A 69,441-nucleotide genomic window follows, 5' to 3' on the forward strand; every position below is an offset into this window, starting at 1 on the left:
ACACTGAGCCCAGCACTGGCAGGGGGTGGAATCTGCACCCAGGTGTGCACACCTGAGAATCAGCACAGCAGACCCCTCCCCCAGAACACCAGCTGGAAGAACAGAGGAAGAGCAAGTTCTTAACCAAGCAGCAAACAAAGCTCCAGGGGAAGTCAAGTGATTTATAGGATACAGAACTAGAGGATACCCCTCCTTTAAAAAAAAAAATTCCCTTCTTCCGTTACACCTCATTTTATATCAGACTAAAAATTTCCAATATTTTTTCTCTTTTCCCACCTTAACTACAATATTTTACCAGCTCTTCATTTTTAGGTTTCTTCCTTTTTGACTTTCATATTTCTACAATTACATGCCTTAGATATATTTTCCACTTCCGGATTCCCTTCAACAGATTCAATTTAATTTTGGAAGATATACAAGATATGGGTTTTTGTTTTGTGTTTTTTTGTTATCTCTGCCTCATTTTGTTCTACAATGGCAGAGTTTAATACCTCTTAAAACATGACCAACATGCACCCAGAACCAAGTTGAATACCTTTTTGCTTCATTGTGTGAGATTATATTGTCTCTTCCTTCCCATTCTGCCCCTTTCTTTTATCTTGTTTATGTTTTGGTGGTCAACGTTGGGGCTTTCTACAAGTATTGCTGGTTTATATAAATTTGGGAATGAGCATCTTCTAACATACAGAACTTAAGACACTCAGAACCAAGAGGATCACTCTCTAGGACCCCTCAGGTAGACTACATTCTCCCTCCACTACAACTTCTTGACCTCCACCATCTCCCAGTCCCCCTCTTTTCTTTTTTTTTTTCTTTTCTCTCTTTGCTTCTTTAACTTTGTTTTTTTTTTTTTCTTCTTTTTTCTTTTTCTTTTTTCTCTTCTTCTTTGGGATTCATGGCTTTTATTTTTTATTACTTTGTTTTAAAATTTTTTTTTCACTTTAGTGGTCCTTTTGTTTTCTTTTGTTCTGATCTTTTTAATTTTCTGGTCTCTGACCTTGTCAGAACAATCTGGGGTAAAATTTACTTAGGTTGGGGTTGATATTTTTGACTCAGCCCACTCATACAACTACTCTTCACTGAGTAAAATGACTAGAAAGAAGAACTCACCACAAAAGAAAGAATCAGAAACAGTACTCTCTGCCACAGAGTTACAGAATTTGTATTATAATTCGATGTCAGAAAGCCAATTCAGAAGCACAATTATGAAGCTACTGGTGGCTCTACAAAACAAACAAACAAACAAAAAAAACCATAAAGGAATCAAGAGACTTCATGACTGCAGAATTTAGATCTAATCAGGCTGAAATTTAAAAACAATTAAATAAGATGCAATCCAAACTGGAGGTCTTAACGACAGGGTTAATGAGGTAGAAGAAAGAGTGAGTGACATAGAAGACAAGTTGATGCCGAGGAAGGAAGCTAAGTTAAAAAGAGAAAAAAATTAAAAGACCATAAGGAAAGGTTAAGGGAAATAAAAATCTAAGAAGGAAAAATCTACATATAATTGGGGTTCCAGAAGGCAATGAGAAGGCCAGAGGGCCAGAAAGCATATTTGGACAAATAATAGCTGAGAACTTCCCTAATTTTGGGAGGGAAACATGCATTCAGATCCAGGAGATAGAGGGGTTCCCTTCCCCCAAAAAATCAATAAAAACAATTCAACACCTTGATACTTAGTATCTTGCAAAACTTGCAAATTTCAGAGATAAAGAGAAAAACTTAAAGAAGCAAGAGATAAGAGATCCTTATCTTTATGAAGAGAAATATCAGATTAACATCAGACCTCTCCACAGACACCTGGCAGGCCAGTAAGGGCTGGCATGATATATTCAGAGTACTAAATGAGAAAAACAAGCAGTGAAGAATACTGTATCCAGCAAAGCTGTCATTCAGAATAGAAGGAAAGGTAAAGAGCTTCCAGGATAGGCAGAAACTGAAAGAATATGTGACCACCAAACCAGCTCTGCAAGACATATTAAGGGAGACTCTGTAAAAGAAAGAGCCCAAAGAAATAATCTACAAAAACAGGGACTAAATAGGTATTATGATGACACTAAATTCATATCTTTTAGCAGTTACTCTGAATGTGAATGGGCTAAATGAACCCATCAAAAGACGCAGGGTTTTGGACTGGATAAAAAATCAAGACCCATCTATTTGTTGTCTACAAGAGACTCATTCGAGATCTAAGGACACTTCCAGCCAGAAAATGAAGGGGTGTAGAACAATTGTAAATTGAATCATAAATTTTTCTCCATTCAAATGGTCCTCAAAAGAAAGCTGGGGTCACAATCCCCATATCAGATAAATTAAAGTTGATCCCAAAGAGTTTAATAAGAGATTAAGAGAGACACTGTATCATAATTAAAGGATCTATCCAACAAGAAGACCTAACAATCATGAATATTTATGTCCCTAATGTGGGAGCTGCCAAGTATATCAATCAATTAATAACCAAAGTAAAGACATACTTAGATAATAATACACTAATACTGGGAGACTTCAACATGGCACTTTCTGCAAATGACAGATCTTCTAAACACAACATCACCAAAAAAACAAGGACTTTAAAAAAAAAAAGATTTTATTTATTCATTCATGAAAGACACAGAGAGAGAAAGAGATAGGCAGAGACACAGGCAGAGGGAGAAGCAAGCTCCATGCAGGGAGCCCGACATGGGACTCGATCCCGGGACACCAGGATCCCGCCCTGGGCCAAAGGCAGGAGCCAAACTGCTGAGCCACCCAGGGATCCCCAAAACAAGGGCTTTAAATGATACACTGGACCAGATGGATTTCACAGATATATACTTTGCATCCAAAAGCAATGAATACACATTCTCCTCAAGTGCACACGGAACTTTGTTCAGAATAGACCACATACTGGGTCACAAATCAGGTTTCAATGGACACCAAAAGATTGGGATTGTCCCCTGTATATTTTCAGACCTCAGTGCTTTGAAACCAGAGATCAATCTCAAGAAGAAATTTGGAAGGAACTCAAACACGTGGAGGTTAAAGAGTATCCTATTAAAAGATGAATCGTCAACTAGGAAATTAGAGAAAAATTAAAAAGATTCATGGAAACCAATGAAAATGAGATACAACCATTCAAAATCTTTGGAATACAGCAAAAGCAATCCTAAGAGGAAAATACATCGCAACAAGCTTCCTTCAAAAAATTGGAAAAAACTCAAATACACAAGCTAGTGTCGCACCTAAAGGAACTGGAGAAAGAACATTAAATAAAATGTACACCAAGCAGAAAAAGAGAGGTAATAAAGATTCGAGCAGAACTCAATGAAATAGAGACTAGAAGACCTGTAGAAAAGATCAACAAAACCAGGAGTTGGTTCTTTGAAAGAATTAAAAGATAGATAAACCATTTGCAAGCCTTATTAAAAAGAAAAGAGAAAAGACTCAATAAAATCACAAATGAAAGGGAGAGATCACAACCAATACCAAGGAAATACAAATGATTTGAAAGCACTGGGTGTTATACTATATGTTGGCAAATCGAACTCTAATAAAAAGAATAATAAAAAAAACATATCATGAGCACTTATGCACCAATAAATTAGGCAATCTAGAAGAAATGGATGTATTTCTGGAAAAACCACAAATTACCAATACTGGAACAGGAAGAAATAGAAAGCATGAACAGGCCAAAATTGAAGCAGTCATCAAAAACTTCCCAAGAAGAAATAAAACCTATTCTACTAAAGCTGTTCCAAAAGATAGAAAGGGATGGGATACTTCCAAACTCGTTTTATGAGTCCAGCATCACCTTAATTCCAAAACCAGAGAAAGACCCCATCAAAAAGGAGAATTATAGACCAATATCTCTGATAAACACATGCAAAAATTCTTAACAAGATACTAGCCAATAGGATCCAGCAGTACTTTAAAAGATTATTCACCATGACCACGTGGGATTTGTCCCTAGGATGCAAGGTTGGTTCAACATTGGTAAAACAATCAACGTGATAGATCATATCAACAAGAGAAAAAACAAGAACCATATGATCCTCTCAATAGATGCAGAGAAAGCATTTGACAAAATGCAGCATCCATTCCTGATCAAAACTCTTCAGAGTGTAGAGATAGAAGGAACATTCCTCAGCATCTGAAAAACATCTACAAAAAGCCCACAGCAAATATCATTCTCATTGGGGAAGCACTGGGAGCCTTTCCCTTAAGATTAGGAACATGACAGGGATGTCCACTGTCACCACTGTTATTCAACATAGTATTAGGAGTCCTAGCCTCAGCAACCAGACAACACAAATAAATAAATAAATGGCATTCAAATTGGCAAAGAAGTCAAACCCTCCCTATTCACAGATGACATGATACTGTACATAGAAAACCCAGACTCCACCCCAAGATTGCTAGAACTCATAGAGCAATTCAGCAATGTGTCAGGACACAAAATCAATGCCCAGAAATCAGTGGCATTTCTATACACTAACAATGAGACTGAAGAAAGAGAAATTAGGGAGTCAATTCCATTTACAATTGCACCCAAAAGCAGAAGATACCTAAGAATAAACCTAACCAAAGAGGTAAAGGATCTATACCCTAAAAACTACAGAACACTTCTGAAGGAAATTGAGGAAGACACAAAGAGATGGAAAAATATTCCATGCTCATGGATAGGAAGAATAAACATTGTGAAAATCTGTATGCTACCCAGGGCAATTTACACATTCAATGCAATCCCTATCAAAATACCATGGACTTTCTTCAGAGAGTTGGAACAAATCATCTTAAGATTTGTCTGGACTCAGAAAAGACCCCAAATAGCCAGGGGAATATTAAAAAAGAAAAGTAGAGCTAGAAGCATCACAAGGCTGAATTTCAAGTTGTACTACAAAGCTATGATCAACAAGACATTGTGGTACTAGCCCAAAAACACACATAGATCAAGGGATCATAGACAATCCAGAAATGGGCCCTCAACTCTATGGTCAACTAATATTTGAGAAAGCAGGAAATACTATCCACTGGAAAAAGGACAGTATTCAATAAATGGTGTAGGGAAAAATTGGACAGCCACATGCAGAGCAGTGAAACTAGACCATTATCTTACACCATACACAAAGATCTTTCATATCTAAATATGAGACAAGAATCCATCAAAATCCTAGAGAAGAACACAGGCAACACCCTTTTTGAACTTGGCCACAGCAATTTCTTGCAAGATACACCTATGAAGGCAAGGGAAACAAAAGGAAAAATGAACTCTTGGGACTTCATCAAGATAAAAAGCTTCTGCACAGTCGAAGAAACTACTTGCGAATGACATATCAGATAAAGGGCTAGTATCCAAGATCTATAATTACCTTATTAAACTCAACAGCAAAGAAACAAAGAATCCAATCATGAAATGGGCAAAAGACATGAAAAGAAATTTCACCAAAGAAGACATACACATGGCCAAGAAGCACATGAAAATATGCTCCACATCACTTGCCATCAGGGAAATACAAATCAAAACCACAACCAGATACCACCTCACACCAGTGAAAATGGAGAAAATTAACAAGACAGGAAACAACAAATGTTGTAGAGGATGTGGAGAAAGGGGAACTCTTGCACTGTTGGTGGGAATGTGAACTGGTACGGTCACTGTGGAAAACTGTATGGAGGTTCCTCAAAGAGTTAAAATTGAGCTACCCTATGATCCAGCAATTGCACTACTGGGGATTTACCCCAAAGATACAGATGCAGTGAAAGACTAAGACACCTGCACCCCAATGTTTATAGCAGCAATGTCCACAATAGCCAAGCTGTGGGAGGAGCCTCGGTGTCCATCAAAAATGAATGGATAAAAAGATTGTTAGAGAGAGAGAGAGAGAGACAGAGACAGAGAGAGCCAGGAGCATTATTCATATATATATATATATATATATATATATATATATATCTTAATGGAATATCATATATATATTAATATTATATTATATATATAATGAATATTACTCAGCCATTAGAAATTATGAATACTCACCATTTGCTTTAATGTGGATGGAACAGGAGGGTATTTTGCTGAGTGATGTAAGTCTATTTCGAGCACGACAAACATTATATGGTTTCACTCATACAGGGAATATAAAAAATGTGAAAGGGATTATAAGGGAAAGGAGAGAACATGAATGGGAAATATTAGAGAGGTTGACAGAAAATGAGAGACTCCTAACTCTGGGAAATGAACAAGGGGTAGTGGAAGGGGAGGTGGGTGGCAGATCGGGTGACTTCATGACAGGCACTGAAGGGGGCACTGGACACAATGAGCACTGGGTGTTATACTATATGTTGGTAAATTGAACTCCAAAAAAAAAAAAAACATACCAAATAAAGGAAAAGAATAAATTCTTGTTATTTAGAACAGCAATAGTAGGCATTGAGGTCTTTAACTAAGTGAAAAAGTCAGATAGAGAAAAACAAATACCATATGATCTCACTATATTTTGAATCTAAAAAATAAAACAAGAAAAAACAAATCAACCTCCTACATATAGAGAACAGATTGATGGTTGCTGTTGAGTGAGGGATAAAATTGGTTAGAGAGGTAAATGGTACAAAAAACAATTATGTAAAAAAATAATCAAATATGTAAGTTGTGGGGATGTAATGTGCAGTATAGTGAATACAGTATAGCTTATACTGTATTGTATATTTGAAGTTCCTAACAGAATAGAATTTAAAAGCCTTCACTAAAAGAAAAATATTTGCAAATATGTAAGGAAAACTTACACTTGTCATCATTTTGCAATATATACAAATATTGAATCATTTTGTGATACACTTGGAACTAATACCAAGTTGTATGCCAATTATACCCCAATTAAAGACATAAAACAAAGATATCCCCCAAACATCTGGAAATGAGAAGTGTTCTAAGTATGCAAGGATCAAAGAGAGAAGTCACAAAGGAAATTAAAACATATGTTGAATAATTAAAAATAAATATGTCACATATCAAAATTTATCATGAAACTAGCGCAGTCATTAAAGTTTGACATTAAGTGTCAATATTAGAAAAGAAGATATAAAATCAGAAATCTATATTTCCACAAGTCTATAGAGAAAAGAGTAAGTGAAACTGAAAACAAGAAGGAAGGAAATAATAAAGATTATGGCAGATATTAATGAAGTAAAAAATAAACAATGGAGAAAAGCAATGAAACAATAAGTCAGCTGCCTGAAGTGATCGATAAATTTGATAAACTTCTAGTTAGGCTGAACGATACAGAAAAGACAAAAATTATCAATATAAAAAAATGAAACATGGGGCATCAATACTGTTCCCATGGACATTAAAAGGATAACAATGAATAATAAGAACTCTATCCTCACAAATTCAACAAGTGAGAGAAAACAGACTAATTACTTAAAAGACAAGAACAACCAAAACTCAAGCAAAAGAGACAAAATAAAAAGTTCTATATTAATTAAAAATCTTTTAAAAAACAAAAGAAAGAAGAAAGTAAAAAAAAAGAGAGAGAGAGAGAGAGAGAGAGAGAGAAAGAGAGGGAGAGAGACAGAGAGAAATTCAGGCCCATATGTTTTCACTAATGAATTCTACCAAACATTTAAAGAAGAAATAGTATTAATTCTATATAAATTTATCCAGAAAAGGAAGGCACAATAGACAAAACAATTATGAAAAAAAGAATAACGTTTGAAGGCTCACATCCTATTCTTACCCTATTCTAAGACTTACCAGAAAATTGACATAATTTGGACATTATGGTATTGAGGAAAGCATAGATATGGCACAACAATGGAACAGAATAGAGAGGACAGAAATTCACCTGAGTATGATTAAACAATTTTGACAACTTGTTAAGGCAATTCAATAGAGAAAGAAATTTCTTTCAAGAATGTTTCCTAAAAAGGTGTATACCAATATAGTGGTGGTGATATTATGGGGGGAGAGGGTGGAGATGAACAAATTAGCCCATATGTTTCCCGGAGAAAAGGTTTGTGATGATAATTTCTCTGTCTCAAGTTAATTTACCTGTGTTTGCCTCCTAATAATTCCAGTGTCTCCGTGAAGCCCTTTCACTGGGCCATACTTACTTTATGTAAGTGTTAAACTTCTTCATTTTGGACTTGTATCCCCACAAAGTCTCTGAGTAAGTGAATTAGACCCCATTTTGAGAAAGGGAAATGTTTTGAAGTGATTTACCAAAGGTCAGACAGCTAGAAAGCTGCACAACCACCTTCTTTGCTCACTCTCACACAAATATCCACCTGTGTGTACACGGCATCTCCATTCTGAGTTCAAATAGCCACAGTTATATTTCTGAGCTCGTTTCCTGATTCCTCATTACAATTATGCAGGAAAAAAGGCATCCCAACAAAGATCACCAGAGTTTACCTCCCACTTTCTCGATGACATCCCCCAGAAAGTGATTTCATTTGTCCCTTGCTATGCTGACTTAGGACTGCTGCAATAGGAGAGAGAAGCCTGACCTGGGAATTGGACATTTCACCTCACCTGCTCCAACAATGTCCTACTTCAGAGAACCAAAATTTCATCTCACAGCTCCTAAACTGGAGAGAAGTTAGGACAGAGATTATATTACAACATTGACCCAGTCTTCTACAAAATGCCTTCAGAAAATGGCATGGACAATCAAGGGAGAGGGGTTTCCCTTCCTCAAAAACATAAACTCTCTGATGATCTGAGTCACTACCACCAAACTTAGGTCAGGAAAGGGAGTTTTGTGTTCAAGAAGTCATGGGGGGAACAAAAAAGTTAAGGCATAGTGAAATCTTATTGAGGGCTACTGCATGACAAAGTTCACTCCAGATGCCTAAAGTGTTGGCCAATTATTCATGGCACCTTCTCGAGGAGCTTTAGAAGGTCCTTCAGACAGAGACTGAGTGAGTTTTGCAGGATGACATAAGAAGGACCCAAAATTGCACACAATCATTGATTGACTGGGCTCAAAGGTCTTGAATTATAGACACCTCCCAGCTCTATCTCCTCCTCCCAGACCCCAACACCTCTATCTTCTTAACAGGTCCCTCTTTCACACTTTGCACTGCCAGGGGAATCCTTTAAGCTGTTTATGTATGCCAGCCAGGCACATGAACACTCTTGTTAACGTTGGGATCAGTCTGATGAAACCAAAGTACTAATACTTATTGTAATACTTCCACCTTCTTCTGAGTTCTTCCGTCCCACAGTGAAAGATTCATTTTCTTGTCTCTTCGGGAAACTCAGGAACTTTTAAATAAACCCCACAGCTGTAAGTATTTGATAACTCTCATTTTATCACAAGTATCTTTCCCAAGGCACCTATAAAGACCCTTTGGATTTGTCTTTTTCTATCTTAAGGCCACCAAATTGGAAGAAAAAGGCCCAAGGATCTTGAAAAGGTCATGACTTCTGGAGGAGAAGAAGATTGTGTAGGACCAGTGCTGGCCACATTTGGTTGATGAGATGAAAAAGGTGGAGTATTTGCTCACTGTCCATGCTCTTTATTAAGATAGATGGGATTTGGTGGCAAGATGGTAAGCAGTCTGTATCCTGCTAGTGTGAATTCTGCACTGGGAATGCATGTGAAAATCTAAGGAACAAAAATTGTTAAATGCAATGTGGCCATACACAAGGGTCAAGAGCTCCTTTCCTTTGAGTATTTCACATGTATTTTATACATGAAGCAGCACAATCACTCACTTTCTCCCTTCTTGCCTCCTTTCTGCCCTCCTGCAGACTTCTACTGAGCAGTGGGGGAGCAAGCTGTAGTGGGGAAATTGTGGGCCAGTAGTACCCTCCTCTTTACATCTGTGCTTTTCACTCTCTGGAGTGAGCCTTCAGAATAATAAGGGATCTGAGAGATAGCCTCACTCATGTATATCTGTTATACCATGAAGCATTTATCAATACTATGCCAGTAATGGGGAAGGAGTAGGAAAATTTAATTACAGTAATAGCAGGAATAACAATCCATGAGCTTTGAGTCAGATATTGTTGTTTTTGCTGGTCCCATTTCACAAGTTTGATGTGAAAATTTGGGTGAAAGCAAGAGACATTATTCTTCCAACTTGTGTAATTGAATTCATCTTTGCTTTCCAAGCTCATTCTTTTTTTTTAAATAAAAGTAAACTGTTTATTAAAAGATACAGCAAAGGTACAGATACAGAGATACATACAAAGATACAGATATATATATATATATATATATTACATATATATATACAGTCCCGCTGTTTTCATGTGCACTATACTTAGCAGCACATTAATCAGGCAGCATTTTAATGGGGTTGTTTTGACACTTGGTGTTATTACTGTGTCATTTTGACAAGATACAACTATAGCCTCATGGAAATTTCAAGGTGTAAATTCCACTTCTCCAATTTTTAATAGTAGCAAAGAGGAGAAGGAGAAGGGAAATGGAGTACCAAGGCTGAGCATTAGGTTAAACACAAGAATTCCAAAGGGCCACGGTAGCACAGGGAAGGGAAAATGATTAAAATTAAAGACTATCTGACAAACAACCCAAAGAAACCATTGTTTAAGGGCAATGGGCTATGTATCCAAGATGCTCACACATCAGCCTACAATGACCTTTTCCAATCCAGTTCTTGTGTTAAACCTGAGGATCTGCCTCTCTCTGCTCGATCCCTCCACCCAATAAATTTGCTACCACCAAAATCTAGAGCTATAGAGCCTTGAAGCAAAACGGGAAGCTAAATAGTTGTACCTTGGGCTACCTTCCCATTAAGTGCAAGGAGGGCCCAATGTTGGGTAAGGATGTGATAACACTGTTCTCTGCAATTTGATGCTTTTCACTTTGTGGCTTGGTTCCACAAAGTGAATTGCATGGAGTTACTGTCAAATGAGAAGCTGCGGGTTGTTTCATCTGTCCTCTAACCCGGCCCTGCCGTTTAACCCGGCCCTCAGAGGGCAAATTGCTGCTGGAAACATTATCATCATCTTTGTTTTCTTCACCATTTTTCTCTACAGGAACCCACTCTCCATAAACACTATCTGCTTCTTTTTTTCGATGTTGAGATCCAGATGACACAGGAAATTCTTCTGATAATGTTACCTGGCTTTTTGGTGGAGTTGGCTTTGCTGCAGCAATATTCAGATTGAAAAAAATGGGTTTGGGCTCACTGAGTTTAAAGGGATGATGATAAAAAGGAGGTTCTTCTTCCTCTTCATCCGAAACATGAGGCTTATTCACTATTACATCATCATCTTCTTTACTCTGTGCGATCTGTTTGCATTTCTCAGTTAGTTCTTCTATAGTAGCTCCTCCTGATTTTTTAGCAACTTTCTCTTCTATTGTGGGTGGAGGTGCAGGCTTTAGGTTTGGCGGTAAAGGAGCGCCAGCCTTAGCACACATGGCAGCTGCATTAGCTTTGGCTATTTCAAGTAATTGAGCCTTATTCAAATCGGTCAGACGTTTAGGTGATCTGCCTCTTTCAGAAGACCTGGATCGTTTACGACGGATGGGAGATCTGCTGAACCTTCTTCTCAAGGGTGTTCGTGATCTCCTTAATCTTACTGGTGAGATACTAAAGCTTCGTCTCCTTACCACAGACCTTGATCTTCTCCGGCGGCTCGGGGTGCGGCTCTGGCGACTCGGGGAAATACTAAAGCTCCTCCTCCCCACAGATCTATATTTTATTTTTTTTAATTTTTATTTATTTATGATAGTCACAGAGAGAGAGGCAGAGACACAGGCAGAGGGAGAAGCAGGCTCCATGCACCGGGAGCCCGACGTGGGATTCGATCCCGGGTCTCCAGGATCGCGCCCTGGGCCAAAGGCAGGCGCTAAACCGCTGCGCCACCCAGGGATCCCCTCCCCACAAATCTAGATCTTCTTCGGCGACTGGGCGTGTGACTCCGACTCCAACGACTTTGGGTGCGACTGCGAGCTCTAAGTGTTTTCCGGTTATCCCTAGAACTTGATCTTTTTCTTTTTCTTTCCCTTGACTTCGACCTGTGCTTTGGAGATCTTTTACGCTTCTCTTTTGATACAGAGGGCCTTCCTCTGGACTTTGACCTTGATCTGCTGCTCCTCCTTCTGTGTCTGAACGGGACCTTGAACGTGTTTGAGAACGATGAGACTTGGACTTACATGATCTCTTCCTTGCCCTAGAACGAGATCCAGGCTCATTCTTAATTCACCTTCATTCTCTCATATCTCATGTCCCTCATTGTATCTTGTTCACAAGTCTCTCATCTCATCCAATGTTTGGAAAGTATTAGAAATATAAACCCAACTTTGTTCCCCTCTCTCTGTTCCCCTATAGTATCTAAAAATATGACATCCTGGAACATTTCCCTAATGCTCTTTCAACTTGCTCCTCCATGCTGTAGTGCCCCATTGCATACTAAATTATTCACTTGCACATGTGCCCATAGTCATGAATTGACCTTACTCTGGTGAAGAGGGTATTGATCTGATGATTGGGGAAACTCATTCATGAAAAGCCAATGGACAACAGTTATCTTGGTTGTTACCAACATTTATTATCTGAATAAATGAAGCAAATGTAAACTGCTTCATAATACATGGAGATTAATAAAAACTATGGGGTGTATATATGTCATGATTTTGGCAAAATAGCCCAGGGAATGAAGAAAGAAGCCATAGTTAAATCCTTTTTGCATAGTAGTGGAGTATCAATATGGAACAATGCTTTTTTTCCAGTGGAGAGATATTCTTGCCACTTTAGGGAAGATCTGGCCTTGGTGGTAAGTGGAAAAGGATCCCATCCCCACTTACAGAACACAAGATCTTAGGCCTATTTATTATTGAGTTAGGCATTCATCTCTCTGTCATCTTCTGCGACTTAAGATCTCTAAAGTCTTATGCAAAAGAATTTTAGCATCATCAGCCACTGTATTGATGAATTTCAAATGTAGAAAGTAGATTTTAAAGAACTGGAAGATAGTGGATGGCAGGCCTCCATTTACTGAGCAATAGCATTCAACACACTTCATGGCTTTTTCTGCTATGCTGTCATCCTTCACAAGTAACCAGAAATCCAAGGACTTGGTGAAACTCTTGATCTCCTCCACAGTCATGTCCAGCTTCTCTGCAATCCCTTTGACTGACTTCTCATCCAAACCAAAATGGCTCTGGTAAAGGTTCAAGCACTTTTCCTGCTGGGGAAAATCAAAGCCATTAAAGCAGGCCATGAAGGGGATGAAGCTCAAAGCTGATGATTTCAGGGCATCCAGCCAGATCTTTTCCTTGAAGAAAGCTCTCTTCATTTCAATGGAAGTGTCAGATAAATTGGGCAACAGGAGTGCAAAGGTGTGGCGCTTATGAACAGGGAGCTCCTTCAGCAGGGTTTCCTCCAGTCTTGGGAAATCAAAGTCGTCCAGGTCAAAGTTGGAGACCAAGAAGATGCATGGCTCAGGCACTCCAATGTTGCTAAGATTAGCCAGGCAGTTGTCTCGTATCTGCTGAAGCACTCTCTCCTTTTTGAAAGACATGGGTTTGCTTTTCTCTTCATTATATAAATCATTGTCCACCTTGGTTCTAACAAAGTAGAATTTCTTGCCTATCTCCTTGATATTTTGGGCCAGCAAAGCATCATTGAGACTAAACCGGGAGGAAGAAATAATGATGAAGAAGTCATACGTAGCAAATTCCACCATTTCTAGATATTCATGTGGATGGAAATTGGGGGTTCCAGTTCCAGGCAGGTCCCAGAAGGTCACCTTGGGATATTTTGGATGTTGATAGGGCGTTTTCTTCATGGTAGTCTCCACGACTCCAACACTTGCAGAACCCTCCTCTTCATAACTAAGTCCTCGCAGGGCATTGATGAAACTGGACTTCCCAGTGCCAGATTCCCCAATCACAGCCACATCCAGAGGAGCATTCTCTGCTGCCACAAGTGATTCCTCAATTATGTCAGCCACATCTTTTAGCTTGGCCTCCTTGAGGGCTGCTTGAATTCTATCAAGGTTTTCTGGAGAGATGATACCCCCTGCCTTATTGACTAGCGTGGTATAGTGAGGGATAAAGTTGATGGCCAGTTGCTGAAAATTCTTTCCTACCATGAAGTCACATATGAATTGATCCATAGTGGTTAACAGTGGAATATCTGTAGAAAAAAGAAAGTGAATTAGGAAGACAAAAGGAGCAGCAGAACAGACACATAGTGTCAGCTGAGGAAACACACTGGTCTCAACAGCCCATTCCCATTCTCTCACACTTACTCATGTTTCTCTGATTTATTTTTCCTGATGAATTTTGTTTTCATGCTACAGAAGAAACTCCTTGTCTACTCTGATTATTCCTATGTCACAAGAATGAGGACTTATTTAATAGAGAATAACAGTACTCAAAGATATTCACATTTTGAACCTCAGAGCCTGTGAATATGTTACCTTGCATAGCAAAAGGGCACTTTGCTGGTATGATGAAGTTCAGGATCTTCAGATGCCAAGGTTTTCTTGGATTACCCAAATGGGCTCAGTATGGTAACAGGGGACCTTATAAGAAGGAGGCAAGGCCAACAGAAGAAAAGGAGATGGTTAATGGAAGCAGATGTTGGAGTGAAGATCCAGAAAGATGTAATAAGAACCACAAACTAAGGAATTGAGGCAGCTTTCAAACGCTAGAGAAGACAAAGGAATGGAATGTCTCCTGGAGCCTATGGAAAGAACCAGTCTTGCTTGATTTGATTTGATTATTTTATTTTTACTTTCATATTTTTATTTTAATTAGAGTTAGTTAACATATAGTATAATATTAATTTCAGGAGTAGAATTTAGTGACTCGTCATTACATATAACACCTAGTGCTCATCACAACAAGTGCCCTGCTTAATACCCATCACCCACTGACTCTTTGATTATAGCTCTTTTAAGATTCATTTGAGCAACTCCTCTCTGGAACTATAAGCCAATAAATATAGGTTGTTGTCTGAAGCTGCTAAATTTGCACCGATTTATTACACAGCAATGAGAAACTATTGCAGACAGTCTTACTTTCCTAAAATTTCAATACAGAGCCCAGCCCATCTCCTTTCTGCAGGAAGAATCAGTCAGGGCAGCATATTAGAGAGGACAATAGAATTGCAGAGATAGCTTACATCCTATAGGCAAATAGGGGCAGGACTTGTTTTTTGGAAGAGTACAATGGGCAGAGAAAAGCCCATCAGGATATGTTTTCTGGAAGTGGACTAGCGAAGCACATAGTCCTTGTGGTAATAATTGCCCCCTAGCAATTTAATGTCCATTTATGTAGCCTCATGGAAAAATTTGGGTGGGATTTAGATCATGTGACAGGAAGTGGCAGAGGAAGTAGATAAGAGTTCTTATTTTCCCTATTCAAACCTGCACAGTCTTGAAATATAAGTATCTGATTAAATCATGGCAGTTCAAGGAAATCATTACTATGTCACTGATGGGGCCTCCTATCATTCATTATGAGTGAGGAAACTATGATTTAAAAAATATTTATACACATAAGTTTATCTCAGGGACTACCAGCACGATTTTACCAGTCAGGGCATGCTCAATGCTCATCCCCATCTTGCAAGTCGTGCAAGGAAAAATTTCAAAAGAGAGAGAATCATGACTCCCAAAGAAATATGAAATATATGGGTGTTAAAGATTTTATTTATCAGCTTACTAATGAAGGAACCGGGCAGATGATATTACTGATTAAATGGAGAATCCCAAAAAAGAGAAAATAATCATTCAAGAATATTGAATGCATATTGAAATGGGGCAAAAGTGCTGTATTCTAAGGTAAGAGTAGGAAGTCAATTGAACTTCCATAGACAGTGGCAGCTCCATAGTGTAATGGTTAGCTCTCTGGACTCTGAACCTCCACAGACAGATTTATATATATATATGACGACTATGGACTGAATGTTTGTGTCCTCCACTAAATTTGTAGATGACATGTAAGCTCAAACTCTGGTATTAATAGGTGGATTTGTGGATGGTGCATTAGTCATGAGGGCAGAGTGACTGTGAATGGATTAGATTAAGACTGTAGAAACCTAGCTTGCTCATTCTGCCATGTGAGGTGAGCTCACTTGGAAGTGAGCTCTCACCAAACACTGAAACAAAGATGCCTTGATCTGGCTCTTCCTATCCTCCGGAAGTATGAGAAATACATTTCTATTCACAAGCCACTCAGTCTGTGGTATGTTGTTATAGCCTGAACAGGTGGAAAGAAATTCCCAACAAAATAATTATTTTGCATTGCTCCAATTATTAAAACTCATGATATTTAGAAATAGCTCTACGATATGAATGGCTAGATTGCACTTAAACATGACATAGTTTCCAACTGGAGATGCTCAGTAAACATTCTGCTTATTCCAAATTTTCTAACAAATTTCTTATTTAAAAAAAAAGAAAGAAAAAGAGACATCTTCAGACTATGGTTCTCTCTTTTCTGAAGAGGATTGCATGAGCAGTTGGATGAAATCTTAGCCCTCAACCAGTCAGAACTACATGTCAACTCTCTAAGCACAAAGCCAGTATTTCATCATTGCAAGTATACATTTTCTCACTCACCAGCCCTGAAGAGAAAAGATATTTCTGATGTCAGAGATCATGTATGTTTCTACTAAAACAACAGAAAATGCTGAGCCTGATGTAGTGTCCCTGGAGCCAGTGGCACAGGAACAATCCAGGGGCCTATACTCCCCGGGAAATGGAGGCACTGGGTGCTCCTGAAGTTATTGCCCTATGCATGGGACTAGAGAGCCTTTGTCCTGCCTGGGTAAAGTGTGAAAACAACAGGAAGGATGACAGCCTCTGACTTGAACCCCTCCCTCAGGAAGACTTGGCTGACAGTTATGGGCTCACATCTACATGAAAGTGAAACCATCATCTCTCCACAGAACAAAAAATTTCAAGAAAAGAGATATAGAAGTGTTTGGGCATCAGGGGTCTCAAGGAATGAGGGAAGGGCAATACCAGGGGCCATGAGAGGCAGATCTCCGATGACTCCTATGAGGTCATTTAGCCAAGACTCTCCATGGGAGCCCTGGAGACTGGGAGGAAGGCTGAGAACAAGATTCCAAAGCTTCCAGTGAATGAGAAAAGCATCTCTATCAGAAAGAAGAAGGACTGTGACATTTCTTTTGCTGTTTCATCTTAGGAAGTCTGTTGCTGGCTGCCACATTGTTACCCTTGGGCATGGATGACTCTGGCAAGTCATGGGATCATGTCTTATGAACAACTTAAACTATGAGGAAGAGCTCTGGGGGAATTTGGTAAGCAACAGTGAGGGAGATGCAGAAAGGGAGGAGAGAACCTGCCCTCTAAGATTTATACAGAAGATCAAGTGGAAAATACCAGAGATTCTACAGAAGAACATAGTAAGATCTGCTGTATCAGATAAGATTTATTTCCATGCTGGCAATAAAGGATAGTTGGATATACAGTTGGATGCTGGCACAAGCATCGACCATCTGACCCACAGAAAGGGACACAGAGCCCTGTATAGGATTCAGACATGTGTGCAGAGGCGCAAGGGATGTCAGGGAGTATAGAAAGTGCCATCTACTAAATGGAGCTGACTAACTGGTTCTCCATATGGACAGAGGTTACTGAGTCTCTGCTTACATCACTTACAATAATTAACTACAGATAGATTTAAGACCTAATTCTCAAATGGAATCTATAGAAGAAAATACAGCTGTTCTTAGAAAAAGATTCCTTGGAGCCGCTAAGTGGCTTACTGGTTGAGCACCTGCCTTTGGCTCAGGTTGTGATCCTGGGGTCCAGGATTGAGTCCCGCATCAGGCTCCCTGTGGGGAGCCTGCTTCTCTCTCTGCCTATGTCTCTGCCTCTCTCTGTGTGTCTCTCATGAATGAATGAATGAATGAATGAATAAATAAAAAAAATAAAATTTTCTTTAAAAATGAAAGAAAAAGATTCCTTAAATGAGATGATACCCATATAATGATACCAAGATGACAGCGATATAACACAGATTGACCAATGTGATACCTTTGACTACATTAAAGTAAAGAGCTGAAATTCAAGGCAAAGATGCAAGTTCACACATGAATTTGACAACTAACTGTGGTTGCAGAGGAGCACATACACGCACAGACATGCACACACAATTACAGCTCTCAGTAGTGAGGTAGGAAATAACCACTGAGACTCAGATACCCTGGTAGCAATGGAGCCTTTGTAGTGGGTGACAGAAAGCTCCCACTCGGGGGGCCCCCCAGAGCTGGGCTGCTCCCCAGCAATCTGTGAGAGAATCACTCTGGGTATCGGTATTATGCCCTGTTTGGTTGGCTCTGGTCTGCAGTGTCTGAGGACCGGGTGGCTTGGAGTCTGATATCCCAGTATGCCCACCTCAGGGTCCAGAGTTAGACTTGCTGCTTCTAATTTAATGTTAGGAAATCAGGAAATATGATAACAAGGACATCATTACATTCTTTCTCTTTAAAGGAAAGGAAAAGCAATTCCTTTTTCGGAATGAATGGCTTAGGAAATCCCTTCTCTCCCAGTCCCACTCAGATGAGTACAAGTCCAGTCAGTGTAACATACAACCTCCAGGCTCTTGTACAATGGAAAACTCCACTGCCCTGGTTCATCCTCTCCTCCAACTGAGTGAGACACCTGCAGCAGAGATAGGAAAAGAGTCTGTTTCTCTCCTCTTTCTTCATCCCACTGCCCCATTACATGGAGGAGCATGGTGTAGGGCAACTACAAGAATAGGAAAGGATGTAGGACGTTTACAATCCAGCTGATGGCTTGGTGTGGTGAATGTCCTTCAGGAAGGGGATCTATGGAAGGTCCATGCTGATGTCTCCATTGGTATCTCAGGGCAGGCATAGTCCAGATTTTCTAGGCTTCTACCTCCTCTGTGGTATCAGGAACAGAAGGGCAGCCATGTGCAGCCTCATTGTTGGGCATGTCCCTTGAAACAGGCTTGCTAAAATAATCCTTGCCTTCCCTCTCCTCAACTTGTCAGCTGTATTTTCCTGACCCAGGATAGCAATCCAGGATGGCAAAGATATATTAACAATCTCTTAGCCACAGAGGATTTCATAACTTGTTATGGGCATTTGCAATCTTGGCGGAATCTTTGTAAAACAGATCTTCTTTTTTGCCCTATCACAGTCACATAGTCCCCTCTCTGGGGCCCCTCTCCTGAACACAGACACCCTGGGGAGCTTTCACTGCTGTTTCCACATGAGAATGAGGACATCACAATCACTGAGAGTTTAAGCAGCTGTTAGAGTCACCAAGTCAGTATGGAGCTGTGCTGAGTTCAGACCCTCACCTGGTTGGGGCAGGTGCATCAACTCCAGGGAGGGCCACAGCTGGGGTCAGGAAGAGAACTCTACCACAGATGTAACCTCTGCAGTCTGATCTCTGTGGGCAGAAGTGAGTTAGCTCTTGAACTGGGACTTGAGCAAACCAAGGAGCAACTTTGTAGGCAATGTCTGCACCCATCTGAGGGGCCAGCCTCAAGGGGGCTGAATGTGGACTCCTCACTGGTCAGGGCACTGGCCTCCAAGTAAGATGATCAGGTGTGAGGCGGCTGGTCTTAGAGCATTCCCACCCTCCCCTGGGCCTCTGGGCTGAAGGTGCTCAAATAGCCCTGCATAAGTCACAGGCAAATACTGCAGCACCCCACTCACTAGAATGAAGAAACTGAAACTGGTTCAGGCCTATTTTGAGAACTGGAGTCTTTTCCAGGAATAGAAACTGAAAGTAGCCCTCTCTGTGGTCCTTCCTGCTGGGGCTGGGATCCTGCCACTGGCTTTATTCAGAAATTGCACAGTTCTGAGCAGGAAGGGACTAAAGCAGAAAACACTGTAAGATTGCCTTCTCCTTCCCAGTTCCTCTTCTCCCTCCCTCTAGGCTCTTCCTAGGCCAACCCCACGCAGCACAACCCCCTTCCTTCCTTCTGGAACAATCTGGGCCTAGAATCAGTTTGGGGGCATCTCAGAGGGAGTGAACTCTGCCTGAGGGCTGGACTCTTCCCCTCATACAACATAGTCACTAGTAGACTAATGTCTATTGGTATACACTTGTTGTCTCATGCTAGCATGATCAACTACAGCAAAAGGTCTGTTTTACCATCAAGTCTACAATCAACAGGTTAAAGAGGTCTTCCCAGATCCCAATTCAAAGAATCCTGTTGGTCATAGTCTAGATCCTGGTGACTGGGTATTCTGGAATTATCATTTTGAACTCCATTGAAAGGTATCTTACTAAGTGCTCACAACCACTGACATTCCTAGAAAACTAGAAGGTGTTGAGTCTTGGATACACATTTCACAGATAAAGAAGGCCTTACCTGATACCTGTCCGCCACAGATGTTAGAGACCTCTAAACCAAACTGCTGAGGAAGGTAAGTAGCTGACATCTAGGTATACTGCTTTCATCCAAGATAACAGATCAAGTCTTCATATTTTAAATGTGAAACTCTTTCTTCTTCTTTTCCTTTTCTTTATTCTGGCATAGTCTTAGAAATATAATGCCCTCAGCTGTATGTCTAAGCCAGTTGCTCAGAAAGGGGGATAAACTCCAGAAGTTAAAACAGTCTTCTATTTTAGGCTAAGAGAAAATATAATTGTGTCCCTAACTTTTGTCAAATAAAATAAGACATCTCATTGGTCAGGTCTCTTAGATTTATATCACTGAGTTTAAAAAAAGACCAACCAGGGCACATTCATGATTCAGGATTTGCTTTTATTGTCAAGGCTGTTTCCCTGGTTATAAGTAAATTCGCATAACAGTTTGTCAGGAACTTTTCCTTAACTCCTAAATATATTGCAGAATCCATTGCTAAGAGCATAGCTACGCAACAAAGATCCTTAGACTCTCTGGCCAAAGATTTTCTTGACAATCAACAGCCTCTGATTATCTTTTAGCTGAGCAAGAGCTGTCTATACTGTGATCAAAACCACCTGGTGCATCTGGATTAACACTTCTGAGGAAGTTGAAGATTTATTTATTTATTTTAGAGAGACAGTTGTGTGCATGAACATGAGTGAGCATGGGGAAAGGCAAAGGGAGAGAGAGAAAATATCTCAAGCAGACTCCCCACTGAGCATGAAGCCCAATACGGGGCTCAATCTCACAACCCTGAGATCATGATCTGAACTGAAATCAAGAGTCTGATGCTTAACAGACTGAGCCACCCAGGTGCTCCTACATCTGGGGAAGTTGAAAGACAACCAGATAAGATCACTGAGCAGAGGACACCTGGGTGGCTCAGTGGTTGAGCCTCTGCCTTTGGCTCAGGTTGTGATCCCAGGGTCCTGGAATCAAGTCCCAGAAAAGGCTTCCCACAAATATCAGAAAGGGAGACAGAACATGAGAGACTCCTAACTCTGGGAAATGAACAAGGGGTGGTAGAAAGGGAGGTGTGCAGGGGGTGGGGGTGACTCGGTGATGGGCACTGAGGGGGGCACTTGATGGGATGAGCACTGGGTGTTATGCTATATGTTGGCAAATTGAACACCAATAAAAAAAAAAAGGCTTCCCACAGAGAACCTGCTGCTCCCTCTGCCCCTTTGTGTCTCATTAATAAAATATTTTTAAAATATCATTGAGCAAACCACTTGGCTTAAAAAGATTCTGTTAATAGGGTCTTACTTTAAGTAATTCTGATTGTTTGGAATTTGGCAACCATGCTTTTAAAGTGCACTCTAATCGTTACAAAGAATCCTGTTTGTAAAATTATAATAATCTATCAGATACACTGTATGCTCTCAAAGGTTTTTTTTTTTTTATTTTTTAAAGGTTTAATTTATTTATTCATGATAGACATACAGAGGGAGAGACAGAGAGACAGAGAGGCAGAGAGGCAGGGACACACAGGCAGAGGGAGAAGCAGGCTCCATGCAGGTAGCCCGACGCGGGACTCGATCCGGGGTCTCCAGAATCACACCCTGGGCTGAAGGCGGCGCTAAACCGCTGAGCCACCCAGGGATCCCCTCTCAAAGGTTTTAAATGCATGTTCACAGATGCTAGCAATCAAGGAAATAATCTCCCTGGGCCTGGAACATCAGAAAAAGAATATAGAGCATGGATGATTAAAAAATTGTGAAACTGAAATCTTTAACTGTGAATATTTCAGAGATTAAGCAAAAACATCGTGACATGTGAATACCATGCAAAGGATCATCAAAAGCTGTGAGAATACTGGACAGTAGCTAAAAGTAGCACCAGTGCCTTACATTTTGATCACATCTCTAGGTTAAGCAGAGAGTCTGATTAAAGTAGGGGAATTGTGAAAAAGAAGGGCTACTGAGCCACAGGGTCACAGGGAGCCACTTAAGGTAAGTTCTCAACTCAGTAAACCCAGACCTAATAACTAACCTAACTACAGTTTCATTTCCCTACACATGTATAATTTAACCAGCCAAAGTAGGAATTTCCTGATCAGTGATGGGAACAATAGACCCTTTGCCTTTCTCTTAGCAGAACAATCTTGACAAAAACAATTATTAACTAATAATTTATTTCCTTTTCCCTTCCCATCTTCCTTTAAAAACAATTCCTTTCCTACAACTTCTCCCAATTTCCTAGATAAGATGCTTCCTAATTCATGAATCATTTAACAAGGTAAATGGCTCTTTAAAATGTAATCACTAAAATAAATAAATAAATAAATAAAAATGTAATCACTTGAATCTTTTTTTCTAACAGATCATATATGCATTGTTTCCACAGGGAAAAGTATTTAAGCATGAGATGTGGGTGTCTGACCCAGAAGGGCTTGGGGAAAAGCCCCTATACACCAACACCCCTGACATTCATACTATTCTTCTCAGTTCACAGGAATAAAGTTTGCTTTCCAATCCCTCTCTGAAAATGTCTCAAATAGTTAACTGCTCTAACCAACATACAGCCACCCACCAGACATCCTGCCCCTCAGCCTCTAAGGTCCACAGCACCCAAAATGGAGCATCCAGTCTCTCCCACCCTTAGACCTACAGATCTATGATTCTATTTTTAGATCTGCACACAATCCAAAGTAGCCTCTTGCTTACCAGCTCCTGAAAGAAAAGAGACTTCTGGTGTCAGGGTTGAGCTCTGAATGTGTCCCCTGGCAGGGCAGGAAATGCAGAGCCTGGATGAAGTGCTCCCTGCAGCCCAGGGCAGAAACACTCTTCTGCACAGACAGGCCTCGCACTGGAACAGGTCCTGTGTGCTGGTGTGGTCACTCTGCAGAGATTAAAGAGCTGACCGTCACTTGAAATGTCTAAACTGTGTGTGAGATGCTGGCAGGACTTAAGTACTCTCTGGCCTCTACTCCATCCTCACAGGAATTTGGCCAATTGTAAAGGAGCAGCCAGCACATTGTAGAGCCCTGCATTTCCAGGAACAGAAAGTGAATCAAAGTTCAGTAGGCTTCTCTGGTGAGAAACACAGCCATGGCCAGGAAGTGAAACTGAAAGGCACCATGGCCAGTGATTTTGTGTGTTTTGGCAACATGAGTGAGAGGAGGGCACAGGATCCCGGGCAGGAGGCTTCTCGGTGACCCCCAAGAGGACACTCTAACCAGGCCCCAGGCTCCAGGCCAGGCAGAAACTGAACCTAGAATCCGAGAACACAGGCCCGATTCCTGGAAAATAACTCTCATGCCCCCCCCCCCCCCCCCGCCCCCTCCCCGTTAACCACAGACAGTCCAAACTCTCTGGGGAGTGAAGTCTAATAAAGAGTGTATCTAGTCCTTTTCCCTGGTTCCTGGCACAGCTTCAGAAACCCTGGGACTTTCCTGAATGAAAGGAGCTGACTTTGTTATGCTAATGAAGTGATTCCAGGTGGGATCCTAGGTAGCTTCAGGTCAGTGGCTGGTCACCAGAAAGACCAACCCTGTGAATGGAGGGTGGGGACTTTGGGTCAGCTGGACCTCTGGGAAGGAGAAGAGGGATGCAGATTGAGTTCAGTCAAATGGCCAATGATTTTTGAACAATCATGTTCACATAATGAAGCCTCAATCAAAACCCTGGACACCAATGCTCACGTGGGCTTCTTGGTTGATGTTTGCATTGATGTTCCGGGAGGGTGCACACTCTGGCTCCATGGAGAGAGGCATGGAAGCTGTGTACTCCCACCCAGACCTCACCCTATGTGTACTCTTTTCAATAAAACCATACTCATAAGTATAACACTTTCCTGACTCATGTGAATCATTCTAATCAATTAGCAAGCCTGAGGGGGTTATAAGGGCCCCCTAATTTATAGACAGTTGGAGGTCCCGGTGACCTGGGAACTGCTTCAAGTGCAGCTGGTGACTGGAGTGAGGGTAGTCTTCTCAAGGACTGAGTCCTAAAACCTGGGGAGTCTTTGTTAACTCTGGGTGGTCAGGGCAGGAAGTAAAAGGCAATATACCCAGGGAGGGTGGAAACTGAGTAGAGAGTAACCCTGTGTCATTGGCAACCATATTCTGGCTTTAATTTTTATTTTTTTCATTCATTTGTTGAAAAGAAAACTGCTATGTAATTTATATTTCAAGAGTTATAGGACACATACAATAATAATATCCCTCCACAAAACAATGGCCATTCATCTAGTGTCTGCACTAGAGGGACCGTGTCATCCTCACAGGTCCATTTTATGAAGGTATGGGCAAATATGCAAAATGTATTTTCTCCTTTTTAAAGAATGGCAGCATTCCCTACACAATATTCTGAACCCGGGGTTCTTCATTTGTCATTTGGTAATTATTCTACATGAGCACACTCAAAGCTCCTCCTGTTAAAAATATTTTTTAAAGTGTCTTCTCAAACATCTATTGTACTGACAAATAGGTCAAGAAATAAGACCCATGTGAGTGAGGTACAGCTCAATGAAGCTGTCACTTTAAAAATGAAGAAAATGAAATGGAACCTGCCCAATCCAGTAAACTCTAGTGATCCCAGGAAATAGCAACTCCCTCTTCCAGCATGGAGTTTATCCCCTCACACGCACCAGGTTTTGATTGAAGAAGAACTAACATTAAACATTATCTTAGTTTTAGGTGCACAACACATTGATTCAACAACTCTATACATTACTCAAAGCTCTCCCCAGTAATTGCAGTCACCATCTGTCACCATACGTTGTTACAATGGTATTGACTACATTCCCTACCTTGTACTATTCATCTCTGTGACTTACACACTTTATAACTTGAAGTTTGTGCTTCTTAATCTCCTTTATTTATTTTACCTTTCCCGCCTCCCCACTGGCAACTACCTACCAGTTGTTTCTCTGTATTTAACAGTCCATTTTGTTTGTTACTATTTCACATATAAGTACAATTATGTATTTGCTTTTCTCTTCCTGACTTATTTCACTTTGTATAATAACTTGTAAGGTATCCATATTGTCACAAATGGCAAGCTCTCATTTTGTATCGCTGAGCAGTAGTTGACTGTGTGTGTATATGTATATCTATTCATCTATCAATGCACATGTGGATTGCTTCCCCATGTTGGCTACTTTGAATAATGCTGCAGTAAATACAAAGGGGCAGGTATCTTTTTGAATCAGTGTTTTTGTTTTCTTTGTGTACAGTAGTGGAATGCCTAGATTATATGGTATTTCTATTTGTGGTCTTTTTTTCAGTTTTTTAAAAATTTAAAAAAAATTTTTTTCAGTTTTTTAAATTTATTTTTATTGGTGTTCAATTTGTCAACGTATAGAATAACACCCAGTGCTCATCCCGTCAAGTGCCCCCCTCAGTGCCCGTCACCCAGTCACCCCCACCCCCTGCCCTCCTCCCGTTCCACCACTCCTAGTTCTTATCCCAGAGTTAGGAGTCTTTATGTTCTGTCTCCCTTTCTGATATTTCCCACACATTTCTTCTCCCTTCCCTTCTATTCCCTTTCACTATTATTTATATTCCCCAAATGAATGAGAACATATAATGTTTGTCCTTCTCCGATTGACTTACTTCACTCAGCATAATACCCTCCAGTTCCATCCACGTTGAAGTAAATGGTGGGTATTTGTCGTTTCTAATGGCTGAGTAATATTCCATTGTATACATAGACCACATCTTCTTTATCCATTCATCTTTCGATGGACACCGAGGCTCCTTCCACAGTTTGGCTATTGTGGACATTGCTGCTAGAAACATCGGGGTGCAGGTGTCCCGGCGTTTCATTTATTTGTAGTCTTTTGAGGAAACTCCATACTATTGTCCACAGTGGTTGTACCAATTTCCATTCTCACAACAGTGCATGATAGTTCCCTTCATTCCACATCCTCACCACCACTTGGTATGTTTTTGTCTTTTTAATGCTAGCCATTCTGAGTGGTGTGAGATAGCTCACTGTGGTTTTGATTTGCATTTCCCTGATGATTAGTGATGTTGATCATCTTTTCATATGTATTGGTCATCTGCATGTTTTTGTTTGTTTTTTTGGGTGGAGGGGCTAATATCTATTCAAGTTGTCTACCCATTTTTAAATGGCTTTTTTTTTTTTTTGGTGTTGAGTTGTATAAGTTCTTTATACATTTTTTATATTAACCCCTATCAGATATATTATTTGCAAGAATCTTCCCCCATTCACTGGGTTGCCTTCTGTGTTGTGCATAGTTTTCTTCCCTGTGCTAAAGCAAAGCTTCTTCTTTTCTCTTGTCCTTGTAGTCACAATAATTTATTTTTGCCTTTGTTTGCCCTGCCTGGAGAGACATAAATATGTTGCTGAGGGAGACAGCCAAGAGACTTGATTGCTGCATATATTCTTTAGGAATTTTATGGTTTCAGGTCTCACATTTAGGCCTCTAATCCATTTTAAGTTTATTTTTGACTATGGTCTAAAACTGGTCCAGTTTTGTCCTTTTGCACAAAGCTATCCAGTCTTCCTAAAACCACTTGTTGAAAAAACTGCTTTTTCTCTTTGCATATTCTTGCCTCCTTTGTTGTACACTAATTGATCATGTACATGTGTATTTATCTGGGCTTTTAATTCCATTCCATTGATCTGCTGCCTATTTTTGTGTCAGTACCATGCTGTTTTAATTACTGACAGTAGAAATATCACTTGAAATGTGGAATTGTGACACCTCCAGCTTTGTTTCTCTTTCTCAAGACTGGTATGGCTATTTGGGATCTTTTGTGGCTCCATACAAGTTTTAGGATTATTGTTCTGGTTGAGTAAAAAATGCTGTTGGTATTTTGATAGGGATTGCCTCTTATCTGCATAGTGCTATGCTTTGTATGAACATTTTAACAGTATTTGTTCTTCCAATGCATGAGAATGCAATATTTTTCCATGTGTTTGTGTCATCTTCAGTCTTTCATCAATGTTTTATGGTTTTCAGGGTGTAGGACTTTCACTCTTTTTTTTAAGTTTATTTTATATTTTTGGCGCAATTGTAAATGGGACTGTTTTTGTGATTTCTCTTTCTGAAACTCTATTATTAGTTTATAGGAATACAATGGATTTCTGTATCTTGAGTTTATATCCTATGTCATTAGTGAATTCATCTATCAGTTCTAGTAGTTTTTTGGTGAAGTCTTCAGGTTTTTCTCTGGATAGAATTCTCTTTTTTTGTTTGTTAGTTTGTTTTTAGTGTCCTTATTTGTTTTTGGTCTCAGAGTAATGCTGGCTTTTTAGAAAGAGAATTCCAGACCAATCTCCGATGAACATAGATGCAAAAATCCTAACCAAGTGTTAGCAACTGGAATCCAACAATACATTACAAAAATCATCCACCACAATCAAGGGGGATTTATTCCCAGATACAAGTGTGGCTCAATATATACAAGTCATTCAAAATCAGTTAATGTGATACACCACATTAGTAAAAGAAAGTATAAGAATCATATGATCCTTTCAATAGAGGCAAGAAAATATTGACAAAGTACAACATCCATCATATTAAAAACCCTCTGTAAAGTAGGTTTGGAGAGAACAAATCTCAACATGATAAAGCTCATATAAAAACCCACAGCAAACAATCATACTCAATGGTGAAAACCCAAGCATTTCCCCCAAGGTTGGGAACTCTCAAAGATGTCCACTCTCACTACATTAATTCAAGCTAGTACCACAAGTCCTAACCACAGCAATCAAATAAGTAAAAGGAATAAAAGGCATACAAATTGGTAAGGAAGAAGCAAAACTATCACTATTTGCTGTGACATGATACTATCCATATAGGCAAACAAATGAAGAACCCCGGGTTCAGAATATTGTGTAGGGAATGCTGCCATTCTTTAAAAAGGAGAAAATACATTTTGCATATTTGCCCATACCTTCATAAAATGGACCTGTGAGGATGACACGGTCCCTCTAGTGCAGACACTAGATGAATGGCCATTGTTTTGTGGAGGGATATTATTATTGTATGTGTCCTATAACTCTTGAAATATAAATTACATAGCAGTTTTCTTTTCAACAAATGAATGAAAAAAATAAAAATTAAAGCCAGAATATGGTTGCCAATGACACAGGGTTACTCTCTACTCAGTTTCCACCCTCCCTGGGTATATTGCCTTTTACTTCCTGCCCTGACCACCCAGAGTTAACAAAGACTCCCCAGGTTTTAGGACTCAGTCCTTGAGAAGACTACCCTCACTCCAGTCACCAGCTGCACTTGAAGCAGTTCCCAGGTCACCGGGACCTCCAACTGTCTATAAATTAGGGGGCCCTTATAACCCCCTCAGGCTTGCTAATTGATTAGAATGATTCACATGAGTCAGGAAAGTGTTATACTTATGAGTATGGTTTTATTGAAAAGAGTACACATAGGGTGAGGTCTGGGTGGGAGTACACAGCTTCCATGCCTCTCTCCATGGAGCCAGAGTGTGCACCCTCCCGGAACATCAATGCAAACATCAACCAAGAAGCCCACGTGAGCATTGGTGTCCAGGGTTTTGATTGAGGCTTCATTATGTGAACATGATTGTTCAAAAATCATTGGCCATTTGACTGAACTCAATCTGCATCCCTCTTCTCCTTCCCAGAGGTCCAGCTGACCCAAAGTCCCCACCCTCCATTCACAGGGTTGGTCTTTCTGGTGACCAGCCACTGACCTGAAGCTACCTAGGATCCCACCTGGAATCACTTCATTAGCATAACAAAGTCAGCTCCTTTCATTCAGGAAAGTCCCAGGGTTTCTGAAGCTGTGCCAGGAACCAGGGAAAAGGACTAGATACACTCTTTATTAGACTTCACTCCCCAGAGAGTTTGGACTGTCTGTGGTTAACGGGGAGGGGGCGGGGGGGGGGGGGGCATGAGAGTTATTTTCCAGGAATCGGGCCTGTGTTCTCGGATTCTAGGTTCAGTTTCTGCCTGGCCTGGAGCCTGGGGCCTGGTTAGAGTGTCCTCTTGGGGGTCACCGAGAAGCCTCCTGCCCGGGATCCTGTGCCCTCCTCTCACTCATGTTGCCAAAACACACAAAATCACTGGCCATGGTGCCTTTCAGTTTCACTTCCTGGCCATGGCTGTGTTTCTCACCAGAGAAGCCTACTGAACTTTGATTCACTTTCTGTTCCTGGAAATGCAGGGCTCTACAATGTGCTGGCTGCTCCTTTACAATTGGCCAAATTCCTGTGAGGATGGAGTAGAGGCCAGAGAGTACTTAAGTCCTGCCAGCATCTCACACACAGTTTAGACATTTCAAGTGACGGTCAGCTCTTTAATCTCTGCAGAGTGACCACACCAGCACACAGGACCTGTTCCAGTGCGAGGCCTGTCTGTGCAGAAGAGTGTTTCTGCCCTGGGCTGCAGGGAGCACTTCATCCAGGCTCTGCATTTCCTGCCCTGCCAGGGGACACATTCAGAGCTCAACCCTGACACCAGAAGTCTCTTTTCTTTCAGGAGCTGGTAAGCAAGAGGCTACTTTGGATTGTGTGCAGATCTAAAAATAGAATCATAGATCTGTAGGTCTAAGGGTGGGAGAGACTGGATGCTCCATTTTGGGTGCTGTGGACCTTAGAGGCTGAGGGGCAGGATGTCTGGTGGGTGGCTGTATGTTGGTTAGAGCAGTTAACTATTTGAGACATTTTCAGAGAGGGATTGGAAAGCAAACTTTATTCCTGTGAACTGAGAAGAATAGTATGAATGTCAGGGGTGTTGGTGTATAGGGGCTTTTCCCCAAGCCCTTCTGGGTCAGACACCCACATCTCATGCCTAAATACCATTTCCTGGGGAGACAATGCATATTATCCTTTAAAAAGATAATTCAACTGAATAAACAGGAAAGAGTGGATTGGCTTATTAAATGAGTCATGAATTAGCAGCATCTCTTCTAGCAAAGACAAAGGAATTCTATTAAACTATAGGAAAGCAAATGTTCTTAAAGGAAGAGAAAAAGGAAAAATTATTAGCAAATAATCCATTGTGTTTAAAAAAAATTTTTTTTAAGTATACTCCATAGCAGCATGGAGCCGAACATATGGCTTGAACTGAGAACCATGAAATCAAGACCTGAGCTGAGATCGAGAGTAGGACACTTCACCAACTGACCCACCCTGGTACCCCAAGAATCCATTATTTTAGTCAGGATTGCTGTCCTAAGTTTAAGGGAAAGGGTCTATCAGCATTTTCCCTATTGCTGATCTGAAAATTCCTAGGTTGACTGGTTACATTATACATTGCAAGTGCAGTAAAACCATAGTTAGGTTAGGTATTTAGTCTTAGTTTACTGAGTCGAGGCCTTAAGTGGCTCCTATGGCCCTGTGACCCTGTGGCCCCATGGTCCTTCTTTTTTATGATCCCCTTAATTTGATCAGACTCTCAGCTTAAATTAGAGATCAAAATGTAAAGCATTAGTGCCACCTTGAGTTACTGTTCCGTTGTTCTTGAAGCTTTTGATAATCCTTTGCGTGGTATTCACATGTCATGATATTTTTGCTTAATCTCTGTGATATTCACAGTTGATGACTTCAGGTCACATTTTTTTAAAAAGATTTTATTTATTTACTCATGAGACACAGAGAGAGAGGCAGAGACATAGGCAGAAGGAGAAGCAGGCTCCCCGCAGGGAGCCAGGTGCAGGACTCCATCCCAGGACCCCAGGATCACGACCTTAGTCAAAGGCAGATGCTCAACCACTGAGCCACCCAGGTGCTCTCCAGGTTCACAATTTTTATATCAGCCATCCTCTGTCTTATTTTCCTGATGTTCCAGTCTCAGGGAGATTACTTGCTTAGCAGTTAGCATCTGTGATGTGCATTTAAAACTTTTAAGATCATACAGTATACTTGGCAGATTATTGTGATTTTTATGAACAGGGTAATCTTCAATGGTTGAAGTGCATTTTGAAGCCATAATATCCAAGGCACAAACATGCAAAATCAAATAAGTCTAAGAAAGACCCCATTGAAGGAATCATCTTTTAAGCCAAGTGGCTTGCTCAGTTATCTTCTGTAGTTGTGTTTCAACTTCCTCAGAAGTGTTAATCCAGATGCACCAGGTGGTTTGATCACAGTATAGACAGCTCTTGCTCAGCTAAAAGATAATCAGAGGCTGTTGATTGTCAAGAAAATCTTTGGCCAGAGAGTCTGCCTATCTTTCTTGGGCAGCTATTATCTTAGCAACAGATTCTGCAACATCTTTAGAAGTTAAGGAAGAGTTCTTGATCAATTTGTCCTGTAAAGTTACTGATAGCCGAAGAAGCAGAGCCCTGCCAAAGGAAGCAAATCCTGAGTCAAGAATGTGTCCTGGTTGGTCTTTTTTAACTCAATGATGTAAATCTAAGGGAGCTGACCAATGAGATGTCTTATTTTGCTTGATAAAAGTTAGGGACAAGATTAGATTTTCTCTTAGCCCAAAATAAAAGATTGTTTTAAATTCTGGAGTTTACTCCCCTTTCTGAGCAAAGGTCTCAGACATATAGCTGGGGGCATTATTTTTTCAGGATTATGCCAGAGTAAAAGAAAGGAAAAGAAGGTCAAAGGGCTTCACACTTAAAGTACAAAGACTTGATCTATAGTCTTGGATGAAAGCAGTCAACCTCAATTGATGTCAACTACTTATCTTCCTATTCAATTGATTTAGAGATTTCTAGCAGCTGTACAGGATGAGTACCAAGTAAAGCCTTCTTTATCTGTGAAATGTGTACCCAAGACTCAATACCTTCTAGTTTTGTAGCAATGTCAGTGGTTGTGAGCACTTGGTAAGATTCCTTTTAATGGAGTTCAAAATGACAATTCCAGATTACCCAGGCACCAGGTTCTAGACCATGACCAACAAGACCCTTTGAATTGAGGTCTTGGAAGACATCTTTACCCTGTTGATGGTAGACTTGATGGTAAAACAGAAATTTTGCTGTAGTTGATCATACTAGTGTGAGGCAACAAGGATCAGCAGAAAGAGTATACCAATAGACATTGGTCTGCCAGTGACTATATTGTGTGAGGTGAGTTTACGTTGCCCAAAAAGGCTACTGTAAGCAGTCAGCAAGTCTAAAGGCAACACCTTAGGGCAGGGATGTCCAGTAGTTGTTTAGTTTAAAAATTTTAAATGTGAGGATCCCATTATTTCTTTTTTTTTTAAGATTTATTTATTTATGATAGACAGAGAGAGAGAGAGAGAGAGAGAGAGAGAGAGAGGCAGAGACACAGGAGGAGGGAGAAGCAGGCTCCATGCTGGAAGCCCGACATGGGACTCGATCCAGGGACTCCAGGATCGTGCCCTGGGCCAAAGGCAGGCACTAAACTGCTGAGCCACCCAGGGATCCTCCCATTATTTCTTTTAATCTTGCCTGATGATTGAGGGTGATAAGGCCAGTGATGATTCCAAGTTTGCAAAATTTTTGTTAAAGCTGGCATGATTTGTCCAATGAAATGGCTGTTTCAATCACTGGAGATTGTGAGAGTTATATTGGAAGTGGGAAACGCATTTTCTAACAGATTCTGTGCCACCACAAGGACATCAGCTTTGCAGCAGGAGAAACCTTCAACATATGTGAAAAACATGCATACAACATCAGAAATATATTGATAACCCATTCTAGGTATTAGTTAAATAAAAACATAAGCAGATGTTCAAAGTCCAGAGGGAATAGGTGTGAGACCTCTGGGGGAAATATAAAATATTTTTTTTCTGAATAATGGACCTGAGAAGTCATTGCTGGTAGACTGTTCTTACAGTCTTATACAAATCTCGCTCAATGTCTAGTCCTAGTTTTATTCATCTTAAATGCACTATGGTGGGGGAAGGAATGAAAAAACAACAAAAAAAGGAGTTTTCCTTACCAAGAAATCAGGAAGAATCAAGCAGCTATCTTGGATTTCCCAAAGCCATGATGTTCAGCTTACAGCCACTGCTTATCTATCTCATTTTTTTTTTTCTGATTCAGAAGCAGAGTGTTGCCATGTTACCCTGACACCAGAATGGCAAAAGTCACAATGAGGGGACATTTTTGCAGCAACAGAGTGGATTTTATCCACATGTGCCACAATCTTTATAGATTCTTTTGCTAGCTGCCTTTGCATGAAAGTCAGCTGGAGCATTTTCCTGATACTCTGGGGTAGTTCTTTCAGTGTGTGCGTCAATTTTGGTGACAACAACATCAGGAGATAAGAGAATAATTTATACAAGTGATAACATTATACTAAAATGGTTATCAAATTTCCAGGAATTTCACATGTGTTTTGTTTTCTAGGAAGATCATTAAATAGTAAGGAAACATTCACAATCTATTACCAAAACTAGACGAAATGTTAAAAACAGTAACTTTTGTCTTTTTAACAGATTGGAAACCAAATATTAATTTTGCATCAGCTTACTTTTGTATTAGAATGTATTCATTCCAATGTTTGTCCTGACAATGCACAAAAATCCTTTCCAAAGATTCATTTTTGTCTTTATACACCTTCTTTTACCTTAAAATAACATGCATCTCCAGTCTCTCTCTCTCCATATATATATGTACACACACACACACACACACACACACACACATATATACACATTTTTTCCAAAAGCACATGTCACTTGCATTCAGAGAGATTTCCTTTTTTATTTTCAGTAGCTTTAACCCCATGTATTAATTCCAGTTCTTAATTCTTCTAAATTTCAATTTCTAGGAAAGGGGACTAGTCAGCAGTTGTTAATTGTGTATACACCAGTATTCTTTAGATCGTTAATTTATAAATATATTTCATAATTTCTGGAAACATGCTTTTTTACAGTACAATCTTTCAATAAAGCACACCAAAATTGTGTATCAATAGACCAGCATTTTTCTTTAATTTTCCTATAGCAAAGAAGCCAAAATTAGAGAAAACGATATTTAGTAATTAATGTTTCATTATTTTATCTTACTTGGAAGTGACCTAGATATTTAATGATCTAGATATTTAACTTAAACTGTTACTTAATCTAACTCCGTAAAACTTTAAGTTTTGAGTTAATCAAAAGATATGGGAAACTAAAAATTTACATAAAGTGAAAAATTTTATGTAAATATCTATTCAATATACTTGTTCTTAACAATTAGCCTTAACAACAAGCACATGAGAAAATGCTCCACATCACTTGCCATCAGGGAAATACAAATCGAAACCACAATGAGACACCACCTCACGCCAGTGAGAATGGGGAAAATTAACAAGTCAGGAAACAACAAATGTTGGAGAGGATGTGGAGAAAGAGGAACCCTCTTGCACTGTTGGTGAGAATGCAAGCTGGTGCAGCCACTCTGGAGAAGAGTGGAGGTTCCTCAAGAAGTTGAAAATAGAGCTACCCTACCCCCAGCAATTGCACTACTGGGTATTTACCCCAAAGATATTGATGAAGTGAAATGCCGAAGCACCTGCACCCCAATGTTCAGAGCAGCAATGTCCACAATAGCCAAACTGTGGAAGGAGCCTCTATGTCCTTCAACAGATGAATGGATAAAGATGTGGTCTATATACACAATGGAGTATCACTGGGCGATATATATTCGTCAGAAAAGACGAATACCCACCATTTGCTTCCATGTGGGTGGAAATGGAGGGTATTATGCTGAGTGAAGTAAGTCCATTGGAGGACAATCATCATATGGTTTCACTCATACGGGGAATATAAGAAACAGTGAAAACAATTATAGGGGAAATGTGGGAAACTGAGTGGGAAAAATTAGAGAGGGAGACAAACCATGAGAGACTCCTGACTCTGGGAAACAAACAAAGGGTTGCAGAAGGGGAGGTGGGTAGGGGGATGGGGTAACTGGGTGATGGGCACTAAGGAGGGCACTTGATGGGATGAGCACTGGGTGTAATACTATATGTTGGCAAATTGAATTTAAATTTTAAAAAAGTCAAAAAATCTCCCCAAAACAATTAGCCTTAGATTACCCATAATATGAGTATTCAGACACTATGAAACATCAAAGTTGGTTATTCTCCTGAGCTATTTTCATTTTATTATTTTTATATATTTTTAGTTTAATTCCAGTATACTTAACATATAGTGTTATATGTTAAGGTGTATAATATAGTGATTCAACAGTTCTATACATTACTCAGTGCTCATCATAGTAAATGCATGCATCCTCCTCTGTGGTAACCCTGTTTGTTCTCTATAGTTAGCAGTCAGTTTTGTGTATATATATATATACACACACACACTACATCCTCTTTGTCTATCTATTGGTGGACACTTGGGCAGCTTCTGAAAGCTGCTTTTGTAAATAATGCTGCAATAAACATGGAGATGCATGTACCCCTTTGAATTAGTGTTTTTGTATTTTGTGGGTAAGTACCCAGTAGTCCAATTACTGGAGCATAGGGTAGTTCTATTTTTAACTTTTTGAGAAATTTCTGTACTGTTTTCCACTGTGCCGGCAACAGTTTGCATTCCCAACAACAGTGCAGTAGAGTTCCTTTTCTACACATCCTCCCAACACTTTTATTTCTTGTGTTTTTAATTTTAACCATTCTGACATGCATGAAGTGATATTTTATTGTGGTTTTGATTTGTTTTTCCCTGATGACGAGTGATGTTGAGCATCTTTTATTGTGTCTTTTGGCCATCTGGATGTCTTTGAAGAAATACCTGTTCATGTCTTTTGCCCATTTTATTTATTTGTTTATTTATTTATTTATTTATTTATTTATTTATTTATTTATTTATAAGAGAGAGCATAAGCAGGGGAAGGGCACAAAAGGAGGGACAAACAGATTCCTTGCTGAGCAGGGAGCCTGACACAGGACTCGATCCCAGGACCCTGGGATCATGATCTAAGCCAAAGGAAGATGCTTAAATGAGTGAGCCACCCAGGTGCCCCTGTGTAGGCCAGTAACATACTGTATTGATTACTACATCTTTGTAATATAACTAGAAGCCTGGATAAACTGTGATACCTCCAGTTTATTTCTCTCTCTCAAGAATGCTTTGGGAATTTGGGATTTTTGTGTCTGTGTGTGATTCCATACAAATTTTTAAATTATTCATTACATTTCTGTGAAAAATGTTGTTGGCATGACTGTGGAGCTTGCATTGAAACTATAGATTTCTTTGTGCAGTAGAGACATTTTTAACAATATTTGTTCTTCCAACCCATGAACATGGAATGTCTTTTCATTTCTTTACATCACCTTGAATTTCTTTCATCAATATCTTATAGTTTTCAGAGTACAACTCTTTCACCTTTTTGGTTAAATTTATTCCTAGATTATTTTATTGTTTTTGTTGCAATTGTAAATGGGATTATTTTCCTAATATCTTTTTCTGCTACTTCATTATTAGTGTATAGCAATGCAACAGAATTCTATACATTAATTTGGTATCCTGTGGTTTTACTGAATTCATGTACCAGTTCTAATAGTTTTTGGTAGACTCTTCATGGTTTTCTGAATATAGTATCATATCATCTCCAAATAGTGAAAGTTGTATTTCTTCCTTATCAATTTGGATGACTTTTATTTCTAGATTATGTTGTCTAATTTTATGGCTAGATCTTCAAACACTATGTTGAATAAAAGTAGTGAGAATGAACATCTTTATCTTGATCCTGACCTTAGGGGAAATGCTCCCATTTTTTTCTTCAATGTGTATGATAGTTCACTGAGGGTTTTTCATACATCGCCTTTAGTATGTTGAGGTATGTTCCCTCTAGACCTACCTTGTAGAGGATTTTTATCATAAATGAATATCATACTTTGTCAAATGCTTGTTCTATATTGATTAAAATGATCACATGGTTTTTATCCTTTCCCTTATTGATGTGATGAGTCACATTGTTTTATGAATATTGAATCAACCTAGCATCCTCACTTGATGGTTATAATCTAAAAATAAGATATAACAGAGATGACATCAAGTTATTTATTTAACTTTAGGTAAATAAGGGAAGAAAAATGTTAATTTTAATGCTCATAACTCTAAACACATTTAGTTTAATTAAACCAACAAATTTAAATTATTTTTCATACTGAATACTTCAGATCATATGAACAATATTATATTAGTTTTTGTCTTTCTGAGAGTTTTAAAATGCTCAGTCCTTACAAGTGCTTACCTTCAAACCAACTAAATAGAGATTTTTTACAACAAAACCCTCCAGAGATAGAAAAGTATCAGACATGTAATATATATGTAAGACATACACAAAAACACACAGAAAAAAAAACATTATAGTCACAGATATTGGTAGAGAAGCTTTTTAAGATTTGTGTTTACCTCTGGAAATAACCTTAAGGAGGCTGTGCCAGAGTTTGTGCACAATACCCTTTTTTCTGGCAATTTGTATTATAAAAGACCTCTTTTCCTCCACCCCACTTTACTTTCCAGTGATTGCGTGTGTATTTATATTTCAAAGACACGACAAGGTGTATGACTTTAGGGGGAAGAGATAGAATTCACGTTCCTCCAAGAAAGATTTGAGTTTCCTAAGATCTTCAAGTTCACAAGCCCTTCAAGATAAACAGGGAAAATTTGAAGGTTGGAAAAGGAGTAGATGAACTTTGAATAGTCTCTACGGTTGACTTTTGTTTTTGGTTTCTGTCAAGATAGCTGTCAATTATCCTCTGTCAAGGCAGAGGATAATTTAGAATGAGTATTCAAATAAAGGAAGTTAGTAGAAAATGGTAAGAATTACATTAGTCTTACAGTATTTCGTATTGGGTATTTTTATTGTATTTTTACATTTCTTTTTAACCAACTTTTTGCAATGAGACTTTCAATGAAGCCATTTTTGGAATTTTGAAGACTTTGCTTTTAAGCGCACTTCTTAAATGATCTTACCTCATTGGATATTCCTCATAATGGCCATTGTCATTCTAGGTTATAATTCCCCTGAGGGCTGGCAGCACTTTGTGAGGACTCCAGCCATAAATAGAGTTTAACCCACATTTCTGTCCAGCCATATCTATCACAAATAGGGAGCGACTCACACATTTTTGTCTAGCCCTATTTTGTGGGTCTCAATCTGAAAGTTACCAAGCCTGTATTTGGGACACAAAACAGGCTTGTAGACTTTTATGCCATCCAGGATCATAATTCTTTTTTCTTCCAAGCTTTTGTTTAAATTCCAGTTAGTTAATATACAGTATAATATTAGTTTCAGGTGTACAATATAGTGATTCAATACTTACATACCTGGTGCTCATCACAAGTGCACTCCTTAATCTCCATCACTTATCCCACCCATCACCTTACCCACCTCATCTCTAGTAACCATCAGATTGTTCTCTATAATAAAGAGTCTGTTTTTTGGTTTGCCTCTCTTTTTGCCTCCCCCCATGACTATTTATTTTGTTTGTTAAGTTCTACACAGGAGTGAAATCATATGATATGTTTCTTTGCCTGAGTTCTTCTTGCATAATAATCTCTAACTCCATCTACATCTTTGTAAATGGGAAGACTTCATTCTTTATGGATGAATAATATTCCATTCTCTATATATGTACCACATGTTCTTTATCTATTCATCAGTTGATGGACCTTTGGGTTCTTTCCATAATTTGGCTATTGTAAATAATACTGCTATGAACATCTATCTGGATGCATGTATCACTTGAAATCAGTATATTTTGTATCCTTTGGATAAATACCTCATATTGTAATTGCTGGATCATACAGTAGTTCTTATCAGATGTGAAAAGGGCAACTATTAAGCAACTAAGAATCATGGTGCCAGCACTTCTAACTTCCCAGAAGGAATATTTTTGACATACAGAAGAGTGGAAATCCTGAGCATCTGGCATTGGCAGGGACAATGTCCAAAGACATGGTGATGTTGAAGGTTATCAGAAGTGGGTTTATTGGAGGGTCACACACCACAGCTGGGAAAGGGTGTTGGGGTAAGTGCTAGTGCTGTCTTCTTAGATTTGCCACCATGAAGAAATATTACTTTCATAACATTACAAATAAGGAAAACTAAAGCAAGACAAATAATATGGGCAGGAAAGTGTGGAGAGAAGAATCAGGCTTCGGAATTAGTATGGAAGAATGAAGAGCATGTTTTTTTCTCTCAGGCTTTTTTATTTTAATATTTTATTTTATTTAAATTCCTTTAATTTACATATAGTGTGTTATTAGTTTCAGAGACAGAATTTAGTGATTCACCAGTTGAATCTTACACCCAGTGCTCATTACATCAAGTGCCCTCCTTAATGTCCATCACTTAGTTACTCCATCGCCTTATCCATTGCACTCCAGCAAAGTTCAGAGAGGGGGTTGTTTGTTCTCTTTTTATTTAAATTCAGTTGGCCAACATATAATATAACACCCAGTGCTCATCCCATCAAGTGCCCACCGTAGTGTCCATCATCCAGTTACTCCATTCCCATCCCACCTACCCTTCTGCAACCCCTTGTTTGTTTCCCAGAGTTAGGAGTCTCTCATGTTTTGTCACGCTCTCTAATTTACCCACTCATTTTCTCTTCTTTCCCTATAATCCATTTCACTGTTTCTTGTATTCCATGTATGAGTGAAACCATATGATGATTGTCCTTCTCCGATTAACTTCGCATAATACCCTCCACCTTTCATTCAGCATAATACCCTCCAGTTCCATCCATGGAAGCAAATGGTGGGTATTTGTCATTTCTGATGGCTAAGTACTATTCCATTGTGTGTAAGAACCACATCTTCTTTATCCATTCCTCTGTGGAAGGACATGGAGGCTCCTTCCACAGTTTGGCTATTGTGGACATTGCTGCTCTGAACATTGGGGTGCAGGCACCCCGGCATTTCACTACATCAGTATCTTTGGAGTAAATACCCAGCAGTGCAATAGCTGGGGATAAGGGTAGCTCTATTTTCAACATCCTGAGGACCCTCCACACAGTTTTCCAGAGTGGCTGCACCAGTTCACATTCCCACCAACAGTGCAAGAGGGTTCCCCTTTCTCCACATCCTCTCCAACATTTGTTGTTTCCTGTCTTGTTATTTTTCCCCATTCTCACTGGTGTGAGATGATATCTCATTGTGGTTTTGATTAGTATTTCCCTGATGGCAAGTGATGCGGAGTCTTTTCTCACGTGCATGTTGGCCATGTGTATGTCTTCTTTGATGAAATTTCTGTTCATGTCTTTTGCCCATTTCATGAGTGGCTTGTTTGTTTCTTTGCTGTTCAGTTTAATAAGTTCTTTATAGATCTTGGATACTAGCCCTTTATCTGATAGGTCACTTGCAAATATCTTCTCCCATTCTGTAGGTTGTCTTTTAGTTCTGTTGACTATTTCTTTTGCTGTGCAGAAGCTTTTTATCTTGATGAAGTTTCAATAGTTCATTTTGGCTTTTGCTTCCCTTACCTTCATAGATGCCTCTTGCAAGAAATTGCTGTGGACAGGTTCAAAAAGGGTGCTGCCTGTGTTCTTCTCTAGGATTTTGATGGCTTCTTGTCTCACATTTAGATCTTTCATCCATTTTGAGTTTATCTTTGTTTAAGGTGTAAGAGAATGACCCAATATCATTCTTCTGCATGTGGCTGTCCAATTTTCCCAACACAACTTTTTGAAGAGACTGTGCTTTTTCCAGTGGATAATAATTCTTGCTTTGTCAAACGTTAGTTGACTATTGAGTTGAGGTCCATTTCTGGGTTCTCTATTCTGTTCCATTGATCTATGTGTCTGTTTTTGTGCCAGTACCACACTGTCTTGATGATCACAGCTTTGTAGTAGAACTTGAAATCTGGCATTTTGATGCCCCTGGCTCCGGTTTCCTTTTTCAACATCCCCCTGGCTATTTGGGGTCTTTTCTGATTCCACACAAATCTTAGGATGATTTGTTCCAACTCTCTGAAGAAAGTCCATGGTATTTTGATAGGGAGTGCATTGAACATGTAAACTTCCCTGAGTAGAATAGACATTTTCACAATGTTTATTCTTCCAATCCATGAGCATGGAATATTTTTCCATCTCTTTATGTCTTCCCCAATTCCTATCCTAAGTGTTCTGTAGTTTTTAGAGTATAGATCCTTTACCTCTTTGGTTAGGTTTATTCAAATATCTTATGGTTTTGGGTGCAGCTATAAATGGGAATGATTCCTCAATTTCTCTTTATTCAGTCTCATTGTTAGTTTACAGACATGCCACTGATTTCTGGGCATTGATTTTTGTATCCTACCACATTGCTGAATTGCTATATGGGTCCTAGCAATCTTGGGGTGGAGTCTTTTGGGCCTTCCCCATATAGTACCACATCATTAGTGAAGAGGGAGACTTTGACTTCTTCTTTGCCAATTTGAATGCCCTTTACTTCTTTTTGTTGTCTTACTGTTGAGGCTAGGACTTCTAGTACCATGTTGAATAACAGTGGTGAGAGTGGACATCCCTGTTGGGTTCCTGATCTTAGGGGAAAGGCTCTCAGTTTCTTCCCCATTAAGAATGATTGTTCGCTGTGGGCTTTTCATAGATGGCTTTTAAGATGTTGAGGAATGTTCCCTCTATCCCTGTACTCTAGAGTTTTGATCAGGAATGGAGGCTGTATTTTTTCAATGTATTCTCTGAATCTATTGAGGGGATCATATGGTTATTGTTGTTTTTTCTCTTGTTGATATGATCTATTGCGTTGATTGTTTTACAAGTGTTGAACCAACCTTGCATCCTGGGGACAAATACCACTTGGTCGTGGTGAATAATCCTTTTAATGTATAGTTGAATCCTATTGGCTAGTAGTTTGGTGAGAATTTTTGCATCCGTGTTCATCAGGGATATTGGTCTCTAATTTTCCTTTTTGGTGGGTTCTTGATCTGGCTATGGGATAAAGCTAATGCCTCATAGAACAAGTTTGGAAGTATTCTGTCCCTTACTATCTTTTTGAAACAGCTTTAGTAGAATAGATTTTATTTCTCCTTTAAACATTTGGTAGAATTCCCCTAGGAAGCCATCTGGCCCTGGACTTTTGTGTCTTGGGAAGTTTTGGATGACTGCTTCAATATTCTCCCTGGTTATTGGCCTGTTCAAGTTTTTTATTTCTTCTTGTTCCAGTTTTGGTAATTTGTGGTTTTCCAGAAATGGTTGTATTTCTTCTAGATTGCCTAATTTGTTGGCGTATAGCTGCTCATAATATGTTTTTAAAATCGTTTGTATGTCCTTGGTATTGGTTGTGATCTCTCTTCTTTCATTCATGATTTTATTAATTTGAGTCTTTTCTATTTTCTTTATAATAAGGCTGGCTAAGGGTTTATCGATCCTATTAATTCTTCCAAAGAACCAGCTCTTGGTTGACCTTCTCTACAGTTCTTCTGGTCTCTATTTCATTGAGTTCTGCTTGAATCTTTATTGTCTCGCCTCTTCTGCTTGGTGTAGGTTTTATTTGCTGTTCTTTCTCCCATTCCTTTAGGTGAGAGGTTAAATTGTGTATTTGAACTTTTTCCAATTTTGAGGGAGGAGGCTTGTTTTGCAAAGTATTTCCCTCATAATACCGCTTTTTGCTGCATCCCAAAGCTTTTGGACGGTTGTATTTTCTATGCATTAGTTTCTATGCATTAAATTTTTTTTAATTTCCTTGTTGACACCTTCCCCTTTTAGTAGGATGCTCTTTAATCTACATGTGTCTAAGTTTCTTCCAAATTTCTTTTTGTGATTGAGTTCTAGTTTCAAAGCATTGGGGTCTGAAAATACACAGTAGAGAATCCATGTGCACTTGAGAAGAATGTGTATTCCAGTTGCATTCGGATGCAAAGTTCTGTATATATCTGTGAAATCCATCTGGTCCAATGTATCATTCAAGGCCCTTGTTTCTTTGGTGATGTTGTGCTTAGAATATTTGTCATTTGCAAAAAGTGCCATGTTAAAATCCCCTACCATTAGTGCATTATTATCTAAGCATTATTATCTTAAGTCTCTATTATCTAAGTAAGTCTTTACTTTGGTTATTAATTGATTGATATACTTGGCAACTTCCACATTAGGGACATAAATATTCATGATTGTTAGGTCCTCTTGTTGGATAAATCCTTTAAGTATGATATAGTGTCCCTCTTCATCTCTTATTACTGTCTTTGGGATAAATTTTAATTTATTTGATATGAGGATTGTGACCCCAGCTTTCTTTTGAGGATGGTTTGAATGATGAATGGCTCTCTACCCTTTCATTTTTAGGCTGGAGGTGTCCTTAGGACTAAAATGAGTCTTTTGTAGACAGACAATAGATGGTTCTTGCTTTTATATTCAGTCCAATGCCCTTCATCTTTTGATGGGATCATTTAGCCCAATCACATTCAGAGTAACTATTTTAAGATATGAATTTAGTGTCATTGTAATACCTATTCAGTCCACGTTTTTGTGGATTATTTATTTGGGCTTCCTCTTTCTTTTACAGGGTCCCCCTTAATGTTTCTTGCAGAATCAGTTTGGTGGTCTTTTAGTTTCTGCCTATCTTGGAAGCTCTTTATCTCTCCTTCTATTCTGAATGACAGCCTTGCTGGGTAGAGTATTCTGACTGCATGTTTTTCTCATTTCATAATCTGAATATATCATGCCAGACCTTTCCCATCTTCCAGGTCTCTGTGGGGATGTGTGCTGTTAATCTGCTATTTCTCCCCATATAAGTTAAGAATCTCTTGAGTCTCGCTGCTTTGAGAATTTTCTCTTTATCTCTGAAATATGCAAGTTTTGCTATTAAATATTAAGGTATGTACAGTTTTTATTGATTTAGCAGAGGGGGTTCTCTCTATCCTTTGCATATGAATGCTTGTTTCCTTCCCCAGATTAGGGAAGTTCTCAGCTATGATCTGTTCAAATATACTTTGTGGTTCTGTCTCTCTCTCTCTCTCTCTCTTTCTCTCATCCTCTTCTGGAATCCCAATTAGATGTTTAGTCTTCCTTCTCAAACTATCATTGATTTCAGTAAGCCTTTCCTCGTGAATTCTTGTTTTTCTCTTTTTTCCTCATCTTCCTTCTCTCTTCCACCTCCTTAACCCTAGCAGTTAGAGCATCCATTTTGGACTGCATCTCTGTCAAAGTATTTTTAATTTTGGCCTGATTAGATCTCAATTCTGCAATAACATAGTCTATGAAGTCTTTTATGCTTCTTTCCAGAGCCACCAGTAACTTTATAATTGTACTTCTGAGTTGAATTTCTGACATCGTCTTTAAATATACATTCTGCAATTCTGTGGCAGAGAGTATTGCTTTAGGTTCTTTCTTTTGTGGGGCATCCTTCCTACTAGTCATTTTGTCCAGTGTACAGAGTGGCTGTGTAAGTGAGCTGAGTCAAAAATATCAAGCACACCCTAAGTAAAATACACACTAGATGATTCTGAAGAGGTCAGACACCAGAAAATAAAGGAAAAAGAAGAACAGAACAAAATAAAACAAAATGACCACTAAACTGAAAAACAGATTTTAAAACAAAATAGTACAAATAAAAAAAAAACAAAAACAAAAAACAAATAGAAAAATGGGAAAACAAAAAAAAAGGGTGGTGGTGGTGGAGAGATAATATAGATAATATAGGCTCCCAGAGGAGATTTAGAGGGTGATCCTCTTGGTTTTGAGTGTATTTTGTTCTGTATGTTAGCAGATGCTCAATTCCAAATTTATATAAAACTTACATAAAGACCCAACATCATCCACAAAAACATTAACAAGATAAAAGAAGGGGGGCAGAATGGGAAGGAAGACAGAATATAGTCTCACTGAATGACCTAACATGCTGTTCCACTTGTTTCTGGATGTATTTTTGTCCACGTGTTAGAAGGTGCTAACTTCCACCATTATAAAACAAAACAAGACAGAAAAAACAAAAAACAAAACCCCCTAACTCATATATCTACCAAAATTAAATAGAATACATTGAAGGGAATCCAAAAGTGAAAAACATATCTAAAACATGTAATTGTAGAAACATGAAGGTCAAAAAGGAAAAAGGTTAAAAACGAAGAGTTGTTAAGTTAGGCAAGAAAAGAGGAAAAATATTGGAAAATTTTAACCTGAAATATAAATGAGTCATAATGAGAAAAAAAGAAAACCCTCTAGGTCTATATACTATTTTCCCTCAGTCCTGGAGCTTTCCAGTGCTGCTTGTGCAGTAAACTAGCTCTTACTTGTTCTTTGGTGGTTCTTCTGGGGGTGGGGTCTGCTGTGCTGATTGTCAGGTGTCTGTGCCTGGGCAGAGATGCCTCACACCTTACCAGGTGCTGGGCTCAGTATGAGGGGTTTATCCTGTGAGGCCTTTGTTCCCTAGAGGCTGCATCTCTCCCAGGTGAAAGAGGAAAAGGAGAGAAAAATGAAAAAAAAAATATGGTGGTGGCCAGATCTCTAGCTCCAGAGACAAGAGCTCCCCACAAGTACTGAACCACAGTCTCCCAGTCCACACTGGCCTAGATGCTCCTGAGGGCAGGCGTATGTGCACTGATCTGCACAGATTGCAGGGTTCCCAGGGTTGGAAGAGTTTTTGCTGTCCTGTGCTTTCCCAGGGTTTGCCTCTCTTGAAGGGAATGGAGCATACCGGCTCCAAAAAATGCTTTGCTGCCCTTGGATTGAGGGACCTGCACTGATGGACCCACACCTTGGGATCCACTTCTCTGGAAGGGAATAGAGGACAGCCACCTCCATCTGTTGCCAGGCTCTAGGGTAAAGGGAGCTCTGGTGCCAGCCTGTGCCAGTGGGCTTCTCCCAAATGCCCTGGAGGAACCCTCCAGATCCTTTACTGGGATCTGACCTCCGTTTGTGGTGAGCTTTCTGCCAGGCATCCTTACTTTTATTTTGTCTTTGGGAATATTGAGGCTTCAAAGCCCCTCCTATGATTCTGCCCTATTTCCCTGCTGAGCCTTTTTCAGTCAGAAAAGACTCTTTCAGGTGCAGATTTCTAAAGTTCCCACTTGTCTGCTCACCACTTTCCTGCAGCATCTTTCCATGGCGTCCCTCCTCCTCCACCTTTCCTCTTTTCCACCTTCCTACCTTGTCAGAAGAGATGGCTTTTCTCTCTGTAACATTCCAGCTGTTCTCTTTTTATATCTCAGGTTGAATTCATTAATGTTCAGGAAGTTTTGAAAGTTATCTAGGTAAGTTTGGGGGACCAGATGAATCAAGGACTCCTACTCTTCCACCATCTTGCCTATACTCCAGAATGAAGAGCATTTTAAAGAAAAAGGGCTTTCCAAGGTTAGGGAAGAGGCTGAGCAAGGGCAAACATTGAATCCAGGTCAGAAGTCCACACAATGCCTGGACAGAAAGAGAAGGGCTCCTGGATACAATGTTGTGGCCAGGACTGATGTTATACCCATCCCTAATGGCACAGTCACAGCCACCACTTGTTGTGCTAACTCTTTTTCCTTCCTTCTTCTCTCCTCCCTATAGTGCTTCCTACTGCTCCAGCTATGGGTCATTCCTCTTCCACATCCTCACATATAAAAGGTGGTGATTTGGCCTCCAGCTTTGGCAAGTTTTTTAAGGACTTTAAGCTAGAAAGCCAAATCCTCTCTCAGGAGACCATCACATTGATCAAAACACACCTGAAGGAGGGGGACCTTCAGAAAGCAGCTTCTGCAATTAGTGATGCATTGAGAGATATTGACAATGCCCCTCTAAACATTGCTGTGACTGGGGAGCCTGGGACAGGAAAGTCCAGTTTCATCAATGCACTGCGGGGGATGGAGCATGATGAAGAAGGGGCTGCCCCCACTGGGCTAGTGGAGACAACCTTGGAGAGAATCTCATACAAACATCCAAAGTTTCCCAATGTGACATTTTGGGATCTGCCTGGCATGATGACTACTACCTTTCAGCCACAGATGTATCTGAAGAAAATGAAATTTTGTGAGTATGATTTCTTTATTATCATCTCTTCCACACGCTTCAAAATCAGTGATATGCATCTGGCTGCAGCAATTAAAAAAATGAAGAAGAATTTCTACTTTGTTCGAACTAAAGTGGACAATGATTTATATAATATAGAAATGAGTAAACCCAGCACATTCAATAAGGATGAAGTACTGCAAAGGATTCGCAATGACTGTGTGACTCAGTTGCAGAATGCCAATATGAGTGACACTCAGGTCTTCTTGATCTCCAGCCTTGATTTGTCTAGCTATGATTTCCAAAGCCTAGAGACCACCCTTCTGAAGGAGCTCCCAGCCTACAAGCGCCACATCTTCATGCAATATCTACCGAATGTTACTGAGTCTGCCATTGACCGGAAGAGGGATTCCATGAGACAGAAGGTCTGGCTGGAGGCCATTAAGGCTGGAGCAACAGCCACCATCCCTTTCATGGGTTTGATTGGTGATAAAGATGTAGAGAAGCTGGGAGAGACTTTAACCCTTTACAGGTCTTACTTTGGGTTAGATGATGCATCCCTGGAAACTATGGCCAAGGACTTGAATGTGTCCATGGAGAAACTCAAGGCAAACCTTAAGTCTCCCCATTTGCTAACAGTTGAGAAGGAAGATGAGTCTTTAGGGAAAAAACTACTGAGATATGTGGAAAAATTCTGCTCTATTAGTGGAGGACTCATTGCCACTGGTCTTTACTTTAGGAAGATTTTCTATTTGCAAAACTATTTCCTTGAGACTGTGGCAAGTGATGCAAAAGTTATTCTTAACAAAGAAGAGATTTTTAAGGAATCTCTAAGGTCTGGGAAAGCTTATCTGCTTCAGGATGTTGGGATTGAAAATGGGAAAAGTGACACAACAAGCTCCTGAATTATTCTCAGTGCTGGCATGGCAGTGGTGCCTGGAAAGATGATTTAGGGCTTTCTTTAAACATCCTGATCCACTGTCCTCAAGGTGTATCACAGATATTTCCATAATTCATTCTTGAGCAAAGTATGAATTTAGTGACTATTATTTGACAATGAGAGCAATCAGCTCTAAAGAATCCTTTCACATGATCCTTAGGAAAATGAAGGACAGGAATCTGGAATTTTCTGCTTAGTGGAAAGAATAGCTATTTGTGTCATGGTTACTACATACCCAGCACTGGTCTTTATACTGACATACTAGTTAAAAATGACTGTTCACACAGTAGATCTTCAAAAATGATTTTTTGTATATTTTTTATTGAAGTTCGATTCGCCAACATATAGTATAACACCCAGTTCTGAATGCATACAGAGTCTGGTTTTTTTGTTTTTTGTTTTTTTTGTTTTTTTTTTTTTTGGCATTCTTGTCACTGTGTTGTGAATGCATAAATTCTGATCATTAATAGAGTATCAGTTAATGTTGATTGATGATCTCCTTGTCCTTTCTAGTGTTATCATTATATTTAATAAAGATTAATTATAGTGAACTAAGCATGTGTCACAGGAAATGAAAGAGAAACATCAGCAAAGGAAAACAATTTATCTGGGGGTACATTGTAAGAGAGAGAGAAATGCTTAAGATGAGAAAATAGTCCAAGGGCTTGCAAATTGTAGGTCTAGACACTCCTTGGTTCTAGCAGCATTGAACATGGGAGGTTAGGGAATAAGAGACGACAATTGTCATGAAAGTGGAAATTTAAAAAAAAATGCAGAAGATCCTTAAACATATCTTATCCCTTTTTTAAGGAGGGAAATACAAATTAGAAATGATATCTACACTAAGTTATCATTTGTACCACATTAGATTGGGGGAATTTGCAATTTTGACATTTTGTGGGTGAAACTAGAGAAAAATAGAGTTTGTCATACAATGTTGGTGGATATGTAGCATGTACAGATTAGACCATCTCTAGGAAAACACACATTTACACTTTACCCCAGTGAGCTCACTTTGCAGAATCTGGGCCATAAAAACTGAGATTAGATTGGTGGTTGGCAGGGGATAGAAAGTGGGGGAAATGTGTAAGGCTATTGATCTTCCAGCTATAAGATGAATGTATAGTATAGTGACTATAGTTTATAACACTGTTTTAAACTCTACAATAATAATACTTGAAATTTGCTAAGAAAGTATATCCTAAGCATTTCCCCCCAACACAAAGTATAAATATGTGAGGTGATGGATGTGTTAATTAACTTGATTGTGGTAATCATTCCATATCAAATATATATATATATATATCAAATATATATATCAAATATCTCAAATCTTCACATTGTACATTTTAAACATATATGCTTTTATTTGCTAATTTTACCTAAATAAAGCTGGGGCATAGAATAAAAAATCTGGAAAAATTACAAAAAGATATATACTAAAAGTTATTAATTGCAGCACTATTTAAAATGGTAAAATACAAAATTCAAATGTTCTTTAATAGGAAATATTACAGCCACAAAACAGATGACTTGACAACTATACAAAGGAGTAATATTCTATATATTGGTATGCTCTCCTCTCTAGGATATATTGTTTAATACACAAAGTAAGATGAATTGTGTGTATTGTTATGTAGTGATGATCTAAGACAGGGTAAAATATGAATATATATTTACACATATTTTTCAGTTAAACATGAGACAACATCAGTAATAAAATCCAATCATGTATTAAAGAAGTGATGGTACTGGGTAGGGAAGCAGTATAAGGGCTAGATTTTTTATAATGCAGTTTATTTTACATTGGAACATGCAAATGTTTTACAAAGTTATATAACAAAAAGACCCAGTATTTATAAAAATACAAAGCAAATCAAAACAAATTAATATAAGTTTATTGTTGGTATAGGAAAAGTTATTTCAAGATTTCATTTATTATTTTTTAAATTCCACTGTAATTAACATACAGTGTTATATTAGTTTGGTATACAATGGTGACTCAACACTTCTGAGCATTTCTCGAAGCTCATCACAATAAGTGTACTCTTTAATCCTCATCAACCTTTTCACCCACTGCCCCACCTGACTCCCCTCCAGTAACCATCAGTTTGTTCTCCATAGTTAAGAGTCTGTTTCTCCTTTTGCCTCTTTTTTTCCCCTGTGATCATTTGTTTCTTAAATTTCAAATATGAGTGAAATCATATGGTATTTGTCTCTCTTACTGACTTATTTTGTTTAGCATAATATTCTCTAGCTTCATATACATTATTGCAAATGGCAGGCTTTCATTTTTTCTCTTCTTTATCTATTCATGTGGACATGTGGGCTCTTGTCATAATGTGACTATTGTTGATTATGCTGCTATAAACTTTAGGGTGCATGTGCTCCTTCAAATCATTATGTTTGTATCCTTTGGGTAAATACCTAGTAGTGCAATTGCTGAGTTGTAGGGTAGCTCTATTTTTAACTTTTTGAGTAACCTCCATACTGTTTTCCAGAGTAGCTACTCCAGTTTGCATTCTCACCAAAAGTGTAAGAGGGTTCCCCTTTCTTCACATCCTCACCAACACCTGTCATTTCTTCTGTTCTTGATTTTAGCTATTCTGACAGGAGTGAGATGATATCTCATTGTAGTTTTGATTTGTATTTCTCTTCTCCACGCCTTCTTTTTTCAATCTTCAGGTGTCTGTAGGTCTAAAATGAGTCTCTTATAGGCATCATATAGATTTTTTAAAATCCATTCGACATGCTATTTCTTTTGATTGGAGTATTTAGTCCATTTACATTCAAAGTAATTATTTTTTACATGTATTTTCTGCCATTTTATTACTTGTTTTGTCATTGTTTCTGGAGATTTTTCTCTGATACCTTATGGTCTTTGTCAGTTTTGGTCCTTCTTTCCCACTCAGAGAGTACCCTTTATTTTTTTAATTTTTTAAAAAGATCTTATTTATTTATTCATGCTCTCATTCTTACAGAGAGAGAGAGAGGCAGAGACACAGGCAGAGAAGCAGGCTCCATGCTGGAAGCCCGATGTGGGACTCTATCCTGGGACTACGGGACCACACCCCAGGTTTTTTTTTTTTTTTTTAATAGCAAAACACTCATGTTTATTGAGTACCACCAGCAACCCTCCATCCAGGCACTTCCACTAAGGTGGTCCTCATAACCCTGAAGCAAACAGATCTCTTCCCCCATTTTACAGATGTGGAACCTGAGGCTCAGGGTGGAGAGAGGCACCCTCCACCCAGCTTCAATCAAGGCAACCTCAGCGCTTCCTCACACCCACCCACCCCAAGGAAGAATGGCAGCCTGGGGCCTGGCTGACATCCGGGAGGCTCTGCACTAGGAGGCTCAGTGCCAGGCTGAAGGCAGGTGCCCAACCGCTGAGCCACCCAGGGATCCCCAAAGAGTACCCTTTAAATTTCTTGCAGGGCTGGTTTAGAGGTCACAAACTCCTTTAGTTTTTGTTTGGAAAATTCTTTATCTCTCCTTCTATCCTGAATAATAGGCTTGCTGGATAGAGTATTCTTGGCTGCATAATTTTCCCATTCAGCACACTGAATATAGTCTGCCACTCCCATCTGGCTTGATGAGTTTCTCTCAAGAGATCTACAGCTGGCCTTAATCATCTTCCCTTATAGGTAAAGACTTCTTTTGTCTTGCCTCTTTTAGGATTTTTTCCCCTTTTCCAGATGTGGATAAGTGTTTCCTTCTCCAGATTAGGAACATATTCAGCCATTATTTCCTCATATAAATTTTATGCCCCCCTCTCTCTTCTACTACTGAGACCCCTATAACACGAATTTTATTACACTTGATGGAGTCACTGAGTCATTTTTGTTTCATAATTCTAAGGAGCTCATTAGCATGCATATATATGTACATGCCCTATCTCCATCCTATCTCTATCTGTATATCTACTTACTTATCTACCTACCTACCTACCTATCATCTATCCTTATTTATAGAATAACAACATGGCTTATAAGTTACTTCCTTATTTTAGCCTTCCAAAAATCTTGCAACATTAAATAGGCCACAGAAAAAGCACTGAGTCCACGGAGACTCTTGAAGGTTGGTCTACCATTTGTCATCGCACAGCCAGTAAAAGGTGCAGAGTATTCAACCCACATCTTCTCTTTCCTCCCTTTGCTGACTCTATGCCAGCCACCCACATTAGTTTATAACTGCTCCCTGAAGGTATCCGGTACCCTTCTTATGGGTCTTTGCAGCAATTATTACAGTTATTTACCACGCTTTTCCCTCAGATATTTGATTCGTTCCCTCCCTCTAGCCTGTTCAAATCCGACTTTCTAGTGAGGCTTATCCTGTCCACTGTTAAAATCGAAAGCTGTGCTTCTCTCTGCCCTACTGCCTCAATGCTCCATATGCTTTGTTTTCCATAGGAGTTGTGACTAACCTACCAGATAGTTTACACATATGTATTTTTCTCCCTTCCAACTAGAATGTAAGCCCCACAATGTAAGCAATTTTGCCTTTATTAAGTCTAGTGGAGATCCAGAAAAGTTTAGGGTCAGCCAGAACTGGGCACAATTGTAACACAGGTGATTTGCTATTTTAGTGATTTAGATCAGAGCTGGGCTGATTATTGAAAAAGATCTGTTCTATTGTGCTTAAGCAGCACAATAAATTCTAAATAAACTGACATTTCTAACACTTACAGAGCAGGCATGTATGTGCTCTTTTTCCATTTGTTTCTCTGGGCTCAAATCTGTCTTCTCTGGGTGACGTGGGAATGTGTAAGAATGATTGGCCTAAGTCTAAACTAAGAAGGCACCGAAGAAAACATTTAAACATTCTTAAAAACTAAAATCATAGGGTGGTTTCCTTGCACTCATCACGGGTTATTCAACCTGTATTGAGGTCAGAGTCGGGGGAGAGGAGAGCTAAGCACAGAGGGTAGAGGCAAGGATGAGTCACCTCATCTCTCCCTCCTTTGGACCTTCCTTCCTCCTGGATTCCCATCCCTTACACTCAAAATGCAGATTTCAGGGGTCTGTGCGTGCAGCCAGAACCTGTGGCTACTTCCACATTCCAGTCACTGAGACACAGAAAATTTGGCATAAAGTCTGGTTCAACCCACCACACTCACATCGGTTAATTCTTTCTCTATTGCCGAGACAAAAAGACACACGAGCAAAGGCAGATTAGTAAGAACAAAGTTTTATAGATATAGAAGTATATCTACATAATCTGGGAAAGATAAGAGCCCGTTGAGGCTCTGATACAGCAAAATCCATTTACTATTACATATAACATGTGGAGGAATATCTGTTCCGTAGATGTTGAGATTCATGACAAAAGAAAGGAACCAGTGGGTGGCAGTTTCTAGACAGGTTATGAAGGGACCCTAGCCATGCCCTGAGCACAGAACAGTGGACCAAGAACTTGCACACACGGTGCTGGCTCACCAAAGTCAGAGGGGCGCCCTGCCTAGGGCCAGGTCCCCGTGTTCCAAGAGTAGAGAGTTCTAAGGTGCATGGTGGTATCCCCCATTGCACCATCAGTGCTGTGACTTGGGGGGGTTCTGTGTGCTCTGTAGGAATGGGGGACCACTATTTTGTCCAGTCACAGCAGGTATGTTGCCGTTCCCCATAGCACCAGTGGCCTTAGAGACAGGCAGGTCCCCAGGGTTCTGAGGGCGGTTGCTGATACAGAGGGCTGCCATCATAAACACGATGAGGTTTTCATCTGTGTTTGCATCAGGTGGGCCCCCCTTATGCTGACATAAAGCGGGAACTCCAGGTCTTCCAGTCTTGGGAGTGATGTTGTTCCCTTCCTTCACACCACTTACACGCTGGGCAGCTGGGCCCCAGGTGCCTGGATTTAAAGTAGCACTAGATGCAAGTCTAAATACTGGGACACTACCTGCCCTTCCTATAGAAGCAGCCATGCTGCCATGAGATGGATTAGAGGCTATTTGACCAAGTGGAAGAGCCGAAGTGGTGCTGGATGTCCCCTTCAGTCCTGCCCCAACGTCGAATGCTCCAGACGCCTGTGAGCGAATGGAACCTGGTGTGGATGCATTAACCCCATCCATGGGGACCGCAGGCCCCACAAAGGTCTGTGGGCCTGTAGTGGTAGCCTTGAGTGGTGAGCCACTGGGAACTGCAGGCGCCACGAAGCTCTGTGGGCCTGTAGTGGTAGCAGGGACCGCAGGCCCCACAGACATCTGTGGGCCTGTAGTGTTAGCCATGAGGGGTGGGCCACTGGGGACTGCAGACCCCACAAAGGCCTGTGGGCCTGTAGTGTTAGCCATGAGGGGTGGGCCACTGGGGACTGCAGGCCCCACAAAGGCATGTGGGCCTGTAGTGGTAGCCATGACGAGTGGCCCACTGGGGACCACAGGCCCCACAAATGTCTGTGGGCTTGTAGTGTTAGCCGTGAGGGGTGGTCCACTGGGGACTGAAGGCCCCACAAAGGCTTGTGGGCCTGTAGTAGCAGCTGTGAGTGATGAGCTGGTGTTCCCAGTCGGACCTCCAAAGCCACTCGTGGTAGAATGAGGAGTGTGGAGAATACCTGGTGGCTACCCAAGGCCGTCTGCTTGTTGCCAGTGGTGCCAAAAGCAGAGCCCGGGAAAGCTGCCTGCATTGTGCTGCCTCCCGGGGGGTGAGTTAATGGAGTGGCCAGGCCGACAGCCTGTGTTGGGGCTACTGTTGTTCCCAACACGTAGGAATTGTTAGGCTGTTGCCCACTGTGACGTCCAATTGTGGGCTGAGAGGCGATTCCTGCGTGGGGGGGGGCTGGAAGATGACAGCCCAGGAGGGAGATGTGGTATCCACAGCATCGGGGTCCGAGTGAGCGTTGGGGTTTGCACAGGTGCTGCCTGCTGGGGTGGTGGTGGCTCCAGAACTGAGGTTGGGCAAGCCAGTGGCGATAGGAGCACCGGGAAGAAAAGCTGTTTGCTGCCTCCCAGCAAGAGTCCCCTGTGTGGGCTGAGGGGTGATGTGGAGGCCGAAGACTTGATGACGTGGGGTGGGGCCGGGGCCACCGATGTCGGTGCACTGGTGCATGCTGCGACTTTCGCAGGGCACCTCTGCCTCACACTGCCGCGGCCCCGGGCACACGGAGGACAGCTCATCCTGCGGTGTGGGGGCGCGCTGAGGACAGCCCGGGAAGGAGGCGCAGTGTCCACGTCCACGACAGCAGGATGTGAAATCGGCTTGGGGGTCAGAGTAGATGACTTTGCTGCCATGGTAGAAGTCGGCTTAGAGGGGCCAGGCTGGACTCCGACGACGGAGCCCTCTGTGGAGTGGCCTGGAAGAGGGGTTGTCAGGAAGAGCGGGGCAGAGTCTACACACACAGGGCTTGGGGATGCTTTTGTGCAGGAGGCAGGTGTAAGGAGGCCGAGGTGGTAGGAGGTGTGGGGCGGCCAGAGGGAGCTGTCCTGGGCGGCCTGGTGGAAGAGGAGCTCCCTGAAGCGGAGTTTCCCCGATGGCTCTGGAACTAAGGGGAGGAAGAGAATCAGCAGGAACAGCAAGAGGAGGAGATTGAGGAAGGACACGTCCTGGTTCCCGACCACCACGCTGTGTTGGGGAACACGGAGGCACAGATAGGATCCGGGCCTGGCAGGAGGGTCAGCCCCGTCGGTGGGAGGCACCCGGACGTGGGAAGCGTGAGCGGCCGGAGGCGGAGAGCCTGCGTCCCCGAGGCCAGTGGGGAGGAAGGGGCAGGCTGAGCGGCCCGCGGTCGGCCAGGGTCTGTGCTCTGTCCTTCCAGGTGTCGTCCCCCGGACACTCGGTGTTCTGCAAGGGGCCCAGGTCCTTGTCGGTGGCAACGCAAGGAAGCTTAGGGGGTGGGGGCAAGTCCCCGCGACCCCACAGCAGTGGTAGCGGCGGCGGCAGCGGCAGGCTAGGGCCATGCCTAGTTTCCTCTGGCGGTGCCCGCTGCTGGCAGATGCTGCTGGGAGCCGGCCCCGGGATGAGACGCCTGAGGGCTCCCCAGCCTGTACGTCCTTCCTCCAGGCGTCCCGCACGCTCTGGACGGGCTGATGCTTTTCAGTCTCTGCCTCCTCCGCGGATGTGTCCTGCGGCAAGGGGCAGCGTGGGGTTGGGCCCGAGAGCACCGCCGCGTCCCTGTCGGGCTTCCCGAGGACATCTCCCAGGGGACCGCATGAAGAGGTGGCCACGCGGCCTTCAGAGGAGGACATCAGAGACATCTGGGTGCTGTCCCACGGGCGCTCTCCTGAGGGGACGGGACGTCGGTGCAGAGTTGCAGGGCTGGCTGGTGGGGGCTGAGAATGCCACTGGTCTCCGGGGGCTCCGGGGGCAGAAGGCCACTGCTGCCCTGCCAGGCCTGCAGCCCTGGGAGACCTGCTGGCCTGCTGCACTGGGAGGCCTACAGCCCTGATGCCATGTGAGACCTGGTGCCCTGCGGCCACGTGAGGCCTCGGCCCTGCTGCCCTGCAAGGCCTGCTGCCCGGCGGACCTGAGATGCCTGCTGACCTGTTGCCCTGCGAGGCCTGCAGCCCCGCTGTCCTGTGAGGTCTGCTTCTCTGCTGACCTGAGACGCCAGCAGCCCTGTTGCCGTGAGTGGCCTGCGGCCGTGCTGGCCTGTTGCCATGTGAGGCCTCTGCCCTACTGTCCTGCAAGGTTGTGGCTCTGCTGCCCTGCTGCCAAGTGAGGCCTGCTGCCCGGCTGCCTTGCTGCACTGAGACGCCTGGTGCCCTACTGCCCTGCGAGCCCTGCAGCCCTGCTGCCCTGAGAGGCCTGCTGCCCTTCTGGCCTGCGACGCCTACAGCCCTGCTGCCCTGAGACGCCTCTGCCCTGCTTCCCTGCCAGGACTGCACCCTTGCTGCCCTGGTGCCATGTGAGGCCTCGGCCCTGCTTTCCTGCCAGGAGTGCACCCTTGCTGCCCTTCTGCCATGTGAGGCCTGCTGTCTGCTGTCCTGCAAGGATTGTGACCCTGCTGCCCTGCTGCCCTGCGAGGCCTGAAGCCCTCCTACCCTAAGAGACCTGCTGCCCTGCTGCCCTGAGACGCAGCTGCACTGCTGCCGTGCAAGGACTGCAGCACTGCAGCCCTGGGAGACCTGCTGACCTGCTGCCATGTGAGGCCTCTGCCCTGCTGCCCTGTGAGGCCTGCAGCCCTGCTGCCCTGACAGACCTGCTGCCCTTCTGGCCTGCGACACCTACAGCCCTGCTGCCCTGAGACGCCTCTGCCCTGCTTCCCTGCCAGGACTGCACCCTTGCTGCCCTGCTGCAATGTGAGGCCTGCTGTCTGCTGTCCTGCAAAGATTGTGGCCCTGTTGCCATGCTGTCCTGCGAGGCCTGCTGCCTTGCTGCCCTGCTCCCCTGTTGCCCTGGGAGGCCTACGGCGCTGTTAACCTGAGACACCTGCTGCGCTGCTGCCCTGTGAGGCCTGCAGCCCTGCTGCCATGTGAGGCATGCTGCTTGCTGTCCTGCAAGGTTGTGGCCCTGCTGCCCTGCGAGGCCTGCTGCCCTGCTACCTGAGACACCTGCTGCCCTACTGGCATGGGAGGCCTATAGCCCTGCTGCCCTGCTGCCAGGTGAGGCCTGCAGACCTGCTTCCCTGAGAGGCCTGCCGCCCTGCTGCCCTGTGAGGTCTCAGCCCTGGTGCCCTGCTGCCATGTGAGGCCTCTGCCCTACTGTCCTACAAAGCCAGCAGCCCTGCTGCCCTGAGAAGCCTGAAAACATGCTGCCCTGCGAGCCCTGCAGCCCTGCTGCCTTGAGAGGCCTGCTGCCCTGCAGCCCTGTGAGGCCTCTGCCCTGCTGCCCTGCTGCCCTGCAGCCCTGTGAGGCCTCTGCCCTGCTGCCCTGCTGCCCTGCGAGCCCTGTAGCCCTGCTGCCCTGGGAGACCTGTTGACCTGCTGCCATGTGAGGCCTCTACCCTGCTGCCATGTGAGGCATCTGCCCTGCTGCCCTGTGAGGCCTGCAGCCCTGCTGCCCTGAGAGACCTGCTGCCCTTTTGGCCTGCGACACCTACAGCCCTGCTGCCCTGAGACGCCTCTGGCCTGCTTCCCTGCCAGGACTGCACCCTTGCTGCCCTGCTGCCATGTGAGGCCTGCTGTCTGCTGTCCTGCAAAGATTGTGGCCCTGTTGCCATGCTTTCCTGTGAGGCCTGCTGCCCTGCTGCCCTGCTCCCCTGTTGCCCTGGGAGGCGTACAGCGCTGTGAACCTGAGACGCCTGCTGCTCTGCTGCCCTGTGAGGCCTGCAGCCCTGCTGCCATGTGAGGCCTGCTGTCTGCTGTCCTGCAAGGTTGTGGCCCTGCTGCCCTGCTGCCCTGCGAGGCCTGTTGCCCTGCTGCCCTGCAAGGCCTGCAGCCCCGCTGCCCCGAGAGCCCTGCTGCCCTGCTGACCTGAGACCCCTGCTGCCCTGCTGTCATGTGAGGCTTGAAACCCCCTATCCTAAGAGACCTGCTACCCTGCTGACCTGTGAGGCCTGCTGCTCTGCTGCCTTGCAAGGCCTGCAGCCCTGCTGCACTCGAGACCTGCAGTCCTGCTGCCCTGCTGTCCTGAGATGCTTGCTGCCCTGCTGCTCTGCGAGCCCTTAGCCATGCTGCCCTGCTGCCATGTGAGGCCTATAGCCCTGCTGCCCTGCTTGCCCTACAGCCCTGCTGCCCTGACAGGCCTGCTGTGCTGCTGCCTTGTGAGGCCTGCCGCCCTGCTGCGCTGAGACGCCTGCTGTCGTACTTCCCTGCGAGCCCTGCAGCCCTGCTGGCTGAGAGGCCTGCTGCCCTGCTGCCTTGTGAGGCCTACAGCGCTGTTGCCTTGTGTCCTCTGCTGCCCTGCTGCCCTGCAAGGCCTATAGACATGCAGCCCTGTTGCCATGTGAGGCCAACTGCCCTGCTGCCCTGCAAGCCCTGGAGCCCTGCTGCCCTGAGAGGTCTGTTGCCCAGCTGCCATGTGAGGCCTCTGCCCTGCTGACCTAAAAAGCCTGTGGCCCTGTTGCTATCTGAGGCCTGCTGCCCTGCTGCCCTGCGAGGCCTACAGCCATGCTGCCCTGCGAGGCCTGCAGCGCTGCTGCCCTGAGAGGCCTGCTGCCCTGCTGCCCTGTGAGGCCTACAGCCATGCTGCCCTGCGAGGCCTGCAGCGCTGCTGCTCCTGAGTTGCCTGCAGCCCTGCTGCCGTGCTGCCCTGCGAGGCCTTCTGCCTGGCTGACCGTAGATGCCTGAGGCCCTGGTGCCCTGCGAGGCTTGCAGCCCTGATGCCCTGAGTGGCCTGCACCTTTGCTGCCCTGCGAGCCTTTGCCACACTGCCCTGCTGCCATCTAAGCCCTGCTGGCCTGCTGCCCTGCTGCCCTGAGTCGCCTGCTGCCCTGCGAGTCCTGAAGCCCTACTATCCTGCGAGCCCTGCTGCCCTGCTGCCATGGGAGGGCTATAGCCGTGCTGCCCTGCTGCCCTGCGAGTCCTGAAGCCCTACTGTCCTGCGAGCCCTGCTGCCCTACTGCCATGGGAGGGCTATAGCCATGCTGCCCTGCTGCTGTGCGAGGCCTGAAGCCCACCTACCCTGAGAGACCTGCTGTCCTGCTGCCCTTTGAGGCCTGCTGCCCTGCAAGGCTTACAGCCCCGCTGCCCCGAGCCCTGCTGCCCTGCTGACCTGAGACCCCTGCTGCGCTGCTGCCAAGTGAGACCTCTGCCCTGCTGCCTGGAAAGGCTTGCAGGATTGCTGCCCTGAGAGCCTTGCTGCCCTTCTGCCCTGTGAGGCCTGTTGCCCGGCTGAACGGAGAGGCTTGCAGCCCTGTTGCCCTGCTGTCTTGTGAGGCCTCAGCCCTGCTGCCCTGCGAGGCCTACAGCCCTCCTGCCCTGCTGCCTTGTGAGGCCAGGTGCCCTGCTGCACTAAGACGCCTGTTGCCCTCCTGCCCTGCGAGGCCTCAGCCCTGGTGCCCTGCTGCCATGTGAGGCCTGCTGCCCTGTTGCCCTGCGAGGCCTGCAGCCCCGCTGACCTGAGACTCCTGCTGCCCTGCTGCCCTGCGAGGCTTGTAGCGCTGCTGCCCTGAGACGCCTGCTGCCCTGCTGCCCAGTGAAGGCTGCAGCCCTGCTGCCCTGAGACGCCTGCTGCCCTGCTGCCCTGCGAGGCCTACAGCACTGCTGCCCTGTGAGGCCTGCTTCCTGGCTGACCTGAAACGCCTCCCGCCCTGCTTCTCAGCGATGCCTGCAGTCCTGCTGCCATGTGAAGTCTCTGCCCGGCTGCCCTACAAGGCCTGAGCCCTGTTACCCTGAGAGGCCTGCTGCCCTGCTGCCCTGAGACGCCTGAGCCCTGTTGCCCAGAGTGGCCTGCAGTAATGCTGCCCTGATGCCCTGCCAGGCTTGCAACCTTGCTGCCATATGAGGCCTCTGCCTTGCTGCCCGACAAGGCCTGCTGCCCGGCTGACCTGAGATGCCTGCAGCCCTGCTGCCCTGTGAGTCCTGCTGCCCTCCTGTTCTACAAGGTTTGTGGCTCTGCTTCCTTCCTGCCTTGTGAGGCCTCTGCCCTGCTGCCCTGTGAGGCCTATAGCCCTGCTGCTCTGCGAGCCTTGGAGGCCTGCTGCCCTGAGAGGCCTGCTGCCCGGCTGACCTGAGACGCCTCCTGCCCTGCTTCCCTGCGATGCCTGCAGCACTGCTGCCATGTGAAGCCTCTGCCCGGCTGTCCTACATGGCCTGCAGCCCTGTTACCCTGAGAGGTCTGCTGCCCTGCTGCCCTGCTGCCCTACAAGGCTTGCTGCCCGACTGACCTGAGACGCCTGATGCCCAGCTGCCCTGCGAGGCCTGCAGCACTGCTCACCTGAAATACCCGCTGCTCTGCTGCCCTGGGAGACCTGTTCACCTGCTGCCATGTGAGGCCTCTGCCCTGCTGCCCTGCAAGGCCTGCAACCCTGCTGCCCTGAGATGCCTGCTGCCCTGCTGCACTGTGGGCCCTGCAGCCCTGCTGCCCTGAGAGGCCTGCTGCCCTGCTGCCCTGGAAGGCCTGCTGTGTGGCTGACCTGATTCTCCTGCTGCCCTGCTGCCCTGGGAGGCCTGCAGCCCTGCTGCCCTGAGAGGTCTGCTGTCCTGCTGCCCTACAAGGCTTGATGCCCAACTGACCTGAGACGCCTGATGCCCAGCTGCCCTGAGAGGCCTGCAGCCCTGCTGACCTGAGAGGCCTACTGCATTACTAACCTGAGACACCTGCTGCCCTGCTGCCCGGGAGGCCTGTTCACGTGCTGCCATGTGAGGCCTCTGCCCTGCTGCCCTGCAAGGCGTGCAACCCTGCTGCCCTGAGACGCCTGCTGCCTCTGCTGCCCTGCTAACCCTGCAGCCCTGGGAGGCCTGCTGGCCTGCTGCCCTGCAAAGCCTGCAACCCTGCTGCCCTGCGATGCCTGCAGCCCTGCTGCCCTGAGAGGCCTGCTGCCCTGCTGCCCTGCAAGGCTTGCTGCACGGCTAACCTGATTCGCCTGCTGCCCTGCTGCCCTTTGAGGCCTGTACCCTGCTGCCCTGAGAGGCCTGCTGCCCTGCTGCCCTGTAAGGCCTGCTGCGCGGCTGACCTGATTCACCTGCTGCCCTGCTGCCATGCGAGGCTTGCAGCCCTGCTGCCCTAAGAGACCTGCTGCCCTGCTGCCATATGGGGCCTCTGCCCTGCTGCCCTGCGAGGCCTGTAGCCGTTCTGCATGCTGCCATGTGATCCTGCTGCCCTGCTACCCTGCGAGGCATGCAGCCCCCTACCCTGAGAGACCTGCAGCGCTGCTGCCCTGCGAAGCCTGTAGCCATGGTGCCCTGCTGCCATGTGAGGCCTGCAACCCTGCTGCCCAGGACACCTGCTGCCCTGCTGCCCTGTGAGGCCTCTGCACTGCTATCCTACAAAGCCTGCAGCCTGCTGCCCTGAGAGACCTGCTGACCTGATGCCATGTGAGGCCTCTGCCATGCTGCCATGCAAGGCCTGCAACCCTGTGCCTTGCAAGGCCTGCTGCATTATTAACCTGAGACGCCTCCTGCCCTGCTGCCCTGCAATGGCTACAGCACTGCTGCCATGTGAGGCCTCTGCCCGGCTGTCCTACAAGGCCTGCAGCCCTGTTGCCCTGCAAGGTCTGCAGCCTTGCTGCCCTGAGACGATGCTACCTTGCAGCTCTCCGAGCCCTTAGCCATGCTGCCCTGCTACCATGTGAGGCCTGCTGCCTTGTTTTTATGTGAGGCCTCTTGCTTTTATGTGAGGCCTCTTCCCTGATGCCTTGCGAGGCCTACAGCCCTCCTGCCCTGCTGGCATGTGAGGCCTGCTACACTGCTGCCCTGAGAGGCCTGCTGCCCTGCTGCCCTGAGACGTCTGCAGTTCTGTTGCCGTGCTGCCATGCGAGGCCTGCAGCCTTGCTGCCCTGACAGGCCTGCTCTCCTGCTGCCCTACAAGGCTTGCTCCCCGACTGACCTGAGACACTTGATGCCCGGCTGCCCTGTGAGGCCTGCAGCCTTGCTGCACTGAAACGCCTGGTGTCCTAGTGCCCTGCGAGGCCTGGAGGCCCTGCTGACCTGAGAAGCCGGATACCTTGCAACCCTGTGAGGCCTCAGCCCTGGTGCCCTGCTCTCATGTGAGGCCTGCTGCCCTATGAGGGCTCTTGCCCTGTTGCCATGTGAGGCCTCTGCCCTGCTGCCATGCAAGGCCTGCAACCCAGCTGACCTGAGATGCCTGCTGCCCTCCTGCCTTGCGAAACCTGCAGCCCCGCAGCACTGTTGCCCTGAGACGACTGTTGCACTGCTGCCATGTGAGGGCTATACCCTGCACCCCTGCTGCCCTGGGAGACCTGCTGACCTGCTGCCATATGAGGCCTCTGCCCTGCTGTTTGCTGCCAGGCCTGCAACCCAGCTGACCTGATTCGCCTGCTGCCCTGCTGCCTTGCGACTCCTACTCCCCTGCTGCCCTTTGGTGCCTGCAGCCCTGCTGCCCTGCTGCTATGTGAGGCCTCTGCACTGCTGTGCTACAAGACCTGCAGCCCTCTTGCTCTGAGTGGCGTGTAGCCCTGCTGCCCTGCTAGCACGTGAGGCCTGCTGCACTGCTACCCTGCGCCCTGAGAGGCCCACTGCCCTGCTGCCTTGCAAGGCCTACAGCCCTGCTGCCCTGCTGCCATGTGAGGCCTGCTGCCCTGCTGCACTGCAAGGCCTAGAGCCCTACAGCCCTGCTGCCCTGAGACACCTGCAGCCCTGCTGCCCTGCGAGGCCTGTAGCCCTGCTGCCCTGTGAGCCTTGCAGCCCTGCTGCCCTGTGAGGGCTACAGCCCTGTTGCCATGTGAGGCCTCTGCCCTGCTGCCATGCAAGGCCTGCCACCCAGCTGCCCTGAACACCTGCTGCTCTGCTGCCGTTCGACGCCTGCAGCCCTGCTGCCCTGCTGCCATGTGATGCCTGCTGCCCTGCTACCCTGTGAGGCCTGCAGCCCTGCTGCCCTGCTGCCATGTAAGGCCGGCTGCCCTGCTGCCCTGCAAGGACTCCAGCCCTGATTCCCTGGTAGGCATGCAGGCCCTGCTGACCTGAGAGGCTTGCTGCCCTGCTGCCCTGCAAGCCCTACAGCCAAGGGGGCCTCCTGGCCTGCTGCCATGTGAGACCTGCTGACCGGTTGCCCTGAGAGGCCTGCAGGTTTGCTGCCATGTGGCACCTCTGCCCTGCTGCCCTGCAAGGCCAGCAGCCCTGTCGCCCTGAGACTCCTGCTGCCCTGCTGCCCTGTGAGGCCTGTAGCGCTGCTGCCCTGTGAGTCCTGCAGCCCTGCTGCCCTGAGAAGCCTGCTGCCCTGCTGCCCTGAGAAGCCTGCTGCCCTGCTGCCCTGTGAGGCCTGGTTCTCTGCTCACCTGAGACGCCAGCAGCCCTGTTGCCCTGAGTGGCCTGCAGCCGTGCTGGCCTGCTGCCCTCCTGTCCTACAAGGCTTGTGGCTCTGCTGCCCTGCTGCCAAGTGAGCCCTGCTGCCTGGTTGCCTTGCTGCACTGAGACACCTGGTGCACTACTGCCCTGCGAGGCCTGCAGCCCTGCTCTCCTGCTGCCCTGTGAGCCCTGCTGCCCGGCTGACCTGAGACGCCTCCTGCCCTGCTTCCCTGCGATGCCTGCAGCACTGCTGCCATGTGAGTCCTGCTGCCCTGCTGCCCTGCAAGGCTTGCAGCCCTGCTGCCCTGAGATGCCTGCTGCCCTGCTACCCTGCTTGCCCTACAGCCCTGCTGCCCTGACAGGCCTGCTGTACTGCTGCCATGCGAGGCCTTCCACCCTGCTGCGCTGAGATGCCTGCTGCACTGCTGCTGTGCAAGGACGGCAGCACTGCAGCCCTGCTGCCCTGGGAGACCTGCTGACCTGCTGCCATGAGAGGCCTGCTGCCCTGCTGCCCTGCGAGCCCTGCAGCCCTGCTGCCCTGAGAGGCCTGCTGCCCTGCTGCCCTGACAGGCCTGCTGTACTGCTGCCCTACAAGGCTTGCTCCCCGACTGACCTGAGACGCCTGATGCCCCGCTGCCCTGTGAGGCCTGCAGGCTTGCTGCACTGAAACGCCTGGTGTCCTAGTGCCCTGTGAGGCTTGAAGCCCTGTTGCCCTGCTGACATGTGAGGCCAGGGGCCCTGCTGCCCTGAGACGCCTGCTGCCCTCCTGCCCTGAGAGGCCTGGAGGCCCTGCTGACCTGAGAAGCCGGATACCTTGCTGCCCTGCGAGGCCTCAGCCCTGGTGCCCTGCTGTCATGTGAGGGCTCTTGCCCTGTTGCCATGTGAGGCCTCTGCCCTGCTGCCATCCAAGGCCTGCAACCCAGCTGACCTGAGATGCCTGCTGGCCTGCTGCCATGTGAGGCCTGTAGACCTGCTGCCCTGGGTGGCCTGCTTCCCTGCTGCCCTGCAAGGCCCGCAGGCCACTGCCCTACTGCATTGTGAGGCTTGAAACCCTCTATCCTGAGAGACCTGCTGCCCTGCTGCCCTGTGAGGCCTGCTTCTCTGCTGCCCTGCTGCCATGAGACGCCGGCTGTCCTGCAACCCTGCGAGGCCTGCAGCGCTGCTGCCCTGAGACGCCTGCTGCCCTGCTGCCCTGTGAGGCCTATAGCCCTGCTGCCCTGAGATGCCTGCTGGCCTGCTGCCCTTCCAGGCTTGCAACCCTGCTGCCATATGAGGCCTCTGCCCTGCTGCGCTAAGAGGCCTGCAGCCCTGCTGCACTGCTGCCATGTAAGGCCTGCCGCCCAGCTGCACTGAGACGCCTGCTGTCCTGCTTCCCTGCAAGGACTGCACCCTTGCTGCCCTACAGCCCTGCTGCCCTGTGAGCCCTGCAGGCCTGCTGGCTGAGAGGCCTGCTGCCCTGCTGCCTTGTGAGGCCTACAGCACTGTTGCCTTGTGTCCTCTGTTGCCCTGCTGCCCTGCAAGGCCTGTAGACATGCAGCCCTGTTGCCCTGTGAGGCCTACTGTCCTGCTGCCCTGCGAGCCCTGAAGCCCCGCTGCCTTGAGAGTTTTGTTGCCCAGCTGCCATGTGAGGCATCTGCCCTGCTTCCCTGCCAGGACTGCACCCTTGCTGCCCTGCTGCCATGTGAGGCCTGCTGTCTGCTGTCCCGCAAAGATTGTGACCCTGCTGCCCTGCTGCCCAGCTGCCCTATGAGGCCTGAAGCCCTCCTGCCTTGCTGCCCCACGAGGCCTGCAGACCCGTTGCCCTAAGAGGTCTGCTGCCCTGCTGCCCTGCGAGGCTTGCAGCCCTACGGCCTTGCTGACATGTGAGGCCTCTGCCCTGCTGCCCTGCAGGCCTGGAGCCCTGCTGCCATGTGAGGCTTCCGCCTGGCTGCCCTGCAGGCCTGCATCCCTGCTGCCTTGAGACACCAGCTGCTCTGCTGCCCTTTGATGCCTGCTGCCCTGTTGCCCTACTGCCATGTGAGGCCTGCTGTCCTGCTGCCCAGCGAGCCCTGCAGCCCTGTTGCCCTGAGAGTCCTGCAGCGCTGCTGCCCTGAGTCGCCTGCTGCCCTGCTGCCCTGCGAGGCCTATAGTCATGCTGCCCTGCTGCACTGCGAGCACTGCAGCCCTGGGAGGCCTGCTGCCCAGCTGCCCTGCTGCCATGAGCTGCCTCTGCCCTGCTGCCCTGCGAGGCCTGGAGCCCACCTGCCCTGCTGCCCAACGAGACCTGTAGCCCTGCTGTCCTGAGACGACTCCTGCCCTGCTGCCACGGGAGGCCTGCTGTCCTGATGCCCTGCGAGGCCTGCAGCCTTCCTGCCCTGATGTCATGTGACACCTGCTGCCCTGCTGCCCTGAGAGGCCTGGTGCCCTGCTGCCCTGCGAGGCCTGCAGCCCTGCTGACATGAGACCCCTGCAGCCCTGCTGCCCTGCTGCCCTGTGAGAGCTATAGCCCTGTTGCCATGTGAGGCCTCTGCCCTGCTGCCATGCAAGGCCTGCAACCCAGCTGCCCTGAGACACCTGTTGCTCTGCTGCCCTTCGATGCTTGCAGCCCAGCTGCCCTGCTCCCATGTGATGCCTGTTACCCTGCTGCCCTACAAGGCCTGCAGCCCTGCTGCCCTGAGAGGCCTGCTGTCCAGCTGCCCTACAAGGCTTGCTGCCTGACTGACCTGAGACGCCTGATGCCCGGCTGCTCTGTGAGGCCTGCAGCCTTGCTCTACTGAAACGTCTGGTGTCCTAATGCCCTGCGAGGCTTGCAGCCTTCCTCCCCTGCTGCCATGTGAGGCCAGGTGCCCTGCTGCCCTGAGACGCCTGCTGCCATCCTGCCCTGTGAGGCCTGGAGGCCCTGCTGACCTGAGAAGCCTGATGCCTTGCTGCACCTGCAAGGCCTCAGCCCTGCTGCCCTGTTGCCCTGCGAGGCCTGCAGCCCCGCTGACATGAGACGCGTGCTGCCCTGCTGCCCTGCAAGGCCTGCTGCGTGGCTGACCTGATTCGCCTGCTGCCCTGCTGCCCTGTGAGGCCTGTAGCCATGCTGCCCTGAGAGACCTGCTGCCCTGCTGCCATATGGGGCCTCTGCCCTGCTGCCCTGCGAGGCCTGTAGCCGTTCTGCGTGCTGCCATGTGATCCTGCTGTCCTGCTACCCTGCGAGCCATGCAGCCCCCTACCCTAATAGACCTTTTTCCACTTTTTACTCTTTTTCCACTTGTTTCTCCAGGATCAAAACTGTCTCCTCTGCGTGACGTGGGAATGTGTAAGAATGATTGGCCTAAGTCTAAACTAAGAAGGCACCCAAGAAAACATTTAAATGTTCTTAACAACTAAAATCACAGGGTGGTTTCCTTGCACTCATCAAGGGTTATTCAACCTGTATTGAGGTCAGAGTCGGGGGAGAGGAGAGCGAAGCACAGAGGGTAGAGGCAAGGACGAGTCACCTCATCTCTCCCTCCTTTGGACCTTCCTTCCTCCTGGATTCCCATCCCTTACACTCCAAATGCAGATTTCAGAGGTCTGTGCGTGCAGCCAGAACCTGTGGCTACTTCCACATTCCAATCACTGAGACACAGAAAATTTGGCATAAAGTCTGGTTCAACCCACCACACTCACATCGGTTAATTCTTTCTCTATTGCCGAGACAAAAAGACACACGAGCAAAGGCAGATTAGTAAGAACAAAGTTTTATAGATATAGAAGTGTATCTACATAACCTGGGAAAGATAAGAGCCCGTTGAGGCTCTGATACAGCAAAATCCATTTACTATTACATATGACATGTGGAGGAATATCTGTTCCGTAGATGTTGAGATTCATGACAAAAGGAAGGAACCAGTGGGTGGCGGTTTCTTGAGAGGTTATGAAGGGACCCTAGCCATGCCCTGAGCACAGAACAGTGGACCAAGAACTTGCACACACGGTGCTGGCTCACCAAAGTCAGAAGGGTTCCCTGACTAGGGGCAGATCCACGTGTTCCAAGAGTAGAGAGTTCTAAGGTGCATGGTGGTATCCCCCATGGCACCATCAGTGCTGTGGCTTGGGGGGGGTTCTGTGTGCTCTGTAGGAATGGGGGACCACTATTTTGTCCAGTCACAGCAGGTATGGTGCCGTTCCCCGTAGCACCAGTGGCCTTAGAGACAGGCAGGCCCCCAGGGTTCTGAGGGCGGTTGCTGATACAGAGGGCTGCCATCATAGACACGATGAGGTTTTCATCTGTGTTTGCATCAGGTGGGCCCCCCTTATGCTGACATAAAGCGGGAATTCCAGGTCTTCCAGTCTTGGGAGTGATGTTGTTCCCTTCCTTCACACCACTTACACGCTGGGCAGGTGGGCCCCGGGTGCCTGGCAGGAAGGTAGAACTAGGAGTGCATCGAAGCACTGAGATCTCGGTGCTGGTGCTTGCAACTACAGCTGAGGTCGTGTGGCCAGGCAAGGCCCTGGTGCCCTTTAAGATGGAAACACGCACGACTCTTGACACGCAGATATTTGTGGTGGTGACTTTTCCACACGGAGAAGTGCTGTGGCTTGGGGGGGTTCTGTCCCCAGATTTTGTTTGTCCAGATGATCCTCGGGGACACGTATTGCTAGTGGGCGCACTAGCACCTCCAACAGTGCGAATGGTGGTGTTTCCCATCACAGTGCCACCTGTGATGTGGGCAGGTGAGCCCCAGGTGCCTGGGTTTAAAGTGGCACTAGAAGCATGTCCAAACACTGGGATAGTACCTGCCCTTCCTATAGCAGCAGCCATGCTGCCATGAGATGGATTAGAGGCTATTTGACCAAGAGGAAGAGCAGAAGTGGTGCTGGATGTCCCCTTCAGTCCTGCCCAGCGTTGATGCTCCAGATGCCTGTGAGCAAATGCAACCTGGTGTGGATGCATTAACCCCATCCATGGGGATTGCAGGCCCCTCAAAGGTCTGTGGGCATGTAGTGGTAGCCATCAGTGGTGAGCCACTGGGGATTGCTGGCCCCACAGACGTCTGAGGGCCTGTAGTGGTAGCAGGGACTGAAGGCCCCACAAAGGTCTATGGGCCTGTAGTGGTAGCAGGGACTGCAGACCCCACAAAGGTCTGTGGGACTGTAGTGGTACCATGGACTGCAGGCCCCACAAAGGAATGTGGGCCGGTAGTGGTATCCATGAGTGGTGGGCCACTGCGGACTCCAGGCCCGACAAGGTCTGTGGGCCAGTAGTGTTAGCCATGAGTGGTGGGAAACTGGGGACTGCAGGCCCCACAAAGGTCTGTGGGCCTGTAGTGGTAGCAGGGATTACAGACCCCACAAAGGTCTGTGGGCCTGCAGTGGTAGCAGGGACTGCAGGCCCCACAAACGTCTGTGGGCCTGTAGTGGTATCCATGAGTGGTGGGCCACTGGGGACTCCAGGCCCCACAAAAGTCTGTGGGCCGGTAGTGTTAGCCATGAGTGGTGGGAAACTGGGGACTGCAGACCACACAAAGGTCTGTGGGCCTGTAGTGGTAGCAGGGATTACAGACCCCACAAAGGTCTGCGGGCCTGCAGTGGTATCCATGGGTGGTGTGCCACTGGGGACTCCAGGCCCCACAAAGGTCTGTGGGCCTGTAGTGTTAGGCATGACGGGTGGGCCGCTGGGGACTGCAGTCCCCAGAAAGGTCGCCCC

The 69,441-nt window shown here is 44.9% G+C and overlaps 2 protein-coding genes across 2 annotated transcripts; one reads left to right on the forward strand and one right to left on the reverse strand.

Moving 5' to 3' along the window:
• Positions 1–12,488: 12,488 nt before the first annotated feature.
• On the reverse strand, positions 12,489–23,344 carry LOC112911880 (interferon-gamma-inducible GTPase 10-like). The gene is made up of 2 exons (XM_025988569.2): positions 22,997–23,344; positions 12,489–14,097 (listed from the first exon to the last, which is right to left on the reverse strand). The coding sequence occupies exon 2, from the start codon at positions 14,075–14,077 to the stop codon at positions 12,818–12,820; it is 1,260 nt and encodes a 419-aa protein (XP_025844354.1). The 5' UTR covers positions 14,078–14,097; positions 22,997–23,344; the 3' UTR covers positions 12,489–12,817.
• Positions 23,345–29,531: 6,187 nt separating this feature from the next.
• LOC112911878 (interferon-gamma-inducible GTPase 10-like) lies at positions 29,532–48,565 on the forward strand. The gene is made up of 2 exons (XM_025988567.2): positions 29,532–29,773; positions 46,633–48,565. The coding sequence occupies exon 2, from the start codon at positions 46,653–46,655 to the stop codon at positions 47,973–47,975; it is 1,323 nt and encodes a 440-aa protein (XP_025844352.1). The 5' UTR covers positions 29,532–29,773; positions 46,633–46,652; the 3' UTR covers positions 47,976–48,565.
• The last annotated feature ends 20,876 nt before the right edge of the window (positions 48,566–69,441 follow it).

This window comes from Vulpes vulpes, chromosome 12 (assembly GCF_048418805.1).
Source record: "Vulpes vulpes isolate BD-2025 chromosome 12, VulVul3, whole genome shotgun sequence".
Lineage (NCBI taxonomy): Eukaryota > Metazoa > Chordata > Mammalia > Carnivora > Canidae > Vulpes > Vulpes vulpes.

Coding starts and splice junctions, on each gene's coding strand:
- LOC112911880 (XM_025988569.2), bottom strand. CDS start 14,077: ATGGATCAATTCATATGTGACTTCATGGTAGGAAAGAATTTTCAGCAA.
- LOC112911878 (XM_025988567.2), top strand. CDS start 46,653: ATGGGTCATTCCTCTTCCACATCCTCACATATAAAAGGTGGTGATTTG.